Here is a 72089-nt window from a genome sequence, read left to right on the forward strand (position 1 = left end):
GGGGATTACTTACAATGTAATCTAAATACTTTTGAAATACTTCTAAATCAATTACTGAGATTATAAATATTATTCACGTTGCCTGTCAGTGATCACATTATGGCTGATTAGTGTAGAAGAAAGTGTAGACCACCAAAAATATTGACAGGAAAAATGTGACCATCTCTCGGCACGAGTCGGTATGTATCCCAAACAAAACCTATGTAGTATATCCTCTGCATATGTGCACAAGACAACAAGAGCAAAAGCAAAAATGGCCAGTATCTAGGTGAAAATTGCCAACCTTGATGGCCAGTATCCTTGTGGAGGACAGGTTTCTGTGAGCACAGGGCATTGTTCCATCTTCATGTGCAGGCCATTGAAAGAGCTAAACTAACAAAGGCTCTTGTTCAACAGTGCTCCTATGAGCTTTAACAGATGATATATGCTGGTGCCTTTAAAGTGGTCAGCATCCTGTTTGCACTGCACTCTTCCATCAGCAACCCAGAAGATGTTCTACTAGATTACAGCTGCATTACATTGTTAGGGCTGTTACCCTTTCCCCTTGAGGCTCATTTTCAATTCTGTCACCAGCAGACACTTGCAGCCTGCTGATTCTTCTGTACGTCTTCTGAAGTACAAAACATGCGGTGCTGAGCAGAAAGGGAGACAACACTATTGCCCTCGGGTCAACAGCCTTTATATTTTCCTTTTTGTCGTGGTGTATTGATTTGGAGAGCCCAATTTCTGAACAAACATCACAGAAGAGAGCACTCAGTTTAATCTAATCTCCTCCAAATTGTTCTTTAATGTCAGCAGGGACACAGAGTGGGTTCGATGAAATTCTCTGTGATTTCCACCATCTCAGCTATATTAAAATAGCTGCATGTCGCTGAGTTGGACTTTACTGATATTTATTGGGTCATGTTTTTGAAGATTCCAGAGGTTGTGTCTAAAATATGTGAGTCATGAAGGGCTTTTGTTGTTTGTTTGATAAACTTGGCATGTTCCTTTGGCATGTGTTTGCTTTTTTTTAAAATTAATGTTCTGGTATTTAATAATCCCATTTGTCATCCACGACATAAAAGTGGCCCATGAGCACTGAGTTAGCAAATGACAAAGATGTATTAACCCTTAGTAGTACAAAGGCTTTTAATATTATCTCTGCATTATTATTGCAAAGATTGACAGGAAAAATATAAGACAATCAAAATATTTGTTGAAAGTGGTTGCAGAAGGTGCTCTAAACTGGTACATTGTAAACTATTGAAAATTATTGTGCATCTTTGTGAGAGCTTGTGACAGCTGACTGTTTCCAAAAAATGATTCATGTACATCTCCATGAATCATTCTTTCTTGTTATGAAATGGTTATGGTGCACTGAACAAAATAGCAGAATCTCAAAAATCAACCTTTATTCAGAAATGTGTTAATTAGCAACCTTTAATAGATTTGGCTGCAAAACCTGGTATCTCCACCTTCAGTTTGTTTGCAAAACTCAGTAAGTCTGCTATGTACGCTAATGCTGCGTTAAGCAGTACACGTTAGGCAGTACACGTTATGAATGTCATATTTGTGTCATTCCTGGCACATTCCTGACATTCTTAATGTGACAACACATCTGAATAGGTTTCTTAATAGTGCATGTTGGTGCATGATATTCGTGATTTTCGTGGAGCATGTTTTTGGCTGTCAAAAAAATCTTCCACGAATGTCACGCACCACCATCATTTGGCCTCATGTCATGGAGGTCACAACTGAGCGTGTTGATCCGTCTTGATTAGTGATGATCCCCTAATAGAGCGTGACAGCATTCTTCTCTGACGTGCGCACAATTAAACCCTGCTGCACTGCATTCAGTTTCATTGCTGCAGTATGCCGAAGAAGGACAGAGACGCCATGGTTCACTAAAAGTTTTGTTGTAATGCTCCTCAGCGCACTCCTGCAGGTGTTCCACCTGCTGCTGCGCCTGATGTTTGGGGAAACAAGCGAGACGAGAGCCGCATGGAGCCACACATCTGGCTCTCTCCATCTCCTCCTCCTCTCTGCACCACTCCATGGCACAGAGCCCAACTAAGCATGCAGTCACAAAGTTCTTCTGGTGTGGATTTAAAGGAGCAAACTTGTTGTGAAAGTGTCGTGACACGGACCCACAACAGGGGGCGTTAATGAACGGACAATGGATAAGCCAAAAGTAACAATTTAATGTTGTGAATCGCACAACGACGTACAGACAATAACAATACGGTGGACTGTCAATCATACACCAGGTGACGTGTGGGCAGGCTTGACGATAGAAGACGCCTGGCGAGAGAAGAGCCGGATCCCCACACAGCTTCCACCACCAACGGAGCTGAAGAACACCGGAGCCGCCAAGGCCTGCGCCCCAGGTGGCCGCTGTCTTCAGCAGTCAGACCCGGTACTGCTGGCAGAGAACAGACAGTCCTGATGAGTGTGAGTTCGCACACTCAGTAATCCCACAGTCAGTGTTTAGTTAGGAGGGAGCACCTCCACCTCCAATCACACACTCGTGCAGCTCCTGTTTCACCACTTATCTGGTTTGGGATGTGAGGCGAAGCCGTCGCTGATCACACCAAATGCCAATCCCACAGATAAGGACACACCAGGAAAACGGCTGCAAAGAAGTTCAGATTAATACTCAATGTTTTGAGTCAGCAGAGAAAATTACCTGAATGGTAGCTGATTTCTCGGCGGGGAGGTGGAGTTGCAGTCCGGCCTTTATGGTGGTGGTGATGAGTAGTGGATGAGTGACAGCTGGTACGGATGATGTGTGACAGCTGTTACTCCTGGTCGCTCCGACGCCCTCTCGTGCTTGAACCCCGCACTTCAAGCAGGGCGCCATCTTGTGGTGGTGGGCCAGCAGTACCTCCTCTTCGGCGGCCCACACAACAAAACTGGAGCGATCTGAATTGTTCATCAGCTGATGGATGAAAATGAGTGTGTGTGGAGACAATTTGCCTCATTCACTACGTGACAGAACTTAACCATGCACTGTTACGCGCAATAGAGCGCAACAGTGTGGAACATTATTCTTGACCGTGTTTAATGGTTCCTGATAATGCTCCACCAACACGTTACATTAATCATAACGCATGCTAACAGGTTGCAGCAGTTCCTGAGGACAACTGACGCCTCTGCCTCAAATCATCACATTCGTGATCAACAGCCAAGAATGTATACTTCGTGGCATTCGTGACGTTCCATCGTTATGTGTAAATGCAGCATCAGAGAAGCTCTCGTGGGTGCCGCAATCTTTGCGTCATGTGACCGAGATACATGCCAGTGAGTGGTGTGCTGTTCACTATGTGGTTTTGCACACAATCTGGGATGGCGCTTACGAGGTTCTGCATACAAACTGCATCTTGACTTGCATTTACCATAGGATTTATGGGGTGTTGCAGCAGAATTGATTTTGTTGTCGGATACGAGCCTTGGTAAGCTTTCACTTGCAATGGTTATCTCATTTTCCGTGGGCGTGGCATTTACAGGGTTTTGCGCCTGAACTCTTCATATATACAGTGAGGCAAATAAGTAATTGATCCACTGTCGATTTTGCAAGTTTTCCCACCTACAAAGAATGGAGAGGTCTGTAATTTTTATCACAGGTACACTTCAACTGTGTGAGACAGAATCTAAAAACAAAATCCGAAAATCACATTGTATGATTTTTAAATGATTAATTTGCATTTTATAGTGTGAAATAAGTATTTGATCATCTACCATCCAGCAAGAATTCTGGCTCTCTCAGACCTGTTAGTTTATCTTTAAGAAACCCTCCTATTCTGCACTCTTTACCTTTATTAACTGCATCTGTTTGAACTTTTTACCTGTATAAAATACACCTGTCCACACACTCAGTCAATCACACTCCAAGGCCAAGACCAAAGAGCTGTCTAAGGACACCAGGAACAATATTGTAGACCTGCACAAGGCTGGGATGCGCTACAGGATGATAGGCAAGCAGCTTGGTGAGAAGGCAACAACTGCTGGTGTAATTATTAGAAAATGGAAGAAACACAAGATGACTGTCAACCTTCCATAGCCTAGGGACTCCATGCAAGATCTCACCTCATGGGGTAAGTATGATTCTGAGAAGGCCCAGAACTTTTTTTGGTATCAACTCCACTCGCCGTGTTTGGAGGATGAGAACAACCCCAAGAACACCGTCCCAAAACGTGAAACATTGGGGTGGAAACATCATTTTTTGTGGGTGCTTTTCTGCAAAAGGGACAGGGCGACTGCACCGTATTGAAGGGAGGATGGATGGGGTCATGTATTGTGAGATTTTGGCAACCTCCTTCCCTCAGTAAGAGGACTGAAGATGAGTCATGGTTGGGTCTTCCAGCATGACAATGACCCAAAACACACAGCCAGAGCAACTAAGGAGGGGCTCCATAAGAAGCATTTCATGATCCTGGAGTGGCCTAGCAAGTCTCCAGACCTGAACTCAATAGAAAATCTTTGGAGGGAGCTCAAACTCGAAACCTGAAAGATCTGGAGAAGAGCTGTATGGAGGAGTGGACCAAAATCCCTGCTGCAGTGTGCAAACTTGGTCAAAAACTACAGGAAATGTCTCACCTCTGTAATTCCAAACAAAGGTTTCTGTACCAAAAGTTAAGGTCTGTTTTTCTATTGTACCAAATAATTATTTCATGCAATAAAATGCAAATGAATTATTTAAAAATGATACAATGTGATTTTCTCAATTTTTCTTAGATTTAGATTTTTAGATTTTTTTTTTTTTTTTGACTGGGGTGATATCCTGACGTGAGACTTGCGGAGGTAACAAGGAGCTTGCAGAACTCACTCCAAAACCGTGAAATGAACTGTCGTGGTAGAGTGCAATGTCCTGTGGGAAACCTTGTAACTTGAACACGTTCAATAGCATCACCTCGCCCATTTCTTTGGCCAAGGGAAGTTTAGACAATGGGATAAAGTGAGCCATTTTCAAGAGTCGATCCACTACAGTAAGCAGCGCCATATTACCCCTAGAAACTGGAAGAGCTGTCATAAAGTCTACCGAAATATGCGACCACGGAAGCTTAGGGATGAGAAGAGGGTGTAATTTCCCCGACGGACTGTGTGGAGGATTTATTCATGGCACAGGTCTGGCAGGCATGAACATAATTAGTGATGCGCAGCCACCAAAACCTTTGTTGGATAATGAACGAGGTTTTCTTTATGCCAGGATGACAAGAAAAATGGCTATCATGCCCCACCTAATCGCTTCCCCTCGAAGGGAGTCTGTCACCGGTAGTTTCCCACAAGGACACTCAGGGGGAATGGGTTGTTGTTCAATGGCTGCCTTAACCTGAGTTTCCATGTCCCAAGTGAGTGCCAACACAAAGCATGACACTGGCAAAATAGTAGAGGTGTTAGGGGGTGAATCGGAAGGGTTGAATTACGTGACAGCACGTCAGGTTTACCTTTTTTTTCTTCCCCCTGTCTGCATATATAGTAATGGTAAGTGCCACACTGGCAGAACCATTTATGAACATTAATACGCATATATGCAATTTATTCTTGCAAGACAGAAGGTATGTAGTGCATGAGTGAATGTGGTGTGTGTGTGATCCCCATCCGCCCTTCCCGATCAGCCTACAACATCCTACTCAGAGCCAACTGACAGATTCTATCAAGAAGGGACGACCACCAAAACAACACAAAGACAGACAAGAACGAGAGACAAGTGGTGAAATAACTGTGATGTGAGACACCGAGGAGACGGGGCCCCAACCATATGACATACCACGACAAACAACCACACATGAACAAACAGTGACAGCAACAGTCTGTTGTCAAATTAGTGAGCAGTCATACCCTAATCCAGAACACCATAGTGTTAATCTTCTTAAGAACACCCAAAAACCGAATTGTGGTGATGGCCTCAAACACGCGACCATCCACACACAGAGACCCAGATCACACCTAAATATCCAATCACTACTGTGGCTGGTGTGTTGGGCCAAGACAAGACCACTCCAGCACGTCAGAAGCCACGCGGCCGGCAGCGAGCGGTGACAGAAGTGGGTCCAGGACGCAGGGCCCCGGGGGAACCAGGAGAAAACGGGCAGCGGAAGGGCACGGGGGCCAGGAAAGGTAGCCCCCGTAGCCACTGGGCAGCACAGCAAACCAACAGGGGAGCGGCCCGACAGCACCAGAACGCACCCCGACAACACCCCCCCCACAGGGTCACAGGGAGCCGCCCCAAACCTGAGGGAAGCACACAGGATGCCAGCATGGGCCCACCAATAGGAGGAGCCCCAGAACCACGCCACCTGGGCCACGGCCCCCGAGGGCGGGAGCAAGCGGCGGCAAGGATAGGGAGCAAAGGAGCCACCGCAAGCAAATCCAAAGCACAAGGTAGGGACCACTGAGCCACACGAGGGCGGGGCCCAGCCCCCAGACAAGAGGCGAGGCCCGACCACGGGGCCAGGAAGAGCACAATGCCCCCCGACAGCCAGACCCCCAAGCGCAGCCAGCAACACCCGTGCCCCACTGCCACCACCCACCCCCACATTGGGCCGTGGCACCCCAGGCCCCACAGACCCAGAGCAGGGCCATGGGACCACGGCAGAACTGGCGAGGCAGACCCCCTACCTCAGAGACCCAGACATCCACAGCCACCCGGGGTCAACCCCACGCGCCACACTCACCTACCTACCAACCCCACCATAGTTGTTACAATTAATCTCCCTTGCTGTGTACGACCCCCTAAGTGTACAAAGATAAAGTGTTGCATTAAAAGCAGGGCAAGAGATGGCAGGTGGCAGACTGCCGTGGGTGGCCACGGTACACCGCTGTGCCACAGCCTGCCCTGCAAACCCACCACCGCCTAGTGACCATTACTCTAAATTGGTGAAGGTGTTTACTAAACGTGTAGAAGTAAGGTGTGTACATTAAAATTGCAAGGCAGGAGTGGCGGATGGAGATCGCAGTGGAAGGCTGCAGCGCACAGCTGCGCCACAGACTGCCCATTCTTGGAACCAGGGCAATACGTAAGAACAAAATGAGAGAGAGGCTGAAAATATAGTTCAATGCGCCTGTCTGACATTTAGTTTTTTGGTCGTTCGTACTCTAGATCAGGGTTCTAGTTAGGACCATTTTAGTGCCGGGCAAATTATGTGATGCTGCTCATAGAAAACCCTAATCCTAGAAGATATAGGGGTTTTTATACCACTAAAACATTAATGGCAAGCCCTATTTTTACTAATTTTGGGTGGTTTTAGATGGATTGAAAGCAAGAATAAAAAATATATATATATATTTATGTTGTAATATTTGTAAGATCAAAGTTCTTTTTTGTATGTTTCTGTCAATGTCTAAGTTAATACATTAAATAACATTAAAAATCTAAAAACATTAATATTTAGTGGACATAGCATTTACTCTCTTCTTCAGCAATGACACTTAGTAGTTTTTTATCAATTGAAGCAGGCAGTTTTTCTCTCATCCTTACAGTTTTTTTTAATGGGATTGCATTACTTTCTCTTTTTAAACAATATAACACTAAAATGCCTTGTTTGAACAAGAGCTGAACCTGGACTGATTTGTCACCTGCTCTTTTAAATGAAAAACTTTCTGAATCAGTTTTCCACTTTCCTCTTTCACTGACGCTGTGCCCCTCCTCCTCTCCATCTCTCCTCCCCCCTCTCTCTCTCTCTCTCTCTTTCTCTCTCTCTATCTCTGTTTCTCTCCCTCCCCTTCCTTCGCTGATCGCGCCATTTGCTGTTTTTCAAACTCTGAGCTTTTTGGAAACATGAAGCCTTTCAACTGTAAAATAAACTGGACCTTTCTGAATATATCATCACATACAGACACAGAAGGACATCTGGATTAATGCAAGATTTTCATGGCGCGTCTTTTTTTCTTGAGCTCAGAGAATTGCAGAGATGCTGTTTTCAGCTTCTGCCCTTCACAGCACTTTGGCCACAGAACCCGCTGACTCTCTGATCTCTGCTGTTTGCGATTTGATACGAAGAAAATGAGAAATAGATTTATTACTTTAATTATTGGTTTAAAATTGCAAACCAATGACTCTATAAGCTTGAAATATGATCAAAATGGTACATTTTCAGCAACATTTCAGTTCATTTTTCAGAAATTCTGTGCTGGGTGGAAAAGCCAATTTGAACCCGAGAGCCGGGTTTAAATTTGCAGTACTGGGTGGGGCTGCCCGGTGCCATCCACCCTAGCTAGAAGCCTGCTCTAGATTCTTGTGATCCATCCAGACCTGGAATAGCATCTGTGCCCCCTCCAACCAGTGGTGCCACTCCTCCAAGGCCACCTTAACCACCAACAGTTTATGGTCCCTAATATCATAACTGCATTCTGCAGGCGATAATTTCTTGGACAGATAAACACAAGGGTGCAATCTCTTGTTAACCTGAGACAGAACAGCCCCGATGCCAATGTTAGAGGCATTGACCTCCACCACGAACTGTCAAGCGGGGTCAGGAGGAGTAACATGGGGGCCGCCGTAAAACATTGTTTTAGTACCTGAAATGCTTCTCTGCAGTCTGCGAGTGGAGGTAAGCTCATACAGAGGTGAGGCTATGGAGGTAAAGTTTCTGGTGAATTTTCTATAGAAATGAGCAAAACCCACGAACCTTTTAACCTCCTTTCGGGAGCGGGGTACAGCCCACTCAGCTACAGCCGCGATTTTTTTGGGATCTATGCTGATCTCCCCCTCAGCCAACACAAACCACAGAAAACGCTTGTGAAACTCACCCTTTTCAGCCTTGACATACAACTGATTCTGGAGCTGTCTCTGTAGTACTGCTCAGACATTTTGTGAGTGGGATTTCTCATCGGGGGGAAGATTAAGATATGATCTAAACACACAAATACAAACTTATTCAGGAACTCACAGAGAACGTCATTGACCACATTCTGGAAAACCGTGGGAGTGTTTGTTAAGCCAAAGTGTATGACTACATACACATAATGTCCAGTAGGTGTATTAAACACTGCTTTCCACCCGTCCCCCTCCCTTATACTCACCAAATGATAAGTGTTATGAAAATCTAATTTCGTGAAAATCCTGGCCCCCTCTAACAGTTCAAACACAGTGAGAGGGAGCGGGTACCGGTTTTTGATCGTGATGTCATTGAGGCCCCAAGAATCTATGCATGGCTGTAACGTCTTATCTTTCTTTTCTACAACAAAGAAACTGGCCCCAGCAGGAGAGGAAGACGGGTGGATAAGCCCAGCAGCAAGCAATTCCTGAACATACTCAGACATAGTTTGTCATTCCGGCGCTGACAGGGAAAACAATTTACCCCTATGGGGACTGGTACCCGGGAGGAGGTCGATAGTGCACTCATAGTCATGATGAGGAGGTAGAGATTTGGCTTTAGCTTTGCTAAATACAAGAGTGAGGTTGTGGTAACATGCCGGTACGCCAGTGAGATCAGTATTAATCGAGGCAGGGGAATCCAGACTCTGAATCAAACATGAGTTAGCACACATAAGACCCCAGGAGCTAATTTCCATCAGTCCAATTGAAATTTGGGTTGTGCTGCTTCAGCCAGGGGTGTCCCAAAATTACCGGGTGAGTCGTATTACCAAATATGTTAAAACTAATAGATTCTGAATGGTTCTCAGACTCAGGCACCATCAACTGAACTGACTGAGACCGGAGGGAAATCTGACCCAAAGGACTGCCGTTCACAGCCCTAACCACCAGAGGGCTTGGGAGGTGATATGTTTTAAGGTGCAGATTCCTGGCAAGAGGAGAGTGCATTAAATTAACGTCAGAGCCCAAATCCACAAAAACAGGCATTGATACTGAGGAATGTTCAGAAATCAGCTTAGCTCTAATCATATTCTGAGCTACAGAAGAAACAACCGAATTTTGACTCACTCAGCTCATTGACAGCTTAATCTGCGTGGAGGCACCTCTGACCTGACAACTGGAGATCAGGTGACTATGCTGACCACAGTAGAAACACAGTCGGTTCTCTCAATGATGACAGCGCTCCTCCTCTGTGAGTCGGGTGCATCCCAGCATTCCTCAGAACTGCTTCTGGATGGGCTGAGAGTCAAACCGTCCTGGAACAATGGGCCGTACCGGCTGTGCAGATGGGCAGGTCTCCCTCTGGGATCTGTCAGTGAGTCTCTGATTGACCTTGATTGCCTGGGCAATAAGTGCGTCCAGATCCTCTGGGACCTCCGTGGTGACGAGCTGATCTTGGATGTGACCGGTAGGTCCATGAAAAACATGTCAATCAAAGCTGCAGGATTCTATTCACTCTTGGCCGCCAGAATGCGGAAGTCGATGGCATAATCGGATACTTTGTGAGAGCCCTGTTTGAGCTTCAGAATGAACTGCGACGCCTCTTGACCCGGGAATGTGTGTTGGAATACTTACTGGAAGGAATCAGTGAACAACTGGAGGGACTGACATGATGATGACTGCCTGCTTCACTTGGCTGTAGCCCAGGACGCCACCCGTCCGGTAAGGTGTGAAATCATGAAGGCTATCTTTGTCCTGTCAGACAGAAACATTGATGGCACTAGTTCAAAATGTAATTCACACTGAGTAATAAATGGTTTGACATCTCCTGATTCTCCAGAGAAGCACTCCGGGTAGGAGAGCTGGTTGCAAGGCTACTGGCGGACCCAGAAACGGATCAATGGTGGTTTCTGACTGCATTGCTGACCGTGTCGGTGGATCCTGTCTGTTTAACAACTGACTGATCTGTGAACTCAGAGAAGTCATCAAAGTGTCTTGGCATTTGGAGAGTTTGCTGAATCTGACGCATAGCGTGGCTAACTTGTCTTCTTGCTGAGCTAGCTGTTGGCCCGTGGTGCGTGCCACCAGCTGAAATGGGTCTGGGCTTGCTGCATCCACAATTGGCCAGATCATTCTCTCAGGACTGGAAACAAGGAATGGCTGGATGCAAATGCTGAACTCAGACACGGAAGGGATTCAGTCAAAAGGTTTTACTGGGTTAACAAGCAAAAAATGGAACATGGTAAGGAAGTCCAAAATCAGCAATCGTATCAAAAACATAAGGCTAAACCGTGGTCCAAAAAATGAGCAGGTAGTCATGAAAACACAGCAAGGCAAAAACAGGTCGAGAAACAGAGCAAAGAACAGGGCTGGAAGCGAAGTTGTAAAGCACAACGATCTGGCGGGGAAGTGAGAGAAACAAGAGGTCTAAATACAAGGTGTGATGAGTAGTTGATTGAAAACAGGTGTGCAGGAAAGCTCCAGAGCAGGGCATGGAAAACAGGGGACGAACCGCCCACCACCAAAGACCCAAGTGACAAACAAGAGCAAGTAGTAACACCAACCCCAAGCAAAAAGTAACAGACAAGACCACAGTGATGCAAATCATATACATAAACAAACAACAAACAATACATAACAAACAAATAAAAATCCCTAACAAAACGCACAATCCTGACACAAATACTTATTTGCCTCACTGTACACACACACACACACACACACACACACATATATATATATATATATATATATATATATATATATATATATATATATATTAGAGCTGGGCAACGATTAAAAATTTTAATCATGATTAACCGCATGATTTCAATGATTAACTGCGATTAATCGCACTGTTATACGCAAAATCCAAAAATGAATTCAAAAGTAGTGTATAGCACAATTTTATTTTAAATGTTCTGCCATATGAACAAAAGTGCCATAGCGTTTGTTCTGCAAACACTTAACAACAGCATTTTGTTTATGCAGTTGCAGTTAAATAAAAATAAATTATGGTTACCGAGTGATGTCCAGTAGTCCCCAGTGAAAGCGACAGCGGTGCACGTTGTAAAGTTGTGGCTTTTGCAGTCCTCTCCTTTATGGTGCGTCTTGCAAAACAAAAGCCTTACAATAAAGAAACAACTGCGTTAATGTGCGATAAAAAAATTTGTCAGCGTTAATTAATGCCTTAACATGATAATAATGCATTAACTTGTCCAGCCATATATATATATATATATATATGGCTGGACAAGTTAATGCATATATATATATATATATATATATATATATATATATATATATATATATATATATATATATATATATATATATATATATATATATATATATATATATATATATATATATATATATATATATATTTGGTTTTTTTTTCTCACATCCAAAGACATGCAGGTTAGGTGAATTGGAAATTTAAATAAATTGACCATAGGTGTGAATGCGATAGATTGGCATCCTGTCCAGACCAGGGTATACCCTGCCTCACACCCTTTGAATGCTGAGATAGGCTCCAGTGCCCCACTCATCACTCACTCACTCACTCATCTTCAACTGCTTATCCGGGATCAGGTCGCAGGGGCAACAGCTCTAGCAGGGGACCCCAGACTTCCTTTTCCTTTGCTACATTGACCATATCTGACTGGGGGATCCCAAGGCAGTCCCAGGCCAGTGTGGAGATATAATCTCTCCACCTAGTCCTGGGTCTTCACCTCCCTAGGGAAGCACCCAGGATGCATCCTTACCAGATGCCCGAAGCACCCCAGCTGGCTCCTTTCACGAATATTTGACTCATTTCGTCACGGGAGCATGAAAAAAAAAAAAAAAAACGTGAGACTGGGCTGATATTCTTTATCACAGTGCGAAATCAACTTTATCACAGTGCGAAATCAACTCTTATTGGAGTAGAAACACTTGATTTGACAAGGCGGTAGACCTGATTTCACTCTATAATAGAGTGTATTTCACTCTTTATTTTGTAGTGTGTGTGTGGTTCATGGCGGAGCGTAAACCACACACACATGTTGGGGGGACAGAGCAGGGCGGGGGGAGTGCGCGAAACACGCGCACATGTTGCGGGGGGGAGCCAACTCTGGCATGTCACATGTTCACTCGGAATCTTCACAGTCATGGGGCACTTAGACAAATTTCACATCCAGTGATTGTCTGCAGCCTGTTTTCGTGATGATAGTACGAATGGCCACACATTTTCTAAGTGCCATGCGAGCGGTGTTAGATGTTCATCATGTCACCTGGAATTTGGCCGACACCTGCCAAGAGAGGGTTCGATGGGCTCACACAGTGCACACTTTGTTTGAGGTGTTCGAGGAAGCTACGATTCTACACGTTTTGCTTTATGCGCAAATTGACCAAATTTGCACTGTGTGAAGGGCCCCTTATGTTGTGAAAGTGTAGGTACACGGACCCACAACAGGGGGCGCAATGAACGGACAATGGAGAAAGGTGAATAACAAGTTTTACTGTTGTGAAAAGAGCACAACCAATACAACAATTAATAATTTGGAGTTTGAAGCCGAAATCTGCTGGTGTCGTGTGGGCAGGCTCGAAGGTAGGAGGCGTCCGTCCTAGTCGAACCGGAACCACCCAGATTTCCTCTGCCACCGAACCCCAGAAGTACTGGAACCGCCAAGTCCCGAATTCCCAGGTGGCCACTGCCTCCACTCGTCGGATCCGGTACTGCTGGCGGGAAAGAGCACAAACACACAGGTATGGGTGCGACAGCACCCAGTAGACAGAGAGGGGAGAAGCCGCCTCCACCTCTTGTTACAATGAAGCAGGAAAGGTGAGTACTTATCCAAGCAAGTAGCTTTCTGTAGTCAGCTGTCCTGAAAAGGTTTACCAAGGTTTATCAGAGTCTTCAATAGGAGCTTGCAGAGAAGGTTACCTTAATCTCAAGGCGATATCTCGGCACTGAGGTGGAGACGCTGTCCTGCTGATATACCTCCGTCCTGAGTGCAGTCAGCTGTGTCCAGTAATGGGTGACAGCTGTCACCCTGGCAGCCTTCGTCGGCGGCAGCGCCCTCTGGTGCCTGGAGCCCGCACTCCAGGCAGGGCGCCCTCTGGTGGTGGTGGGCCAGCAGTACCTCCTCTTCAGCGGCCCACACAACACCTTATGGAGGAGGTGTTTACGATGATAACAGAAATTGTATAAGCAGTGACTCTTTTAGCACACGTGGGTTGCATAAATGTACATGTGTGCATGTATGTGTGAGCAGTGCACGATATATGTATGATATATTTGGGGAGTGGCACAAGTTATAGGGGGATGATAAACCTGGAACATCCTTATTCTTTTATATTCATATATACATTGGTGTGAAAAAGTGTTCACAAAACAAAACAAAAATTCAGGCTTTATACACTCAACAAAAATATAAACGCAACACTTTTGGTTTTGCTCCCATTTTGTATGAGATGAACTCAAAGATCTAAAACTTTTTCCACATACGCAATATCACCATTTCCCTCAAATATTGTTCACAAATCAGTCTAAATCTGTGATAGTGAGCACTTCTCCTTTGCTGAAATAATCCATCCCACCTCACAGGTGTGCCATATCAAGATGCTGATTAGACACCATGATTAGTGCACAGGTGTTGTGCCTTAGACTGCCCACAATAAAAGGCCACTCTGAAAGGTGCAGTTTTGTTTTATTGGGGGGATACCAGTCAGTATCTGGTGTGACCACCATTTGCCTCATGCAGTGCAACACATCTCCTTCGCATAGAGTTGATCAGGTTGTCAATTGTGGCCTGTGGAATGTTGGTCCACTCCTCTTCAATGGCTGTGTGAAGTTGCTGGATATTGGCAGGAACTGGTACACGCTGTCGTATACGCCGGTCCAGAGCATCCCAAACATGCTCAATGGGTGACATGTCCGGTGAGTATGCCGGCCATGCAAGAACTGGGACATTTTCAGCTTCCAAGAATTGTGTACAGATCCTTGCAACATGGGGCCGTGCATTATCCTGCTGCAACATGAGGTGATGTTCTTGGATGTATGGCACAACAATGGGCCTCAGGATCTCGTCACGGTATCTCTGTGCATTCAAAATGCCATCAATAAAATGCACCTGTGTTCTTCGTCCATAACAGACACCTGCCCATACCATAACCCCACCGCCACGATGGGCCACTCGATCCACAACATTGACAAAAACCGCTCACTCACACGACGCCGCACACGCTGTCTGCCATCTGCCCTGCACAGTGTGAACCGTGATTCATCTGTGAAGAGAACACCTCTCCAATGTGCCAAATGCCAGCGAATGTGAGCATTTGCCCACTCAAGTCGGATACGACGACGAACTGGAGTCAGGTCGAGACCCCGATGAGGACGACGAGCATGCAGATGAGCTTCCCTGAGGCTGGTTGGATGTACTGCCAAATTCTCTGAAACACCTTTGGAGACGGCTTATGGTAGAGAAATGAACATTCAATACATGAGCAACAGTTCTGGTTAACATTCCTGCTGTCAGCATGCCAATTGCACGCTCCCTCAAATCTTGCGACATCTGTGGCATTGTGCTGTGTGATAAAACTGCACCTTTCAGAGTGGCCTTTTATTGTGGACTGTCTAAGGCACACCTGTGCACTAATCATGGTGTCTAATCAGCATCTTGATATGGCACACCTGTGAGGTGGGATGGATTATCTCAGCAAAGGAGAAGTGCTCACTATCACAGATTTAGACTGGTTTGTGAACAATATTTGCGAGACGTCGCGCCGCGCTCTCAGGCAGCGTCATCAGCCTGTTTCAAGCTTAAAACCTCCACATTTCAGGCTCTATTGATCCAGGACGTCGTGAGAGAACAGAGAAGTTTCAGAAGAAGTCGGTTTCAGCATTTTATCCGGATATTCCACTGTTAAAGGAGATTTTTTTAATGAAAGACGTGCAGGCGGATTGCAGCGTCGGCTCGCAGCCGCCGCGACGCTCCGCCACAGGAAAAACACCTCTGTTGGAAGCCTTAAGGACAAGTTGGACATGTCCAGCTGTTAAACAATTTCTCATATACTCACTCCACTGAAAGCCATCAAAAGCCGCCTGGATTTTACAAGTGGTTATCAACACGGAGGTGTTTTTCCTGTGCCGCCGCACCGCACCGGCTGCGTCCCGATGCGCGGACCCGTCCGCACATCTTTCATTAAAAAAATCTCCTTTAACAGTGGAATATCCAGATAAAATGCTGAAACCAACTTCTTCGGAAACTTCTCTGTTCTCTCACGACGTCCTGGATCAATAGAGCCTGAAATGTGGAGGTTTTCAGCTTGAACAGGCTGATGACGCCGCCTGAGAGCGTTGCGCGACGTCTCGCACCGTGAAAAGTCCTTAAAGCGACAGTCTCACCTCAAAATCTCTCATCAGCTGTTAAAATTTTTACTGAAAACCAGCTTAATTTTTCGAACCATGTCCACTTCGATGTGTCTCACAGGTTTAGAAAAAATTTTGATCAAACAAAGCGCCAGTCTCTCAGCAACTTCTCAGACAAAGGAATTCCGACGAGGGGCTGGATGACTCCTCCCACAAGGAGTGCTCACAGGCGAATGACGTCACCGACAGGCGTGGAAAAACTCACACATGCGCACGAGGGTTCAAGCATGTCTGACGTAAAAACATATGAATGAAATCCATATAGTTTTTGAAAAAAATTAAAAGGACCTATACTTTACGGACAGACCTCGTATATATATATATATATATATATATATATATATATATATACATATATATATATATGTGTGTGTGTGTATAAAGACAGAGAGAGAGAGGAGAGATGAACAACCAGTTGAGTAATAAGCTATTTTTTCATATTACTTTTTCACTGAACAGAGGTGTAACTCTGACCAACTCAAACCAGGAAGAACTAGCTGGAATTTTTTATTTCCTCTTTTTGGTTTGGCTTTCAGTCCGTCCTCAGCAACACTGCAGGATCAGGCTCCATTGAATTTGTGTTTGCTTATTATGAACAGGTATGAATAGTTCCACTATTTTATACTTTACTTTTGTCTTTCATTTAGTTATCTGTTTGCACTGAAGAGATTGGAGGAGCTGCCCAATCTCGTTGTACATTTTGTATAATGACAATAAGGGCAGCAGTAGTAGAAGTAAAATATGGAGTATACTTATCAGTTGCTGTGTCGTATAAGTGATGTTTTAACTGAAACTGTTGTGTAATATACAAAATTAAAATATGAAAACTTAATTACATACAGATGTACGCAAAAGTTTACATTCATTGGTAGAATTGTAGATTTTTTTTGACAATTTTTCAGAGAATATGAATGATAACAAAAACTTTTTTGTTCACTAAAGGTTAGTGCTTGGGTGAAGCCAGTTATTGTCAAACAACTGTGTTTAATCTTTTTAAATCATAATGACAACAGAAACTACCCAAATGATCCTGATCCAAAGTTTACATAGCCCTGTTCTTAATACTGTGTATTGCCCCCTTTAACATCAATGACAGCTTGGAGTCTTTTGTGGTAGTTGTGGACGAGCTTCTCTGATGGTAAAGCTGCCACTGAATATGTTTCAGACTTTATTTACATCAGTTATGAAGAAATACAAACAGTATGGCACTCGATGATAAATCTGCATGGAGTAGACAGTTCTCAAAAACTGACTGTTACAGGAAGGAGACGAGTGAGGAAAGCCACCAAGACACGCAACCCAGAAGTTACAGGCTTATTATGTGGCTGTGACTGTAGAAATTGTGCACAGGGCAAGCTCAGCATTTTGTATTGCCAGTTATACATCGTCATGATGAAGTGGTATAGAGCATGATTTTCTTAAAAAAAAAAAAAAGACCTTAACGTTTAGCTACAAATTGCCAGAAGGTACATCTGAGATGCAAGCCTGGATTTGATCTGTTTTAGTGAAAGAATATCCTTCGCTGCTGTACTCCACTATGATGCTAAGAGTTTGCAGGCTAATATCTAAAACATATAAACTGTTTTACTAGGTAGTGGAGTCAGTACTGATACAAATGTTATGTGAAAAGATCAGTGTGATGCGACTGATGTGTGTAACTAGTTCATGGATGAGGTATCACAAGCTGGGTTTCCATTACCGATTGACACCAAAATTTGGTTATACTTTCAGAATGCTGACAAAGCAGTACTGGAAATCTAACAGACATGGTGACGGTCCCACTAACCATTGCCATTTTTAATCCAGTATTGCTGTAACATCATGATTTATATAATTTAAGAAGCTCTCTCTTACTCCCTCCACATGTACCACTTTGTGTATTTTAGAATATCCTGTGACTCTTTGTACAGTGGGGTAAAAAAGTATTTAGTCAGTCCCTGATTGAGCAAGTTCTCCTACTTAGAAAGATGAGAGAGGTCTGGTACACTTCAATTGTGAGAGACAAAATGCCCCCGGCCCTGATCTTCTTGTAGGAAAAAATGGTGTCAATAGCGTTCAGAGAGGTGTGCATATTGATGTTTCCTGTCTCTGCCCCTATGTGGGTAATTGACAGTGTTTATTCCTGCTATACGTATGACAAGGTGTCTTGGCCCCTGTGGTGTTTTTCCTGTCAGGACCCCTGTGACGTTAATGGGCGGGGCTGAGCTGTTATAAAAAAGTCTGTGAATTGTATGAAAAGAGAGAAATAAAGTGACACGTTGTTGCATTGTCACTATTTGCATACTATCACATATAGCAGGACATGGCAACCTTTTCCCCAGAATGCATTGCGGTACTGTGCAAATCTTTACGCAACAGGAGGAAGTATACGAAACTCAGGCAGCCTCTGTTGCATTCTAATTTTGATGAGGGGTGCTTTCACAGCTTTAGTTCATGTTTTTGGTCTGAGATGAGGAAGGATCATGTCAGTTTTTTGTGGTTTGGTTTGCATTCATATGGAAGTATTTCTAAGTGGTCCAAAACAACAGATAAACAGAACAAAGTCTTTTCATTGTCAGAAATGCTGTGTTTATGTCCTTCTGTTACATCACAGTGACACTTGTAGAACCTGTTAATTGAGATGCTCACATCAGAGCTATTATATAATAATTTTTACACAACAAGGTGTTATTTTATTTTCATAAAATGAATTCATTTATCTTAGTCTGATCTTTACTAGAGACTGGTCAATATCATTTTTAAAAAAATCTCGAAATAATTCACTGGATTTTTTTCCCCTTCTGGGTACAGTTATTACTAACTGCAAAATAAAGAGGTGCTGCGACCCATCTGTACTTGACATCAGCATGTGGTTCATTCTGCAGTGTCTATTTCAACCAGCTTTCACGGCAAATTTGTGATGGAGTCACAAAAATTGATTTAATCTATTATTTTGTGATACCTTAGCGAGTGACGGGTGGCCACTTTATGAAAATGTACCACGTTATGAAAATGTAATACATTTTGTCACAGTATCACAAAAAACAACAGCAAAAAAGTGAGACTGGGCTCTTTTTTTAAATAACAGAAAACAATATACTTTCTGTGTAATTCACAGTTGATATCATAAGTGAACTGTATCATTATAATTTAAATCTCATTTTCAGTTGAACCATGGTTCACTTGTTTGGGTTGCAGTCATAAATTGGGTATATGCAGTGCATCCAGAAAGTATTTACAACACTTCACTTTTTCCACATTTTATGTTACAGTCTTATTCCAAAATGGATGAAATTATTTTTTTCTTCAAAATTCTACACACAATACCCCATAATGACAATGTGAAAAAAGTTTTTTTTTTTTTTAGATTTTTGCAAATTTATTAAAAGTAAAAAAAAAAAAAAAAAAAAAAAAAAAAAAAAAATCATGTACCTAAGTATTCACAGCCTTTGCCATGAAGCTTAAAATTGAGCTCAGGTGCATCCTGTTTCCACTGTTCATCCTTGAGATGTTTCTACAGCTTAATTGGAGTCAACTTGGGTAAATTCAGTTGCCCTGTCTACATATAAGGTCCCATAGCTGACAGTGCATGTCAGAGCACAAACCAAGCATGAAGTCAAAGGAATTGTCTGTAGAATCAGAATAGAATCAGAATCAGAATAACCTTTTTTCACCAAGTATCTTCAAAGAACACAAGGAATTTGACTCCGGTTTGAATTGTACTCTCTGCACAAGCATGTTTAAATAAACAAATAAATAATTCATAATGAAACGTGTGCAAATAAGAATGTGCAATAAAAATGTGTGCACAGGAGAAACAGACAAACAGATTTAAGTTGTACATGAGGTTTATGAATTAGTGAGTTTTTTGGCAGGTTAAACTGTTCCTGTGTCTCTTGCTGGCCAGAGGGGAGGAGTTTAAACAGTGTGTGTCCAGGGTGTGAGGGGTCTGCAGAGATGTTCGTTGAAGTCAGTGCCTCTTCATGTTTGGAGGCAGAGGGAAACCAAACAGAGATGGAGATGCACAGGACAGACTGGACGATGGATGTGTAAAAGATGATGAGCAGTTCCTGGGGCATATTGAACTTCCTGAGCTGCCTGAGGAAGTACATCCTCTGCTGTGCCTTTTTCCTGATGGAGTCTATGTGAGAGGTCCACTTCAGATCCCGAGAGATGGTGGATCCCAGGAAATGGAAAGTGTCCACTGTAGTGTTTTTGAGCATGGAGTTGGGGGGGGGGGGTTTCTCCTGAAGTCCACTATCATCTCCACACCCTTGAGCAGGTTCAGCTCCAAGTTGTTCTGACCACACCAGAGGACCAACTGCTCCACTTCATCGCTATCCATGAGGAGTTTAACAGAGGGTTCCCCTGAGGTCCAGTCATTTGTGTAGAGGGAGAAGAGGAGTGGGGAGAACCCACACCCCTCAGGGGCACCAGTGCTGCTTGTCCATGTGCTGGATGTGATGCTCCCCAGCCTCACCTGTTGTGTCCTGTCTGTCAGGAAGTTGGAGATCCACTGACCGGTGGGAGCTGGCACGGAGTGGTTGGAGAGTTTTTGGTGGAGAATGTCGGGGATGATGGTGTTGAACACCCAGCTGAAGTCCAGGTGCTGCAAGATGTAATGCAGTCCCATGTTGATTACATCCTCAACTGACCTGTTGGCTCAGTAGGCAAACTGCAAGGGGGTCCAGCAGGGGTTCTGCGATGCCCTTCAGGTGGCTCGACATCCGCCAGTCAATAGACTTCATGACTACAGATGTCAAGGCGATGGGCCTGTAGTCATATAGTCTTGTTCTGGAGGCTTTCTTTGGGACTGAGATAATAGTGGCATATTTAAAACAGGACAAGACTGCACAGCTCCAGATATCTGTTGAAAATCTGGCTAAAGATGGGGGCCAGCTGATCAGTGCATGCTCTCAAACATGAGGGAGAGACACAGTCAGGTCCTGGAGCCTTCTTGATCTTTTGCCTGCAAAACTGCTGGCACACATCCTCTTCAGAGATCGTTAGTGTGGGTGGGGTTGCAGAGGAGACGGGGAAAGTGTTGTGTGGGTCGCTGAAGAGGAGGTACTGCTGGCCCACCACCACCAGTCGGCGCCCTGCTTGGAGTGCGGGCTTCAAGCATGAGAGGGCGCCGAGACAACAGAGAGTGACAGCTGTCACTCATTTCACCACCAATCACCACCTTCCCTACAAAAGCCGGATTATTACTCCACCTCCTCGCCGAGAAATCAGCTACCGTTAAGGTAATTCTCTGCAATTCATACTTTCTGAGACTAATTATTGTTCTGTGTGCAGCCGTATTCCTGAAGTCTGTAATAATTGGATTGGCGTGCAGTGAGAGTCTGCGACGTCTTCGCCTCTCACTCCATCCAAGGAGCAACTGTCAGGAGCTGCACGGGTGATTCTGTATCGGAGGTGGAGGTTTTCCCTCCCTGAAGACCTGTGGGTGAAGGATTACTGGGTGTGTGGATACACACTCACCATTAACTGTTTTCATCTTCTGCCAGCAGTACCAGGGTCTGCAACAGAAGACGGTGACCACCTGGGGACTCAGGACTTGGCGGCTCCGGTGTTCTTCAGGCCGTTGATGGTGGAAGCTGTGTGGGTCCCGGCTCTTCGATCGCCAGAGGTCTCCTATCTTCGAGCCTGCCCGCACGTCACCTTGTGTTTAATTGGCATTATATATTTTTGTCTGTATCCAGTTGTGCGTTTCACAACATTAAATTGTTACTCTTTGTCTTATCCATTGTCCGTTCATTTGCGCCCCCTGTTGCGGGTCCGTGTTACGACACCTTCCCAACAGGAAAGAAGTGTTCGGGGGGCAGGTAGTCCATTGTTGTTGGGGTGGGTGAGGGGTGTGATAGGGTGTCTTTCAAAGCTGTTTTAAAACAGGTTCAGCTCCTCAGTAGTTGGTGGCATGCTGAAGACCTCTCCACACTGTAGCAAGTTCGCTGAGAATTGTTTTTTGAAACCTGTTAGAGTAGCTCCTCCTTGCTCTGATCTTTGTCAGTGTGTTTCTAGCCATCTTGTACAGGAGCCTGCTGTAGGCCTCCACCTTGGCCAGGCGGAGCCAAGGTTTGTTGTTGCTGTATGTGCAGAAAGTTTTGGTCTGCACACACAAGTACTCACAAAAATTGATGTAAAATGTCACAGTGTCACAAAGTCCATGAATGTCTGTGGATGCAGCTTCAAAGACATGTGTAGTCAAAACAGGCCTGTAACTCCTGCCTTGACTCATCTGTCCACTTCCGTCTGTAGACCTCCGAGACAGAATGGTCTCGAGGCACAAATCTGGGGAAGTGAACAGAAACATTTCTGCTGCTTTGAAGGTCCCAGTGAGCACAGTGACCTCCATCATTCGAAAATGGAAGAAATTCGGATCCACCAGGACTCTTCCTAGGGCTGGCTGTGTGTCTAAACTGAGTGATCATGGGAGAAGAACCTTAGTTATAGTGGTGACCAAGAAACTGATGGTCACTCTGTCAGAGCTCCAGCATTCCTCTGTGGAGAGAGGAGAATCTTCCAGAAGGAGGACAATCATTTCTGCAGCAATCCACCAATCAGGCCTGTATGGTAGAGTGGCCAGACGGAAGCCACTCCTTCGTAAAAGGTACATGGTAGCCCACCTGGAGTTTGCTAAAAGGCACCTGAAGGACTCTCAGACCCCGAGAAACAAAATTCTCTGGTGTTATGAGATAAAGATCGAACTCTTTGGCATGAATGCAGCCCAGTCTCATGTTCTTTTTGTGACATGGTTTTTAATTTTACTATTTATAATCTTCCCCTTCTCCTAACTCTAACCATAGCCACTGGTGAGCAGAGTTCCGCTAATCTGCTAACCACTAATTAGCGAAGCTAACATTTCTGTTAGCAGATTAGATTTTCATCTAACGTTGAAAACCATCAGTGGACCAATTAGCTTCCCTTAAATTTAGTTCTGATAACTTTCAGTCCGCTAACATTTTTTTATTTTTTTGCTGGCATAGATAAAGCTGAACAGTCAGAAACATTTATAAAACCTAACATGCTACATGTTAATTCCCGTCATGTGCTTTGCAATACACAGACTGCTGTGAGAAGCTCAGTCCTCCTCCAGTAAAAGTGGGTGGACCAGCTACTGTTTCAAAGAAGAAAAAAAAAAATCATTTACTTTCAGCATGCTGAAACTCACAGAGTAGGCAGGAGACATGAAGCGCAAAGCGTCTTTCACTCATGGTTTAATTTAAAACCAACTAAATACGGACAGTTGAGCAAAATTAATGGGAACTGTCATTTTTACAAAGTGAAAATATGATGTTGCTCAAATTTTTTTAATGTAATGCACTAATTCCTGGAGGTTTGAACATTAAACAGACACGTGCCAAAAGGCATTATGGGAAAATTCAAATAAGCTGCTCTCATCACTTCCCCCCCCTCCCCCCCCCCCGTCAAAATGCAGAGAACACTGCCATCTACTGGATGGGAGTGTAAATAGCCCTACATATTCAGAATGCCTCAATTTAAGTGGATCACTGATCACACACACTGTAAAAACCATTATTTCAGTTTCACGACAGTATATCACAAAATGCCACAATTCACCCCACTGAGATATCCCATAATCCCTTGCGCACCAGAGAGTTGCTGCAGTCAAAATAACACTGAGAAACTACATGAAGACAATTGCAAATGAACATTATATGACCAAAATATATATTTTTTGCCTTTCATATAATTTTTAAGAGACTGCTGCATGAGACCCAGCAAACTTGCTAAAACAAATATTCCAAACATTCCATGTCTGCTACATTTAACCTTAAACTTCATAAACACAAACCAAATTTAAAATTTATATATATATATATATATATATATATATATATATATATATATATATATATATTTATATATATATATGTAAAAAATCTCCTCTTTGCATCTCTTCTAATGAGTGGTAACATGGGAGCCTCTAAACAACTCTCAAATGACCTGAAAGCAAAGATTGTTCAATATCATGGTAGGGTAAGGATACAAAAAGCTATCTCAGAGATTTCAGCTGTTGGTTTCCACTGTGAAGGAACATAGTTAGGAAATAGAAGACCTCAACCACAGTACTAGTCAAGGCCCGAAGTGGCAGGCCAAGAAATATCTCAGATAAGCTGAAGTGAAGGATGGTGGGAACAGTCATATTCAAGCCACAGACCTGCTCCAAAGACCTACAACATGATCTTGCCTCAGATAGTGTCTCTGTGCTGTATAGTTGAACAATTCAACTATATAGCACACTTTGCACAAAGAGATGCTGTATGATGCTGTAATGCAGAGGAAGCCTTTTCTGCATACACACCACAAACAGAGTCGCCTGAGGTATGCTAAAGCACATTTGGACAAGCCAGCTTAATTTTGGAATAAGTTGCTATGGAGTGATGAAAGTATAATTGCGTTATTTGGACATAACAAGGGGCAGTATGCATGGCTGAAAAAGACAACAGCATTCAAAGAAAAACGCTTGTTACCTACAGTAAAATTTGGAGGTGGTTCCATCATGCTGTAGGGCTGCGTGGCCAGTGCAGGTACCAGGAATCTTGTTAAAGTTGAGGGTCACCAGTTAATATCAGCAGATTCAATGTTCAAGACTCAGTGACAAAGTTGAAGTTGCACCGGGGCTGGATTTTTCAACACCACAATGACTGTAAACACTGCTCAAAATCTACTAAGGCATTCATGCAGAGGAACATGTTATAACGTTGTGGAATGGCCATCTCAGTCCCCAGACCTGAATATTATTGAAAATCTGTGGTGTGATTTTAAGCGGGCTGTCCATGCTTGGAAACCAACAAACCTGACTGAACTGGAGATGTTTGGTAAAGACAGATGGTCCAAAATACCTTCAACCAGAATCCAGACTCTCATTGGAAGCTATAGGAAGCATTTAGAGTCTGTTATTTCTGCAAAAGGAAGATTGACTAAATATTGATGTATTTTTTCTGTTGGGGTGCCCAAATGTATGCACCTGTCTGCTATATGATATATTTAACTGAAATTGATGATCCAAACAACCAATGATTTATAAAGGAAAATCATGGAAATGATCAGGGAGCCCCAAACTTTTGCATACAACTGTAGCTGATATTTCTACTTTGTAAAAATGACAGAGGTGATGTTAATTTTGATAACTTGTCCGGAATTCGTTCATTTAAAATTTTAACCATAAGTCAAAACTGCCTTACTGTGCATGTCTCCTGTGACATGTCTGCAAGACTGTATGGCTGTGAAAATAAATGATTTTTTTTTTCTTCTCCCCTTTTTTCTCCTCTCTGGTCACCAGGTCTCTTTTGCTGAGAGAAGGCTGATCTTAGACAGAAGCACTGGCTTGTTGTTGTTTGTGACTGTCTTTGAATTTACTCAGAAGTATCAGTAGCTGCCAGTGTACTGGAGTCAATGCTAAAAGTTATTGATTTAGCTTTTAGCTGTAACTTTGGCTAAAATCTGTAGGGGTTTATCAGTTTAGCTTTGCAAAAGTTAGCTTTTCAGTTAGCGGCTTAACGTTATCAAAGCTAACTTTTTGGTTAGCTGTGCCCACCACTGACCATAGCGTAAGTGTGTACTCTCCCTAAATGTTAACCATGACGCCCCAGACCCTCCCTTCACCGCAGATTTTGTGCCCATCACGAAATGAATTTGTGACCCTGTTAAAAAAAACCAAAACAATACAAAAAATGGCCCATTTTCGCACCCCTGTCACTAACCCATAGATTAATGTACTTTTCATAACCCAGTCCCATGAACTGCCATGAGACTCGGTTGTGTGAATGCCAGGTGTCATTTTTGGAGGAAACCAGGCATCTGTTCTGTTTGGCTATAGCGAAATGAATCCAGAAATGCAGGCAGCAATCAAACAATTGTTAAGGTGAAAAACAAGGTGATTTAATGTTCATAAAACATGTAAATCCAGTCCAACAACAATGTGAGAGTAACGTGGGTGAAAAAAGTCCAAACTAACACAGAATGGAATCCAACAAGATGGTATCAAAGAAATGATCCAAACACAAAACAAGAACTCTGCTACAAACAGGAGATGACAAAAATTCTCAAAATACTTACAACCAAACAACGTAGGGAGAAACCAATGGGAAGGACCTGGGAACTAAACAGGGAAAAGGTACAGGCTTAAATACACAGGGAAACTAATGACAAACAAGTGACAGGTGTGGGAAATTTGGGGGACCAGGTCAAAACACACATGTTGAACTTGACAAACAAAAAGGTGACTCAAAGCTTAACAGAAAACCCGGGTGAGTAGAACCACAACATAGAGACAATACACAACCTAAAAGGGAAATAACAAAACCAAATACAAAACCAAGGACACAAAGGCAAAAACAAAACATGGGATTCAAAAGTGTACAAAGTGCAAACCAGGAAAACTAACATGTTGAACAGAAGAACACACGATGAAGACAATAATGGCAATAAACACAGAGAGATACAGACAGTGGACAGATCACAAGGGTGAAGAAAAAACAGACCACAGACCACGCTTGACCTCAGACTGAGGCGACGGTTCATCTTTCAGCAGAAAATAAAAAAAATAAAAATATACGTCACCCACGGGATTTGAACCCACCCCTTCCAAAAGCTCTGATTACCAGTTGGAAACTTTGCCAGTGAACTACCATCACTATCCTGTGACAGGTGCTGGAAACTGCCTCATATCAAGAAGCATGTGGACGTATTTAAAAAAGAACAAAAATGACGCACCATATAAAATCATCGCACTGTATTAAATCCCTCTCATCAAGCAGTCAATGCAAATATGATCACCTGATTCTCTGTAGATGACCCATGGTCACTGATGCACAGTCTTGTAATGACATGAATGAGAAGCAGTTCGCTCATCTCATTCATGTCCACATCTGCTGGCACGTGTCCTGCTGGCCTGCATGCGTCACCTGAGCTCACGTGGGTGATGTAACGGTCACATAGCCTGCTGCGTGTTATGATCTGATGGTCCATTTCAACCTGGGGGCAGTCTGTCCATGTGTGTGCCATGCACATGTGCTCACTGCAGCCCGTCACCACAGTGATATACAGTAGTGTTCAGAATAATAGTAGTGCTATGTGACTAAAAAGATTAATCCAGATTTTGAGTATATTTCTTATTAGTACATGGGAAACAAGGTACCAGTAGATTCAGTAGATTGTCACAAATCCAACAAGACCAAGCATTCATGATATGCACACTCTTAAGGCAATGAAATTGGGCTATTAGTAAAAAAAAAAGTAGAAAAGGGGGTGTTCACAATAATAGTAGCATCTGCTGTTGACACTACAAACTCAAAACTATTATGTTCAAACTGCTTTTTTAGCAATCCGGTGAATCACTAAACTAGTATTTAGTTGTATAACCACAGTATTTAATGATTTTTTCACATCTGCGAGGCATTAATTTTGTTGGTTTGGAACCAAGATTTTGCTCCTTTAGTAGTGTGCTTGGGGTCATTGTCTTGTTGAAACCCCCATTTCAAGGGCATGTCCTCTTCAGCATAAGGCAACATGACCTCTTCAAGTATTTTGACATATCCAAACTGATCCATGATACCTGGTATGCAATATATAGGCCCAACACCATAGTAGGAGAAACATGCCTATATCATGATGCTTGCACCACCATGCTTCACTGTCTTCACTGTGAACTGTGGCTTGAATTCAGAGTTTGGGGTCGTCTCACAAACTGTCTGCGGCCCTTGGACCCAAAAAGAACAATTTTACTCTCATCAGTCCACAAAATATTCTTCCATTTCTCTTTAGGCCAGTTGATGTGTTCTTTGGCAAATTGTAACCTCTTTTGCACATGTCTTTTATTTAACAGAGGGACTTTGCGGGGAATTCTTGCAAATAAATTAGCTTCACACAGGTGTCTTCTAACTGTCACAGCACTTACAGGTATCTCCAGACTGTCTTTGATCATCCTGGAGCTGATCAATGGGTGAGCCTTTGCCATTTTGGTTATTCTTCTATCCATTTGGATGGTTGTTTTCTGTTTTCTTCCACGCGTCTCTGTTTTTCTGTCCATTTTAAAGCATTGGAGATCATTGTAGATGGACAGCCTATAATTTTTTGCACCTGCATATAGGTTTCCCCCTCTCCAATCAACTTTTTAATCAAACTACACTGTTCTTCTGAACAGTGTCTTGAACATCCAATTTTCCTTAGGCTTTCAAAGAGAAAAGCATGTTCAACAGGTGCTGGCTTCATCCTTACATAGGGGACACCTGATTCACACCTGCTTGTTCCACAAAATTAACGAACTCACTGACTGAACACCCCCTTTTGTACTATTTTTTTACTAATAGCCCAATTTCATAGCCTTAAGAGTGTGCATATCATGAATGCTTGGTCTTGTTGGATTTGTGAGATTCTACTGAATCTACTCTGGTACCTTGTTTCTCATGTAACAATAAGAAATATACTCAAAACCTGGATTAATCTTTTTAGTCACATAGCACTACTATTATTCTGAACACTACTGTATGTTTTTATTTATGTTCACTTGATAACAGCAAACAGACACACACACGCGCGACATAGTGGTCAGTTGTTAGTCCATGTCCATCCAAACACAGTACTGTCAAGCTGGGATGTCCAGAAAGACAGATCTCCACAGCTGCTTCAGTGGGCGGCCACACCTCCTGTCAGTTTTTAGTGCACACACCAAAGCCACACTTGTGGGACACTTACACAAATTTCACTGCCACTACAACAATGATTGTCTGCAGATTGTTGTCATGCCAAGAATGCAAATGGCCACACATATTCTAAGTGCCGTGCGAGCAGTGTTAGATGTTTGTGCGTGTCACCTGGAATTTGGCCAACACCTGCCACAAAAGGGTTCAATGGGCTCACACAGCGCACACTCTGTCTGTCAGCCGCTGGTGTGCGCAAATAGTTTTAGCAACAGGTGTACGAGATGTTGGAAGCAGCTACGAAATTACACGGTTTGCATACGATTCCTGCTTCATGTGCACTTAATGCGCAATTCAACCAAATGCGCACTATGTGTAAAGGGGCCCTGATGTATCAGAATAATATAATTTGACATAACAAATGCAAAGCACATTACTTATTACTTAGTTCTACACGGCCATCATCGAGTCCATCCTCTGCCATCATCGAGTCCATCCTCTGCTCCTCCATCACGGTGTGGTACGCCGGGGCCACAGCCAGGGACAGACACAGACTGCAGCGCATTGTGGCCTCTGCTGAGAAGGTGATCGGCTGTAGCCTTCCATCTCTCCACGACCTGCACGTCTCCAGGACTCTGGGCCGAGCAGGTCGGATCACAGCTGACCCTTCTCACCCTGCACACAGTCTATTCAAACCACTCCCCTCTGGCAGGAGGCTACGGTCCATCCGGACCAGAACCTCCCGCCATAAGAACAGTTTCTTCCCCTCTGCCGTTAGACTCATGAACTCCTCATAACTCAGTCACCTTAACCTTAACTCTGTCACTTTATCATTTTATCACGGGTCACTTTAGACAATGTACTTTGGTTTTAATTGCACTCCTCCCACTGCACTGTTTTTTTTCTGTTCCTCTTTCTTTCTGTTTTTTTGTTGCACACAGCCTTTCATATTTCATATGTCATTTTTTATCTTATATTTTGTCTTATTTTGGCACATATTGTATATTTTATCTTAGCATTTTATATTGCTCTCTGTTTAATGTTGCACCATTATATCGAAGCAAGTTCCTAGTCTGTGAATCCTGTTCATTGGCAATGGCAATAAACTTCTTCTGATTCTGATTCTGATTCTGATTATACACCACAGTTAAACCAAACAGTTCATGCAAACTGTACACATCCATAAAGTCCACATAGAAGAAGACAAAAGACTGCTGTGGTCAGCCTTTTGTCTTCCTCTCTCCCTCCCTTTCGCTCCTGTTGTGTGTTGTTTGTTTGTCTGTTTTCCCTCCAGGTGGCACGCTGCAGAGCCGAGGAACACCTGCAACTCATCATCTCCTCGCACCTGACGCTCATGAGCTCCTGATCAGGAGCGAGTTACTTAAACCCCGGCTTTGACCTCAGTTTTTGCCAGTTTTTCTATGACCTTGCCTACCTGCCAAAGTCCACATGGACATGGACTTAACATTGATCCATGACTTTGATCCATGAGCTTGTCTATGCTGTCGCTTCCATGTGCTTTGATGTCTGCGTTTCCCGCAGCTCATCTCAAGGTACCCTGCCACCTCTATTTTCTGTAATAGAGCTCTTTGACCTTTTGGTGTTTCCAGATGCCTTCCTGCGCGGCTTCCACACTGCACTGCTCCTGGCTCCCATGCCACTATCAGCACTACGTCACTTTGGCACTCGCTGCTGTGCCGCTGCTCATCTGCACGCAGTCTCAGAGCATGCTGCTCTGCTCCGTTCAGCTAAGTTCCTGCCGACTCTGAGTTAGTGAGATTCCGCCTCTCACCCTGCTCCTGTTTGTGACTGTGCATTTCCAAGAACTGTTACCAAGAACTGTATGAACTGTTATGCAGTTCAATTACTAAGAACTTCCAAGTCGATTCTGAAGCCGGTTTTGCACACTCGGCGCATCCGGTTAGTCCTCCAGTGACTCCTCGAAAACCGTCTCTTTGTCAAGGCTGGGAAGTGGGAATTCATTTGTGACACAACAGTGTCCTTTCTCAGGTTCATAGTCTCTCCAAACCATATCGAACCAGATCCTTCAAAAGGGAAGGTGTTGGAGTGGAACCTTTTACAACAGTCTCACAACTGTAAACCCAAAACATCAACATGAAATTGTTTAACAATTTACCTCAGTCACACCCCGCGCGTCCATTGATGAGGCAGAGAAAGATGACCAGGACTCAGTCCAGTTCTCTGATTGACTGCGCCATTAATTCAGAGAATGAGCCAAAGTAACAACAACAGAGTCTCTAGGTTCACGCTTAGTTTGCTCTAGCAATCAGGCTCTGAGCAGGAACCCTGTCTACCCCTTGCTGAACTCCTATATACTATCTGAGTTTCTGTCTATACACTGCGTCACTATGCTAAAATGTATTCTTTCTTGATTTTTCCACTTCTTGTCCTGTGCGCAGTGCAGTCTTCTTCCGCATCACTTACTGCACTCACATCCTCTAAAGTCCCCTTTCAATGATCACCACAAGCTGACACCACTTTCTGTCTCCTAAAGCAGCGCTTCTCCTCAGCACCCATCCTCACCCAGCCTGATCCTGAAAGACAATTCATAGTGGAGGTGGATGCTTCAGATCTACGTGTTGGTGCAGTTCTATCTCAAAGAGCTGAGGGGGACATTCATATGCACCCGTGTGCCTTCTACTCTTGGCACTTAATACCAGCTGAGAGAAACTATGATGTGGGCAACCGGGAACTGTTGGCAATAAAAGAAGCCCTGTCAGAGTGGAGACACTGGCTGGAGGGAGCTGCAGTGCCATTTGTGGTGTGGACTGCCCATAAAAATCTTGAGTATATCAGATCAGCAAGACGTCTCAACTCCCAGCAAGCCAGGTGGGCGCTATTCTTTGGTCCTTCTAGTTTTCCATTACTTGTCCCCCAGGGAAAAGGAATGGGAAACCCGACACCCTTTCCAGGAATTTCCACTCACCAGCCTCCTTTGAGACCCTGGACCTCATTCTCCCTCGGTCCACGGTTGTGATGGCCCTAACATGGGAGGTTGAGAAGACTGTTCAAGAAGCTTTGGCTTGCCATCCTGATCCCAGCGTTGGACCTCCTGGACAAACCTTTGTCCCACCAGAAGCCCGGTCCTCAGTAATCCAGTTTTTCCATGCGTCCCAGCTAGCCTGTCATCCTGGAGTCCACAGGACCTTGGACCTCGTCCGCCTGTGCTTCTGGTGGCCCTCCAGTCAAGCTGATGTATGAGAATATATACAAGCCTGTACAACCTGTGCCTGATGCAAGACTCCGCATCATCCTCTCGTCGGACTCCTCCCGCCCCATTCTGTTCCGGGACACCCATGTTCCCATATGGTTTAGATTTTGCCTCCAGCCTGCCTCTGTCCCTATGGAGCATTCCTGCTTTCTGTGTGTCCCGACTCCAGCCTGAACACACAAGTGATCTCTGTCCGTGTAGACCCTCGCCTCCTCCTGCTCGGATCTACTGCAGGTCACCGGGAGGCTGGTGGTGGAGGTGGGGGGGGGGGGGGGTACTGTGGTGGTCAGCCTTTCGTTTGCCTCTCTCCTCTCCCTTTCTCTCCTCTTTTGTGTTGTCTGTTTTCCTTCCAGATGGCGTGCTGCAGAGCCGAGGAACACCTGCAACTCATCATCTCCTCGCACCTGACGCTCATGAGGTCCTGATCAGGAGTGGGTTACATAAACCCCGGCTTTGAGCTCAGTCTTTGCCAGATTCTTCCGTGGCCTTGCCTACCTGCCAGAATCCACGTGGACATGGACCTTCACATTAATCCACGACTTTGATCCATGACCTTGTCTATGCTGTCGCTTCCATGCTCTTTGACATCTGAGCTTCCTGCAGCTCATCTCAAGGTAACCTGGCACCTCTATTTTCTGCAGTAGAGCTCTTTGAAGATTTGGTGTTTCCAGACACCTTCCTGCGTGGCTTCCATGCTACACTGCTCCTGGCTCCCACGCCACTACCAGCACTACGTCACTTTGGAACTCTCTGCTATGCCTCAGAGCATGCTGCTCTGCTCCCTTCAGCTAAGTTCCTGCCGACTCTGAGTTAATGAGATTCTGCCTCTCACCTTACTCCTGTTTGTGACTGTGCATTACCAAGAACTGTATGAACTGTTATGCAGAATTACTAAGAACTTCAAGTTGATTCTGAAGCCAAGTCCAGCTTAATTGAAATGCGTCATAAGATGTGCTGCTGCTGACCTCTGACCTCTGTGAACAATTCCTGAACAGTGAACAATTCCTGAGTTATAATTCCAGAACTGTCAACATTCCTGTATTAAGCCTACTCTGAATATTCTGTTGTTAAAGCCTTCCAGGGTTATGAATGCATTCACTCACCTTTGTTCTCCTCGTCCTCCTAGAATGTTGGCTCTGTGCGTTCCACCTGACTCCAGTTCCAGTCCCAATATCCAGGATTCCAACTGCAGCTCCCGGATTTCCACCGCTGCAAGCAGGCCCTGTCTCGGGTCTGCAGGCACCATTTCCAGCTCAGCACTTTAATTCCTCAGTTATTCATTATTGGAAATAAATCTCCTTTTGTTTACAACCCGTTCTCACCCTTGCTCCCAGCATTTGAGTCCATCGCCTATAACGGTCCAGTCCAGTCCGGACCCCGAACCACAACAGATGTGATGTGTTGACAGCATTGTGAATCTTCCTCAAAAATCAAAGCTGACATTAGAATATTCCTCTTCACTTTCTATTTGCGTTGCTTCGCGTTGGTTACTAGAGTGTGGATTTTCTGAACTGCGGTTAATATTTTGTACGAACTTGACACTGTTAACGTCTCTGTTTTCATCCTAAACAAATCCACGGCCAGCAAACAGGAATAATTGCTGTTAGATCCTGGCTTTTAATTTTTTTTAAATGAACAAAAACAAAGTTTACATCATATGAAGCAGACATATTGGCAGCACACAGACTAAATTAAGTTTTTTAATCTAACCTGTTGGTGTTGTTTCTCTCCAAGTTAAAAATCACATCTTGACAAAAACTTATCCACATTAGACATCTGGAAGTACTTTAATTCCTTAGTGTGGAATTGCATGTGAATAACTGCAGCGTTTTTCAAGACATTCCTCTGTGTTTGCTCCAGGTGTGTTTCTCAGCTTCCAATAAGCAGAAAATAAATCACTTATTTTAAGAGCTGAACGTCATTTCTAGAATTATTTTATTGGTGACAGCAGTCCCAGTGTTCACCGCGGCTATCCATCGGGTCTTCAGTATTCTGCTCACGATGAAGATAAACAATAATGAGCCATCAAACCAAAAAGTATGTTAAATTACACTGTCATGAATGCTGATGTTATCATCAGCAGTCCAAGATGGTAGCAGCACTTCCACAGCACCGCCAGTAGCTATTGTCTAAAGTGCATTGGAGTGTTATCTCTTGGTACTTGGTTCTCTTTGGCCGCCTTGAGTAGCCTCTGAGCTAAAGATGCTATGAGACACTTGTCATGGAGGAGGAAATTATCTATAGAGATCAAAACCATTTTTGTAGTAGGCTGTAAATATGTTTAATTTTCCACTAAAGTTCTACAAAGTTGGACATTTTAATATGGAATTCTATGGGAATGTGCTGTGTTTTGGAGACAGCCTCAAGCAGCCAGTCAAGGAACTACAACTTTTTCTTCTTCATGTGAGGCCATCAGAGTTTACTTGTTGTGTGGGCCACCAGAAGAGGAGGTACTGCTGGCCCACCACCAGAGGGCGCCCTGCCTGAAGTGCGGGCTTCAGGCACGAGAGGGCGCTGCCACCTACAGGAACAGCCGAGGTGACAGCTGTCACTCATCAACTATGACAGCTGTCACCGATCATCTGCATCTCACCCGGGATAAAAGCAGGATGACACCTCCACCACATCGCCGAGATATCGACTTCTGTGAGAGGTAATATTCTCTGCCAGCATTCAGTGTTTCAAGAGCTCTTGTGTTGCAGCTGTCAACCAGAGGACCGGCGTGGGTCGCGACTGTTTCGTCCTTCGTCTCGTCAGATAAGTGGTTACACAGACGCTGCACGAGTGTGTGTTAGAGGTGGAGGTGGAATTCCCACCATTATTGTTACGGGGTGTACACACACCCACACTTGACTGTCTTTGTTCTCCGCCAGCAGTACCAGATCCGACACGCTGAGACAGTGGCCACCTGGGGACTTCGGGACTTGGCGGCTCCAGTATCCTTCGGGTTTGGTGGCGGTGGAAATCGTGTGGTTCCGGTTCATCTCCAGACGGGCGTCTCCTATCGTCGAGCCTGCCCACACGACACCTTCATTAATTGACTTGTATTCATTCCGTAATCTGCTGTGTGTGGTTGTGACATTCACAACAGTAAAGTGTTCTAATTTAACTCCCTCTATTGTCCGTTCATTTACGCCCCCTGTTGTGGGTCCATGTCACTACACTTTCCCAACATTACTGTTGGCATACATCTGAATAAACATGCCACAGTCTAAATGAATTACAAAAAAATCAAGAGCAATCAGAGATTTCTGACATCCGCCAATCCAGAACCAGATCACCTCCAAAATTCAGTGGAGTCTTCCATGCTCTAATATCTACCTCTGTTGCAAATTTGGTGAGAATCTGTGAAGTAGTTTTGAAGTAATCCCTCAAAAACTACATAAAGGGAAATGTTGATCCAGAATCCAGCTCTGGCTCCAGATCACCTCCAAAATTCAGTGGAGTCTTCCATGCCCTTTATCTATCTGTGGTGCAAATTTGTGAGAATCCGTGCAGTAGTTTTGACGTAATCCTGGTAACGGTAATCCTTCAAAGCCTGTACAAAATTAAACTTAATCCAGAATCCAGATCCAGAACCGAATCACCTCCAAAATTTGATGGAGTCTTCCATGGTCTAATATCTATCTGTGGTGAAAATTTCTTTAAAATCTGTGCAGTAGTTTTGACGTAATCTTGCTAACAGGCAGAGAAAAGTGGAATTCAAAACATTTGCAGCCCGACTGAAGGAGTGAAGTTGTTTGTCGAATCAATAGAAACAACCCCCCACAATCCTTTAAACATGTTCATGGTGTCTGTGAGGTGGTACTCCCACTTGGTGACCCCTGGCCCCAAACATGGAGTCATGGTCAGGCTGTGAACTTTGTGAACCCTTCTCATAGATATCAAAGCACCATGAGTTTAATAATAAAGATATAAATATAATATACAATGCTGTGAACTCTAATTGACCACCAAACTATAAAATGACCACATCACTGTAATTCTTAATGAACGCTGCAATCACTATGACAGTAAATGTCACATATACCATATCAGTGTTTTAAAATAACATTTAATCTTCTTGTTTCAGTTTTTTCTGAGAAAATGGAGTCAATCAATAACAGTGCTGATTCTGAGGTGAAGACTGCTGTTCCTCTGTCTCCTGATGTTTGTGTCCCTCCCATACTGAGAGACAGAGATCATTACCATGTCTTTGTGAGCTACAGTAATACTGACTACCACTGGACCCACTGCCTCATTCATCAGCTGGAGTCTTGTGGTCTTAAGGTGTGCTACCATGAGCGTGATTTCATTCCTGGACGCACTGTACTGGAAAACATGTCCGACTGCATTGAGGAAAGCCAGAAGGTTCTGTTGGTTCTCAGTCCAGAGTTTGTGCGTAGTCGCTGGTGCCTCTTGGAGGCCAACATGTCTCTGTTCAGAGACTGCTTGGAGAGGAAACCCATAGTGCCACTAATGCTGGAGCCTGGAGTCACCGTCCCCCTCCACCTCTGCCACCTCACGTATCTGGATGCCAAGGACCCTGATTTTATGAGTAAGCTGCTAAAAGTGCTCTGCACCCCCAACCAGCATCTTCATGGGTCCACTGTGGTGCCCTTCCAACCTCCAACCATTTACAATGGGAAAGCGCTTCAGCCTTTGACTGCTGTCAATGATGAGGAACTTAATACTTGGGATTCTGGTCACTTCAGTGAAATGGAGCTGCCAGACCAACTACGCTTAATCATTGAAGATCAAGAACAGTTCAGAACAGCTGTAAGAATGATCAATGACGTTTCTAAAAGTAAAGTTTGGCTGCGCCCACTCTGGGTTAGAGTACTGACCTACTTTTTTTTCATATTACTTTTTGCAGGGTTCATACCTCTATTTGTATGCATATTCCTCTTTTACACACCATATATTATAACCGGGCAGTTTGGCTATCTGATCGTCTCAGTGATAACTTTTTCCTCGGTTCCACTTGGACTATTAATCCACATTGTTCTGTGGATGCGAAATGACAAGAAGGACATTGTGAGGGAAATGCAGAAAACTGTTGGTCAGGCAAACACAATCCTTTCGGAGGAGAAGGTACTAATGGGCTGCCAATCAAATTCAAAACTCTATCTGGTCTATGTGGCACTTGATGGTTGTAGGAAGGAGTTTGCTGAAACATTTCCTGGACAGTCCTGTGCTGAAGAGATGTTTCAAAGAGCTCTGGTCTTCTTCTCATCAGGTTACGCCTGCTGTCTGTCCAAAAGACATTTTCCCTTTCCCCAATCCAGCTCCCCTGGACACATGGACAGAGGGGTATGTTTCTGCCAGTATGTCTCGGAGCAGCTTAGCAGGGGAGAGTGGGAGTAGTGATGTTCAGTAAGTCCATGGACTCGCCGGCAAATCCACATCAATGTTTTGTATGTTTCTGGACACCAGAGGGTTAACTTGAAGAACCCCCCCCCCCAAAAAAAACCCTTTACCTATTTACTGAGAGTAGAGAGGATAGTTCAGTGGGAGTGGGGATGGATGGACTACCAATATGTAGACCCGAGCTTGAGTCACGTTAACACTGATTTTTTTTTGTCTTTGGACAACACACTTAATTCCCCTAATTCAACCCTTATGGGTCCATTAACAATAAAAGAAACATTTATGTGGACATGCTGGCAAGTCTGTGGAATCAGAGGGTTATCAGCCGACACAAAATGGGCTTGCACAAAGGATCTAGTCAGTTCGTGGCATATCCCAGTTCACTTTACGTGTTAGAAAATACTGCTTTGGTTTATCATGTTAATTCATGTTTGTAGTCTGAATATAATAACGAATCAGAGTGGTGCCTCTGATGTCACTTTATGCACAAAAGCAACCTGTTTCCAGTGCACCACCCTGTACCATCGCAAAAGGATCAATATTTGCTCTCGTTTATAACTTTCAGTAACAGGATTGAGGATATGAAGCAGAGACAAGACACTGTCGCCTGAGGGGATGGGAGCAACAAATCTGAACAAGTAGTAAAAAAGCACGGCTGGAAATATCAAGCAGACTTGGACTGGACATTACGGGGGTGACGTCTGGGTCACGCTGTGCAAATCACATTGTCACTCAGCCTGAGAGATTGAAATGTGTAATAACTATAAGTACATGCCATGAAATATGCTGGAGAAATGTAGCGTAATCATATAACCAGATTACGTGTGCATGTGATGTGACTGATGCCGAAGAATCATTATGTACAGTAGTGTTCAGAATAATAGTAGTGCTATGTGACTAAAAAGATTAATCCAGGTTTTGAGTATATTTCTTATTGTTACATGGGAAACAAGGTACCAGTAGATTCAGTAGATTCTCACAAATCCAACAAGACCAAGCATTCATGATATGCACACTCTTAAGGCTATGAAATTGGGCTATTAGTAAAAAAAAAAAAAAAAAGTAGAAAAGGGGGTGTTCACAATAATAGTAGCGTCTGCTGTTGACGCTACAAACTCAAAACTATTATGTTCAAACTGCTTTTTTAGCAATCCTGTGAATCACTAAACTAGTATTTAGTTGTATAACCACAGTTTTTCATGATTTCTTCACATCTGCGAGGCATTAATTTTGTTGGTTTGGAACCAAGATTTTTCTGGTATACTAGTGTGCTTGGGGTCATTGTCTTGTTGAAACCCCCATTTCAAGTGCATGTCCTCTTCAGCATAAGGCAACATGACCTCTTCAAGTATTTTGACATATCCAAACTGATCCATGATACCTGGTATGCGATATATAGGCCCAACACCATAGTAGGAGAAACATGCCCATATCATGACGCTTGCACCACCATGCTTCACTGTCTTCACTGTGAACTGTGGCTTGAATTCAGAGTTTGGGGGTCGTCTCACAAACTGTCTGTGGCCTTTGGACCCAAAAAGAAACATTTTACTCTCATCAGTCCACAAAATATTCCTCCATTTCTCTTTAGGCCAGTTGATATGTTCTTTGGCAAATTGTAACCTCTTCTGCACATGTCTTTTATTTAACAGAGGGACTTTGTGGGGGATTCTTGCAAATAAATTAGCTTCACACAGGCATCTTCTAACTGTCACAGCACTTACAGGTAACTCCAGACTGTCTTTGATCATCCTGGAGCTGATCAGTGGGTGAGCCTTTGCCATTCTGGTTATTCTTCTAAACATTTTGATGGTTGTTTTCCGTTTTCTTCCATGCATCTCTGTTTTTTTTTGTCCATTTTAAAGCATTGGAAATCATTGTAGATGAACAGCCTATAATTTTTTTGCACCTGCGTATACGTTTTCCCCTCTCCAATCAACTTTTTAATCAAACTACGCTGTTCTTCTGAACAATGTCTTGAGCATCCCATTTTGAACATTTCAAAATTTTCTTTGCGCACTTGCACAAAGCGGGCACAGTTTATAATGATTTACAATGAGTTTACAACAGATTTACTCTCCTGCATGGCAGTGCGCGGATCAAATTTATGCAAGTGTCAAGGCACCTTAAGCATGAGCTCCCAGCTCCGCCATCAGCATGGGGGGCTACTTTTACTGTTGTAATACTGAATGATTTCTATGAATAAAGCAGTGATAAAAATGTACACCCAGTGCGTACAGGATACAGCTGATGGCGCCAATGTTATCTATTAAATATTATCTCAATGTTTTGAATGTCCCTGCAACAGACGGGCATCCTGTCCAGGGTGTACCCCCCTCACGCTCTATGACTGCTGGGATAGGCTCCAGCCCACCGCGACCCTTAATTGGACTAAGCAGTTGAAGATGAGTGTGAGAAGTGTTCTGGGTGTCACATTTAGGACACATTTAAGGGATTTTGTCCGCCTTTCTTTGAGCAAGTTAAGGTGCCCTGACACTTGCATGACTTTGATGCACGCACGTCGTCGTGAAGATCCCACCTGCTGTGTTCTCAGTTGGATGCCATGCTTTGTTCCATCACCTGTCACGTGCTCTGCGCTGGATGCTGTGTTAATAAAGTAATTATTTTGTGGTGGATTTATCATTTTCTCTGCAAATTGGCTGCTGAAAACTGCTGTAATCGTTTCCTGAATAACAGAGCAGCACTCCAGCAGAGCCGTTCAGTCTTTTTTGAACATTGCAAAATTCTCTTTGCGCAATTGCACGCACTGTGCCCCTCTCACATTCAGTCTACACCGGCTAAAGACGACTTTACTCTCTTGCACGATACAGGGTGTGCAAGTGCATGCATCAAAGTCATGCAAGTGTCAGTGCAGCTTTACATACTTTTACGTAAAAACTGACAAAACGGTGTTTGTCAGTTATTATGGCGCTTTTTCCTCTTTTTTAAACAAAATACATTATTCTCCTTGTTGAGGCATTTTAGGCCCTGTTTTAAGACAGTGATTGTAGCACAGTGGTAAAGTTTCTGTTTGGTAATCTGAGCTTTTGTAAATTGCAGGCTCAGATCCCGAGAGTGGCATGTATTTTTTTAATTAACCAGGGTTACTTAACCGCAGGGTTCTGTATTGCGTCCCCTTTTATTTATTATTGAGATCAACCCAGTGAGTTTCACATATTATACAGCTGGGAATAAAGATGGGAATAAATTAAAATATAGTGTGTCAGCTGACGGCGCATCAGCACACTGCAAAGCTGCTGAATATCGTGCAATGCAGGAAATCACCCCACAGGATGGCCACAGGACACCGCCGCGAGGCACGTGTCACTGCAGGATTTCCCCACATTGTAATAATAAAGCACAGATCACATTTGCAGCAGCTCACTCCTGATATTTTCATGATGCGAGCGCTGACTCTTCATGACAGTCCGCCCCTAAAAATTGGTTCGCCTTTTGCATCTGCGCATGCGTCATTTTAAACCACAGCAGCATGTCTGAGATGGAGTCTCTTCACCCAAAGCAATCAAATGGATTAATGGGATTATTAACCATCAGATGATAAAGGTAAACCCTCTTAAATCATTTTAAAGTCAGTTTTAAGCAGAAACAAGGCCGTTTTAAGCAGAAATGAGGCAAAATTCCATGACGCTTTGAAATGTCCGATGCACAGTAAACGCATCAGCTAGCAGCTCATTTAGCCATGGTGCTGTGATCGCTTCCGTCGCCTTTTATGATGAATTAATGCTGAATTTACAATCCCAATTCCCATGAAGTTGGGACGTTGTGTAAAATGTAAATAAAAACAGACTACAATGATTTTCAAATACTCTTCAACCTATATTCTACTGAATACACCACAAAGGCAAGATATTTAATGTTCAAACTGATAAACTTTGTTGTTTTTATGCAAATATTTGCTCATTTTGAAATGGATGCCTGCAGCATGTTTCAAAAAAATCTTCCTTCTAACAACACTCAATAAGTGTTTGGGAACTGAGGACACTAATTGTTATAGCTTTGTAGGTGGAATTCTTTCCAATTCTTGCTTGATGTACGACTTCAGTTGTTCAACAGTCCGGGGTCTCAGTTGTTGTATTTTGTGCTTCATAATGCGGCACACATTTTCAATGGGTGACAGGTCTGGACTGCAGGCAGGCCAGTCTAGTACCCGCACTCTTTTACTACGAAGCCACGCTGTAGTAACACGTGCAGAATGTGGCTTGGCATTGTCTTGCTGAAATAAGCAGGGATGTCCCTAAAAAAGACATTGCTTGGATGGCAGCATGTGTTGCTCCAAAACCTTAATGTACCTTTCAGAATTGTTGGTGCCATCATAGATGTGTAAGTTGCTCATGCCATGGGCACTAACACACCCCCATACCATCACAGAGGCTGGCTTTTGAACTTTGCACTGGTAACAATCTGGATGGTCTTTTTCCTCTTTTGTCCAGAGGACATGACGTCCATGATTTCTATAAACAATTTGAAACGTGGACTCATCAGACCACAGCACACTTTTCCACTTTGCGTCTGTTCATTTCAAATGAGCTCGGGCCCAGAGAAGGCACCAGCGTTTCTGGATGTTGTTGATGTATGGCTTTCGCTTTGCATGGTAGAGTTTTAACTTGCACTTGTAGATGTATCGACAAACGGTGTTAACTGACAATAGTTTTCTGACGTGTTCCTGAGCCCACACGGTAAGATCCTTTACACAATGATGTCGGTTTTTAATGCAGTGCCACCTGAGGGATCGAAGGTCACGGGCATTCAGTCTTGGTTTTTGGCCTTGCCGCTTACGTGTAGAACGTTCTCCAGATTTTCTGAATCTTCTGATTATATTATGGACTGTAGATGATGGAATCCCTAAATTCCTTGCAATTGAATGTTGACAAAACATTGTTCTTAAACTGTTGGACTATTTTTTTCATACAGTTGTTCACAAAGTGGTGATCCTCGCCCCATCTTTGCTTGTGAATGGCTGAGCCTTTTGGGGATGCTCCTTTTATACCCAATCATGACACTCACCTGTTTCCAAACAGGTGTTCTTTGAGCATTCTTCAACTTTCCCAGTCATTTGTTGCCCCGTCCCGACTTTTTTGAAATGTGTTGCAGGCATTCATTTCAAAATGAGCAAATATTTGCACAAAAACAACGTTTATCAGTTTGAACATTAAATATCTTGTCTTTGTGGTGTATTCAATTGAATATAGGTTGAAGAGGATTTGCAAATCATTGTATTTTGTTTTTATTTACATTTTAGGCAACGTCCCAATTTCAGTGGAATTGGGGTTGTATGTGGAAATGATTGTACTTAAGCTTCAGGTATCTTTCGCTGAGATAGATGATGAGTGGTGTGCAGTTTGAAGCAGAAATGAGGTGTTAATCCATGAACTGCATCATCAGGGGGCCGATTTTTCGGGGGACCGATTTTTAGGGAGACCAGTCGGTCGGTGACACTGGCCGCCTCGAGCGCATCAGGTAATTCATGTAAGAAACATAAAAGAGAGGACAGTAGTCCACGTCATTTCTTTACTTCTTGGTGTACATCTGGCGGAGGCTAAATCCGCTCTTTATGACAGGAATTAAGTATTATAAATTGTCGTGTTTTTAAAATTTTTTTCCTCCGCTGTGATCGACCTTCCACATGCTCGCACTGTGTTTGTGCGTGCGAACGATGGTTTGTGCACGCCTGTCCGACCGTGCATCCCTCACGACAGCAGGTGGAATGTTTCGTGGTTCCCCATTTCATTTTTGGTTCACCGATTGTCTTCTGATTTCTGCGTCTTTCATGTTATGTGTGAAGGGGCTCTCAGTAATGCCTCAGGTCACATGAACAAGGTTACAACAGTTAAAAAATGTTTCGTTCACGCTGTTTCTCATCCAGATTTTAATGATCAGTGGACAGATGTAAAAATTAAATGGTCTTGGATCCGATATGATAATTATTAAATATTGTATATTTAATACTTGTCATATTGTAAAAAAAAAAAAAACACATTTACATAACATCTCTGAAGTCCCACAATTCTATAAGTGTTTTCACAGATATTCTCTTGATTTAAGATGAATTTCTGTCCCAGCTTGTTTAACACCTCTGAGACATATTTAACAGAAATAAACCACACTGAAAAAAGAGAATAGTTGAACCATCATAAATGAATTGTTTCAGCTGGTAACATCGAAATTAAATAAGTTGTTTGAACTTAGAGTTGATCTAACATATTAACTTAAGTTCAAACAACTTAATTCATTCAGATTTTACCAACTGAAACAATGTTTTAAGTTGGTTCTTTTTCAGTGCAGATCCTTTAATTTTACCTCAGAATACTAACACACACACACACACACACACACACAGACACTGTAACTTGGATATGTGGAACTGTTTTGATCTTGATTAACTGTAACTGGGATATGAGGAACTGTTTTGATCTTGATTAACTGTAACTTGGATATGTGGAAGTGTTTTGATCTTGATTAACTGAAACTTGGATACATGGAACTGTTTTGATCTTGATTAACTGCAACTGGGATATGAGGAACTGTTTTGATCTTGATTAACTGTAACTTACTCCCTAACTATCTAACTCCCTGCTCCAACACACCTGAATTCAATAAAAGGCTCATTAAAAGTCTGCTAACGAGTCTTTCATTGGATTCAGGTGTGTTGGAGCAGGGAGACAACTAAGAGTGTCAGGAAGGTACTCTCGAGGACCGAACTTTGCCACCCCTGGACTAGGTGATTTCACTGATTAACGGATTCCATCTGCTCAAAGTGATATTAATCAGTGGAATCACCTGGTGAAGTCAGTGGCCGCAAAGAAAACCTGCACCCTCTTGGTCCTTTCTGGAACAAGTTGCCCACCCCTGATCTAGACAATAATGAGATATTGACCAATTTAGCAGGGGAAGTAAAATTTAAATAGGCTTATCTGAGATAAATTGAAGAACTAAGTTGACTGGCAAATTGTAAATATTGTATATATGTTTTTCATTCTTCTTTTCAACTATAAATACGCCAACAGTTCAACATTCTTTCAGTCTGTGGTCTGATTTATTATTTTATTGTACACTCCCAACTGAGGACACTAATTGTTGAAGCTTTGTAGGTGTAATTCTTTACCATTCTTGCTTGATGTACGACTTCAGTTGTTCAACAGTCTGGGGTCTCCGTTGTCGTATTTTGCGCTTCATAATGCACCACACATTTTCAATGGGTGACAGGTCTGGACTTCAGGCAGGCCAGTCTAGTACCCGTACTCTTTTTACTACGAAGCCACGCTGTTGTAACACGTGCAGAATGTGGCTTGACATTGTCTTGCTGAAATATGCTGGGATGTCCCTGAAAAAGACGTTGCTTGGATGGCAGCATGTGTTGCTCCAAAACCTGGTTGTACCTTTCAGCATTGATGGTGCCATCACAGATGTGTAAGTTACCCATGCCATGGGCACTAACACACCCCCCATACCATCACAGATGCTGGCTTTTGAACTTTGCGCTGGTAACAATCTGGATGGTCTTTTGCCTCTTTTGTCCAGAGGACATAATGTCCAAAAACAATTTGAAATGTGGACTCATTAGATCACAGCACACTTTTTCACTTTGCGTCTGTCCATGTCAAATGAGCTCGGGCCCAGAGAAGGCACTGGTGTTTCTGGATGTTGTTGATGTATGGCTTTCGCTTTGTATGGTAGAGTTTTAACTTGCAATTGTAGATGTAACGGCGAACTGTGTTAACTGACAATGGTTTTCTGAAGTGTTCCTGAGCCCACATGGTAAGGTCCTTTGCACAATGATGTCGGTTTTTAATGTAATGCCACCTGAGGGATTGGTTTTCGGCCTTGCTGCAAAGATCTCCAGATTCTCTGAATCTTCTGATTATATTATGGACTGTACATGATGGAATCCCTCAATTCCTTGCAATTGAACATTGAGAAACATTGTTCTTAAACTGTTGTACTTTTTTCATGCAGTTGTTCATCTTTGCTTGGGAACGGCTAAGCCTTTTGGGGATGCTTCTTTTATACCCAATCATGACACTCACCTGTTTCCAATTAACCTGTTCACCTGTGGAATGTTCCAAACAGGTGTTCTTTGAGCATTCATCAACTTTCCCAGTGTTTTGTCCCAACTTTTTTGAAACGTGTTGCAGGCATCCATTTCAAAATGAGCAAGTATTTGCACAAAAACAACAAAGTTTATCAGTTTGAACATTAAATATTTTGTTTTTGTGGTGTATTCAATTGAATATAGGTTGAAGAGTATTTTCAAATCATTGTATTCTGTTTTTATTTACATTTTACACAACGTCCAAACTTCATTGGAATTGGGGTTGTATCCATACATCCCCCTTAGGGACCTATCTCACTTGGCTGTGACAGCCTGTGAACGGTGGCAATTGTGAGAGCGTTCGTTGATTGGTGCTCTTCCCTTGCTTCACTCACAGGGTGTTGCCAGTGTCGTGCCTGGATTTTGAATTTTCTAAAGTTGGCGATGTGACAAGGCTCCTCCCAGTATGCTCCCAGAGCATATATGAACCTTTGACTTTGTTCCGGACTTTTATCTGTGAAAATGCCTTTAGAGTTTTTAGACATATTTTTATTTCCACTTCTCAAATTTTCTCTTGCTCACCCCAAAGCAGCAATATGTGCACCCCCAGTAGTGCACACACTGTTGTGAAAGTGTAGGAACACGGACCCACAACAGGGGGCGCAAATGAACAGACAATGGAGGAGTCAAATAACACTGCTTTTACTGTTGTGAAACAGGCACAACAAACACAACAGATTACAATCTCGAGATTGAGTCCAATTACAGCGGTGTCGTGTGGGCAGGCTCGACGATAGGAGACGTCTGTCCAAGTCGAACCGGAACCAACCCGATTTCCTCTGCCACCGAACCCCGGGAATACTGGAGCCGCCAAGTCCCGAACTCCCAGGTGGCCACTGCCTCCGCTCGTCGGATCCGGTACTGCTGGCAAGGAACAGAAACAGTCAGGTGTGGGCGCGGCTGCACCCAGCAACACGTGAGGTGGAAATACCACCTCCACCTCAAATCACAAAACAACACTGAAGTGTAGGAATATGTGTACTTATCCAAACACGTCCAAAAGGGTCTTCAGTGTCCTAAGCACAAGCAACAAAGTATTACGTCTCTGAATGAAACAACTGGCTGAGTTCGTTACCTCTTTGATTGAGCGATATCTCGGCAATGAGGTGGAGATGCCATCCAGCTGATATACCCCTCCGCTGATGGATGACAGCTGTCTCAGTTGATTGGTGACAGCTGTCACCTTGGCTGCTCCTGTCAGGCGGCAGCGCCCTCTGGTGCCTGGAGCCCGCACTCCAGGCAGGGCGCCCTCTGGTGGTGGTTTGCCAGCAGTACCTCCTCTTCAGCGGCCCACACAACAGGACCCCCCCCTCAACGGGCGCCTCCTGGCGCCCGACCGGGCTTGTCCGGGTGGCGGCGGTAAAAGTCGGCCAGGAGGGCCGGGTCCAGGATGAAGCTCTTCTTCACCCAGGAGCGTTCTTCGGGGCCGTACCCCTCCCAGTCCACCAGGTATTGAAAACCCCGGCCCATCCGTCGGACATCCAAAAGCCGGCGCACCGTCCAAGCCGGCTCGCCATCGATGATCCGGGCAGGAGGTGGTGCCGGACCGGGAGTACAGAGGGGCGAGGTGTGATATGGTTTGAGCTTTGAGACGTGGTACACGGGATGGATCCGCAGTGAGGCCGGAAGCTGGAGCCTCACTGCGGCGGGATTGATGACTTTGAGGATCTTGTAGGGTCCTATGTATCGTTCCTTCAGTTTCGGGGAGGCCACTTGTAGGGGGATGTCCTTTGTGGACAACCACACCTCCTGCCCGGGGCGATACGTTGGGGCCGGGGTCCGCCGCCGGTCTGCATGGGTCTTCGACCCTCATCCGGGCCTTCAACAAAGCAGAACGGGCGGCATGCCACACCCGACGGCACTTCCGCAGGTGGGCCTGGACTGAGGGCACACCGACCTCTCCCTCAACCACCGGAAACAATGGGGGCTGATACCCCAAACACACCTCAAAAGGGGAGAGGCCGGTGGCTGACGACACTTGACTGTTGTGGGCGTACTCGATCCAGGCCAGATGAGTACTCCAGGCCGCCGGGTGCGCAGCTGTCACACAACGTAAGGTCTGCTCCATCTCTTGATTGGCCCGTTCTGCTTGTCCGTTGGTCTGGGGGTGATACCCGGACGAGAGACTGACCGTGGCCCCCAGTTCCCGGCAAAAGCTCCTCCAAACGTGCGAGGAGAACTGGGGACCGCGATCGGAGATGATGTCTGATGGTATCCCATGCAGACGGACGACGTGGTGGACTAGGAGGTCCGCTGTCTCCTGGGCCGTTGGTAGCTTCCGGAGGGCCACGAAGTGGGCCGCCTTGGAGAATCGGTCCACTATCGTGAGGATGACGGTGTTTCCCTGGGACGGCGGGAGACCCGTGACAAAATCCAGGCCGATGTGGGACCAGGGGCGATGAGGGACGGGCAGCGGCTGTAGCAAACCCGAGGTCTTGCGGTGATTGGCCTTGCCCCTGGCGCAGGTGGTACAGGCCTGGATGTAACCCCGGACGTCGGCCTCTAGGGACACCCACCAGAAGCGCTGCCGGACGACTGCCACGGTCCTACGCACCCCAGGATGGCAGGAGAGCCTAGAACCGTGACAGAAGTCCAGGACGGCAGCCCTAGCCTCTGGTGGGACGTAGAGTTTGTTCTTCGGTCCGGTTCCGGGGTCCGGGTCTCGTGTCAGGGCCTCCCGGACGGTCTTCTCCACGTCCCAGGTGAGGGCGGCCACGATAGCGGACTCCGGGATGATGGGATCTGGGGGATCCGACGACTCCGTTTTGACCTCATCTTCATGTACCCGGGACAAAGCATCCGATCTTTGATTCTTGGTCCCGGGACGGTAGGTGATCCGGAAGTCAAAACGGCCGAAGAACAGTGACCAGCGGGCTTGCCTGGGATTCAGTCGCTTGGCGGTCCTGATATACTCCAGGTTCCGGTGGTCAGTGAAAACCGTGAATGGCACGGACGTTCCCTCCAACAGATGTCTCCACTCCTCAAGAGCCTCTTTCACCGCAAGGAGCTCTCGATTGCCGACGTCATAGTTCCGTTCGGCTGGGGTCAACCTGCGGGAAAAATAGGCACACGGGTGAAGGACCTTATCGGTCTTCCCGCTCTGGGACAGCACGGCTCCTATCCCTGAGTCCGAGGCGTCCACTTCAACCACTAACTGGCGACTAGGATCGGGCTGCACCAAAACAGGTGCAGACGAGAAGCGCCGTTTCAACTCCCTGAACGCGGCTTCGCAACGATCCGACCAGGTGAAGGGGACTTTTGGTGAGGTCAGGGCTGTCAGGGGGCTAACTACCTGGCTATAGCCCTTAATGAACCTCCTGTAGAAATTAGCAAAGCCTAGGAACTGTTGCAACTTCCTACGGCTTGTGGGTTGGGGCCAGTCTCTCACCGCCGTAACCTTGGCCGGATCAGGAGCGATGGAGTTGGAAGAGATAATGAACCCCAAGAAGGACAAAGAAGTGCGGTGAAACTCACACTTCTCGCCCTTCACAAACAGCCGGTTCTCCAACAACCGCTGCAGGACCTGACGTACATGCTGGACATGGGTCTCAGGGTCCGGAGAAAAGATGAGTATATCGTCTAGATATACGAAGACGAACCGGTGCAGGAAATCCCGCAAGACATCATTAACCAACGCTTGGAATGTCGCGGGAGCGTTTGTGAGACCGAACGGCATGACCAGGTACTCAAAGTGACCTAAGGGGGTGTTAAATGCCGTCTTCCACTCGTCTCCCTTCCGGATCCGAACCAGGTGGTACGCGTTTCTAAGATCGAGCTTGGTGAAAATTTGGGCTCCATGCAGGGGTGTGAACACTGAATCCAACAGGGGCAACGGGTATCGGTTGCGAACCGTGATCTCGTTCAGCCCCCTATAATCAATGCATGGACGAAGTCCGCCGTCTTTTTTACCCACAAAAAAGAAACCTGCGCCCATCGGGGAGGTGGAATTCCGGATCAACCCGGCAGCTAACGAGTCCCGGATGTAGGTCTCCATTGATTCGCGCTCAGGCCGTGAGAGGTTGTACAGCCTACTGGACGGGAACTCACTGCCCGGAACCAAATCAATGGCACAATCGTACGGACGGTGGGGGGGAAGAGTGAGGGCCAGATCCTTGTTGAACACGTCGACAAGGTCGTGGTACTCCACCGGCACCGTCCCTAGATTGGGCGGGACTCTGACCTCCTCCTTAGCTTGGGAGCCGGGAGGAACCGAGGAACCTAGACACACCCGATGGCAGGTCTCGCTCCACTGAACCACTACCCCGGACGGCCAATCAATCCGGGGATTGTGCTTCAACATCCAGGGAAATCCTAAAACCACACGGGAGGTGGCCTGAGTCACAAAAAACTCGATCACCTCCCGGTGATTTCCTGACACCACCAGAGTTACAGGTGGTGTCTTATGCGTGATTGGAGGGAGTAGGGAGCCATCTAGTGCCCGAACCTAAACAGGCGAGGTAAGCGCCACCAGGGGGAGCCCTATCTCCCTGGCCCATCTGCTGTCCAACAGATTCCCCTCAGAGCCCGTGTCCACCAGTGCTGGGGCCTTCAGGGTTAAATCCTCATAAAGGATCGTGACTGGGAGTCGTGTGGCAATGTGGGTGTGTCCCACGTGAATGTCTCGACCCACCCCTAGCCCAATCTCTAGGGGCGGGCGTTTAGTGTTTAACCGCTCGGGGCAGTCTCTCTCTTGGTGCTCTCTCGAGCCACAAGCAAAACAAGCTCCGTGGGCCCGTCTCCTCTGTGCATCTGGTGCCCTAAATGTTGCCCTACTCGTGTCCATAGCTTCGTCAGCAGGGGGAGCTGTGGCCCCACGGAGCGCAGGGGCCGTGGAGCGTGGGGAAGGCGGAGCGCGGTCGGACCCGGAAGGGAGAGGGACGGCGCGTGCCCGGCCACGCCCTTCGTCTCGTTCCCGCCGACATTCTTCTAACCGGTTGTCTAACCGTATGACAAGATCCATGAGCCCATCTAAATCCAGCGGTTCGTCCTTAGCCACCAGGTGCTCCTTAAGAACCAAAGACAGTCCGTTTACAAAGGCGGCGCGGAGGGCAGTGCTATTCCAGCCGGACCTCGCAGCCGCGATGCGGAAGTTGACTGCATAGGCAGCTGCGCTCCGACGCCCCTGTCTCATTGACAGTAGCACGGTTGAAGCGGTTTCTCCTCTATTGGGGTGATCGAACACGGTTCTGAGCTCCCTTACAAACCCATCATACGTCAGAAGGAGCCGTGAATTCTGCTCCCAGAGCGCTGTAGCCCAAGCGCGTGCCTCACCGCGAAGCAGGTTTATTACATAAGCTACTTTGCTAGCATCAGTCGCGTACATGACGGGACGCTGTGTGAAGACGAGCGAACACTGCATAAGGAAATCCGCGCACGTCTCCACACAGCCTCCGTACGGCTCTGGGGGGCTTATGTAAGCTTCAGGGGAAGGTGGGAGGGGTCGTTGAACGACCTGTGGAACGTCGCTGTTACGCACAGGGTCGACGGGAGGGAGAGCCGCAGCGGCGCCCGGAGCGGCGAGAGCCTCCACCCTGCGGTTCAGGAGGACGTTCTGCTTGGTCATCAAATCTAACCGAGTCGTGAAAGCGGTGAGGATCCGCTGCAACTCACCGATCACCCCTCCCGCAGACGCCTGCGCGCCCTGTTCTTCCATTGGCCGTTCAACAGCCGGTTGACGCCCCTCGGGATCCATGACGATGGCCGAGATATCCTGTTGTGAAAGTGTAGGAACACGGACCCACAACAGGGGGCGCAAATGAACGGACAATGGAGGAGTCAAATAACACTGCTTTTACTGTTGTGAAACAGGCACAACAAACACAACAGATTACAATCTCGAGATTGAGTCCAATTACAGCGGTGTCGTGTGGGCAGGCTCGACGATAGGAGACGTCTGTCCAAGTCGAACCGGAACCAACCCGATTTCCTCTGCCACCGAACCCCGGGAATACTGGAGCCGCCAAGTCCCGAACTCCCAGGTGGCCACTGCCTCCGCTCGTCGGATCCGGTACTGCTGGCGAGGAACAGAAACAGTCAGGTGTGGGCGCGGCTGCACCCAGCAACACGTGAGGTGGAAATACCACCTCCACCTCAAATCACAAAACAACACTGAAGTGTAGGAATATGTGTACTTATCCAAACACGTCCAAAAGGGTCTTCAGTGTCCTAAGCACAAGCAACAAAGTATTACGTCTCTGAATGAAACAACTGGCTGAGTTCGTTACCTCTTTGATTGAGCGATATCTCGGCAATGAGGTGGAGATGCCATCCAGCTGATATACACCTCCGCTGATGGATGACAGCTGTCTCAGTTGATTGGTGACAGCTGTCACCTTGGCTGCTCCTGTCAGGCGGCAGCGCCCTCTGGTGCCTGGAGCCCGCACTCCAGGCAGGGCGCCCTCTGGTGGTGGTGGGCCAGCAGTACCTCCTCTTCAGCGGCCCACACAACACACACCCTAGTTTGGAAAGCTTGGATCAAGGACTATACAAGTATTGGATTCAGACTTGAAATTGGCATATAATCAATAATAAGGGACTCAAATCAGGATTGGGACAAGAAACCTGACAGGACCTCCCCTACTTGCGAGCTTCATTCGAGGTGGCACCTATCAGACAATACTGCATACATGTCTGTACATGAGCTTTTCAGTCAGATCCCATTATTAACCCTCTGGGGCCAATGCCGTCGTATACGACGGCTAAAACCAAGCTTTACTAAATTATAAATAACTTTTTAATGATATGAGATAGAAACATACTTTTTTTTTTTTGCTGAAAAGTTAACTCCATGGACTTTCAAGCCAGCCATTGGCCATTTTTCTACTCCTCATAGAAGCTGTGTGATGACGTGCGCAATTGTAGTGTCCAATCGGAATTGGTTCATCGTCACATGGTTTTCCAAAATCCAATTGTAGGGCAGACTTACCTCACGTGAAAAGCCAAAGATCGTTTTCAGGAGTGATATGTTACTAGTTGGCCCGTTTGAATAGCCCCCTGGGTGCTTCAATGAGTACATACTATTCCAATGCACCATGCACCAATACGCACAGCGATCAGTGAAAGTGAGCAGACAGAGGGCCTCTGATGACAATCTCACGTGCTCAAACAAAGAGCGTGTAACTATCAGGATTGCTCCACTCCTTTGCATGTGAATGTTACTGGATAACTCTGTTACTTTCTCTGTGTAAAGCACTGTTTACCATATCAAAATAACAAAACGCATAGACCATTTTGTATATACTGTTCAAAATGTGCATTTGTGTTTATTGTTTGAACCTTTTTGTTGTACAGTCTTTCACACAAGACCTCAAATTACCTTTATAAAGTGTCAAAACAGTTGTTTATTATAGTTTGCTGTGTGTTTTGAATAAATGTGTGGAAAATTATTTTTCGCTATTTTTGATTGGAAACCTTTAATTACACTTATAAAACACAACAAAAACATATACATTCTGAAAGCACAGGTTGTCCTGAAAAAAAGAGACATAAAACTTGATTGTGGGATGCAGGGAGAGCTGTTAACAGCAATAATAAAAGATTTATGCCAGGGGAGTGAACTGTCCAAAAAATGCCCTCGGACCCCAGAGGGTTAAAACATGCATGCGGTGTTTGTCACATGATAAGTGAATGTTGCATCAATTTTTGTTCCAAACTAAAGATACAGTATTTTCAAAATGTGCCAAAAGTCTGTCTAACTAGAAGAGTTAAAGATTGTCTTATGTTTGATATTATATGGGATGAGTCCCTGTCCTTCACATACGATAACCATTTCCTGAAAGCACAATACATTTTTAAATTAACTCTCAAAACAGCCTCTTTCTCACTCTTCTGAATATTAAAGGTTTTATTAAAACATTCCGCCATAAGGCTCAGCTGAATGACTGATGACAAATGAAAGAAAAACAGCAGATGAAAAATGGGGTCACTTGAAAATGTCAAACTCAAAGTTAATTTGCCTTTATTTCTTCATTATATTTTAATATCAAATTTATACCTGTTTAGAATAGAAAGGTAACAGAATGAATTTAAGGAGGTTACAAATTGATGCTTGTCATTCAATTCCTGTTTCCAACATTCCAGTCACATCCACATGGTCCATCCTACGTCTTGAGAAAAAAGGTTTCATTACATTTTCATTTGTTTAACATGGCTGTCAGAGATTTGGTTTTCTTTAACAGGCAAGTTTACTTTAATTAAACAAACGTAGTTATTGGAATATTGTTATGATCATGAAGCCTCTGAGTGAGCTACTTACATTTGACACCTGCTTTATATACACACACACACACATATATATATATATATATATATATATATATATATATATATATATATATATATATATATATAAACAAACCCTCCCATCCTGTGCACCGGCAAAATTTCCTTTACTCTCATTTTGTAAATTGTTTTGTCGATTGTGTCGGTTGCATGGCCCAAACACAGGATCGCCCCTTTGAATCTGGTCTGCTTGAGGTTTCTTCCTCAAATCATCAGAGGGAGTTTTTTCTTACCACTGTTGCCTGTGTGCTTGCTCTAGGGGTTGGTAAGGTTAGACCTTACTTGTGTGAAGCACCTTGAGGCAACTTTGTTGTGATTTGGTACTATATAAATGAAAATAATTTAAATTAAATTAATTAAAATGAAATGGGAGTCGAAAATTGTTCTCAGTCAACTTGCAAAAACAGTCAGATACTTCAAAAACATTTCCGGCGATGTTGTCCGTGATGCCATTCAGTGACCTCGTGTCCAAACTGCTGCATGCTCAGTCCAGCGAAAAATTGCATCAGAAATTTGTCCAGTTTTTCATCCCAACTTCATCCTAACAGCTCTTCATGCCTCCAGACGGCTTACAGCGTAGTGGATTTGTTTCTTGTGTTAGAATCTACAATGTAAATAGTCATGAAAATAAAGAAAACGCATTGACTGGAAGGTGTGTCCAAACTTTTGTCCTGTACTGTATATATACAGTGAGGAAAATAAGTATTTGAACACCTTGCGGTTTTGCAAGTTCTCCCACTTAGAAATCATGAAGGGGTCTGAAATTTTCATCTTAGGTGCATGTCCACTGTGAGAGACATAATCTAAAAAAAATTAATCCGGAAATCACAATGTATGATTTTTTTTAATAATTTATTTGTATGTTACTGCTGCAAATAAGTATTTGAGCACCTGTGTAGTTCTGAGCTTTCTCTGAATCATCCTTACCCCACAAAGTGAGATCTTGCATGGAATCCCAGACCGAGGGAGATTGACAGTCATTTTGTGTTTCTTCCACTTTCTAATAAATAATCATAACAGTTGTTGTCTTCTACCAAGCTGCTTGCCTGTTGTCCTGTAGTCCATCCCAGCCTTGTGCAGGTCTACAGTTTTGTCCCTGGTGTCCTTAGACAGCTCTTTGGTCTTGGCTATGGTGGACAGGTTGGAGTGTGATTGATTGAGTGTGTGAACAGGTGTCTTTTATACAGGTAACAAGTTCAAACAGGTGCAGTTAATTCAGGTAAAGGGTGCAGAATAAGAGGGCTTCTTAAAGAAATATTAACAGGCCTATATGAGCCACAACTCTTGCTGGTTAGTATGTGTTCAAATACTTATTTGCAGCAATAACATGCAAATAAATTATTAAAAAAATTATACATTGTGATTTACGGATTTTTTTTTTTTTTTTTTTTAGATTATGTCTCTCACAGTGGATGTGCACCTAAGATGAAAATTTCAGAGCCCTCCATGATTTCTAAGTGGGAGAACTTGCAAAATCGCAGAGTGTTCAAATGCTTATTTTCCTCACTGTGTGTGTAAAAATATAAACGCAACACTTTTGGTTTTGCTCCCATTTTGTATGAGATGAACTCAAAGATCTAAAACTTTTTCCACATACACAATATCACCATTTCCCTCAAATATTGTTCACAAACCATTCTAAATCTGTGATAGTGAGCACTTCTCCTTTGCTGAGATAATCCATCCCACCTCACAGGTGTGCCATATCAAGATGCTGATTAGACACCATGATTAGTGCACAGGTGTGCCTTAGACTGTCCACAATAAAAGGCCACTCTGAAAGGTGCAGTTTTGTTTTATTGGGGGGGGGATACCAGTCAGTATCTGGTGTGACCACCTTTGTCTCATGCAGTGCAACACATCTCCTTTGCATAGAGTTGATCAGGTTGTCAATTGTGGCCTGTGGAATGTTGGTCCACTCCCCTTCAATGGCTGTGCGAAGTTGCTGGATATTGGCAGGAACTGGTACACGCTGTCGTATACGCCGGTCCAGAGCATCCCAAACATGCTCAATGGGTGACATGTCCGGTGAGTATGCCGGCCATGCAAGAACTGGGACATTTTCAGCTTCCAAGAATTGTGTACAGATCCTTGCAACATGGGGCCGTGCATTATCCTGCTGCAACATGAGGTGATGTTCTTCGATGTATGGCACAACAATGGGCCTCAGGATCTCGTCACGGTATCTCTGTGCATTCAAAATGCCATCAATAAAATGCACCTGTGTTCTTCGTCCATAACAGACGCCTGCCCATACCATAACCCCACCGCCACCATAGGCCACTCGATTCACAACATTGACATCAGAAAACCGCTCACCCACACGACGCCACACACGCTGTCTGCCATCTGCCCTGGACAGTGTGAACCGGGATTCATCCGTGAAGAGAACACCTCTCCAACGTGCCAAACGCCAGCGAATGTGAGCATTTGCCCACTCAAGTCGGTTACGACGACGAACTGGAGTCAGGTCGAGACCCCGATGAGGACGACGAGCATGCAGATGAGCTTCCCTGAGACGGTTTCTGACAGTTTGTGCAGAAATTCTTTGGTTATGCAAACCGATTGTTTCAGCAGCTGTCCGAGTGGCTGGTCTCAGACGATCTTGGAGGTGAACATGCTGGATGTGGAGGTCCTGGGCTGGTGTGGTTACACGTGGTCTGTGGTTGTGAGGCTGGTTGGATGTACTGCCAAATTCTCTGAAACGCCTTTGGAGACGGTTTATGGTAGAGAAATGAACATTCAATACACGAGCAACAGCTCTGGTTGACATTCCTGCTGTCAGCATGCCAATTGCACGCTCCCTCAAATCTTGCGACATCTGTGGCATTGCGCTGTGTGATAAAACTGCACCTTTCAGAGTGGCCTTTTATTGAGGGCAGTCTAAGGCACACCTGTGCACTAATCATGGTGTCTAATCAGCATCTTGGTATGGCACACCTGTGAGGTGGGATGGATTATCTCAGCAAAGGAGAAGTGCTCACTAACACAGATTTAGACTGGTTTGTGAACAATATTTGAGGGAAATGGTGATATTGTGTATGTGGAAAAAGTTTTAGATCTTTGAGTTCATCTCATACAAAATGGGAGCAAAACCAAAAGTGTTGCGTTTATATTTTTGTTGAGTGTATATATATATATATATATATAGATATATATATATATATATATATATATATATATATAGATATATATATATATGCCCGTATATAGAGGGGGTTCAGGGGGTTCAACCAAAACCCCCCCGAGAATTCTGCTGATTTTTTTCTGATCTGGATATCAACGTTATGTATTTTCTTTTCATTGATAATAAGCAACAAGCACTAACTGTTACACAGCTATTATCACACACCCTCAAGTTTCAATTTGATGAAAGGGGAAACTGCTAGATAAACTTTTCCCATGGGGGTTGAGAATTTTTGCTCCCTGGTCTCTATCCTCCTCTGATATCAAACAGATTAATAGGCTTGTAAATACCCATGTAGACACACAATTACACTTGTCTGGTTTGTAAAAACATGTTTGTATGTATAAGCTGAGAAATAAAGGGAGCTTCTCCTTCCAGTTGCAAATGCTGTAAAGGTGCAAATATTCGCGTGGGATTTATTATGCGAATTTTGCGAGTTAAACAAGGTCGCCAAATTAAATACCACTATTTTAATACAGAACGTACATATACGTACATATTCATAATGTAAATGTGAATATTAATACCGCTAAATACGAGGTCTGTTAGAAAACTATCCGACCTTTTTATTTTTTGCAAAAACTATATGGATTTGAATCATGTGCGCTTGCATCAGCCAAGCTTGAACCTTCGTGCGCATGCGTGAGTTTTTTCGTCATTCGCAACCGACAGGCAGGTATAAAGTTTGCATTAATGTTATCTTGGTTCTTCCTGGGTGGTTCTTATGGCAACTGATCCAATCCCAAGCAAGGACTATTTGTATATAAAAATGTTTTTTCCTAAAATGATACATTTTGGGTTTCAAATGAAATTTATGTAGCTTTTTACCCCTCGAAATCCTCAAAAAGCTTCTGCTTCAGGGGGCTTCACCCCCCTGAGCCCCCCACGAGGGTGTTGCCCCTCGACCCTACCGGGGGCCCTGCGGCCCACTAGACCCCCAACTCAAGGATTTGAACCCCCCCTTTCATATTCCTGTATACGGCCCTGATATATACACAAAACCCCAAATCAGAAAAAGTTGGGCCGTATGGTAAATCCAAGAAACACATGCCATTTCCTTGAATTTTTAATGATATGCCCTGTAGAGGGAGAAATACACAAATCCCTTCCAGTCGTTCTTTAAGGAACATTGTCTTTAAACATGTCAATCATTTTCTTATGCATCTGTTCACAAACTGAAGATCCTCTGCCCAGCTTTTCTCCTTCTGTGGATAGTGCTTTTGTACAAGCCGTAAGCTTTGATGATCTCAGATGAAGCCCACCTGGAAGACAAAAAAAAAGGTTGCAGTTCCTCAATTGGCCACTTGCCACCAATCGAGTCCATGTTAAAATGTCCAACTTTAGAGCAGAAATAAACATGTTTACAGCCTGGTACAAAAACAGTTTTGCTCTCTATAGCTAATTTTCCCTCAATGACAACTGTAGGGAGGGTGAATTATTTTCTAACTTCTTAATTTAAGATGTTTTAAGCCATAAATTTATGCATGATTGGGGGTGTGGTCGCTCTGAGTAACAGCTGCTGAAGCCCGATCTGCTAACTTTTTATGAGCACACCAAAGCAAACTGTTATGAGAACTACTGCGCAGTCCCCCCCAAAAAACATAATTGAACCAACTCCCAAACTGAGCTTAGCCTGTTAGCTTAGGTGGTTCAGTCTCAAAGATAGGGGACTATTGAAGCTTCTTTCGTCACACACTGAATCACTCAAGTTCCACTTCTTTATCCACTTATGAGTTCATCATCATGTAGCCAAAGTCAGTGCTGCCACTGCTGCTCTATGTAAATATTATTATGTATTGTGCCATGTGCATGAATTGAGCAAAAATCTGGGACAAATTTTATTTAATGCACATACTATCAGTTTTCAAGCACACAGTTTGAAGGCAGAGCAGATCTTGGAACTCTGAACCTTCTGCGCTTATATCTGTCTGTGTGTGCATGCATCTGTGTGGCCAACGAGTTCACAATATTTGGACTCTGCCTATCAATATCAAACTTTATACACGTTTCCTCATGGACTTTGGACAAGTTCCACATTGGGCACATTTTGTTTTTATTTATTGCCCCTTGTGGATGATGTGACTGAGTCTTATGAACCTTTTGTATGTAGTTTCTTGGCAAAGACTCTGTATGTCAAGGTGAAACATGATATGCAAGATCACCTCACTAAGATCTCACACATGCTTAATGTTGGATCCATTTCTTACATTGCACACTTCTTTGTTGTTTTTTTTTTTTTTCTCATTTCCATTTCCAATAACTTGTGGTATGTGGTATTTTTTACATCTATATGATTACTTAAAGGGGGTGTCTACATCCAATCATGGCTGAAGATGGGAGTGCCCAACAGGCATGTGTGCACAATTTCATGATGATTGGCATGTACCAAGGGAACCATGGGTACACACACACAGCATTGTAACTCTTGTGAGAACACTGCATATGCACATTTCTGCATATGTTTTAGTCATTATTCTATGCATTTTTCTACATGAAGCTCCTGGTCTCTGTTATGATAGTTGCACGGACCTTTTGAGGAATCATGCAGAACAGAATCATTCTACATTTTTTTTACACAGGATACACTTACATACAAACAGTATTGGTGACAAGGCGCAGCCCTGGCGGAGGCCAACCCCCACTGGAAAAGACCCGAACACAGCTCTCGCTTTGTCAGTACAAAAATTGGATGGCCCTGAGACGGGACTCCCTCACTCCATACTCCCGCAGCACCTCCGATGTATCTCCTGGGGTACCCGATCATACACCTTCTCCAATTCCACAAAACACATGGAGACTGGATGAACATACTCCCAGGCACCTTCCAGGATCCTTGTGAGAGTGAAGAGCTGGTTGGTTGTTCCGAGATAACATATCCCAGAAGGATTCCTTCTTCATTCGGATGGCTTCCCTGACCACCAGTGTCCACCACGGTGTTTGAGGGTTGCCGCCCACTGAGGCACCTAAGACCTCCCCACTGCAGCTTCAGCAATGAAAGCTTTGAACATTGCCCATTCTGGTTCAATGACCCCAACCTCAACAGGGATGCTAGAAAAGCTCTGCTGGAGGTGTGAGTTGAAGATCTGTCAAACAGTGAGCTCCTCCAGACGTTCCCAGTTCACCCGTACTATCTGTTTGGGCTTACCAGGTCTGTCCAAAATCCTCCCTCACCCTCTGATCCAACTCACCACCAGATGGTGATCAATTAACAGCTCTGCCCCTCTCTTCACCCGAGTGTCCAGAACATGCAGCCTCAGATCAGATGATACGATCACAAAATCAATCATTGATCTTCGGCCTAGGGTGCTCTGGTACCATGTACACTTATGAGCATCCTTATGTTTGAACATGGTGTTCATTATGGACAATCCGTGACTAGCACAGAAGTCCAGTAATTTACAAAATGTAAATGCAAATATAATTACCAGAAATACTGCTCAATACTGGCTTACTATCTACTACTGTTCCTCTCCTTCCCATCCTCTGTCTTCCTGTTACCCCTGTTCCCACTGAGCAAGGAGCTGTACAGTTTGATGGCCTGCGGGGCAATGGAGTTTTTCAGTCTTTTGGTCCTGTACTTGGGAAGGAGCAGTCTGTGGCTGAAGAGGCTACTCTGATTGCTGATGACGGTGTGCAGAGGGTGACTGACATCATCCATAATGTCCATATTCATCAGTACTTTCCAATAGCTGCTCCAAGTATATGCACTCTTACAGAGTACAGACCAGGGCCATATATTCTGCCTCACAGGTTGACAGCTCTACTGTAGGTTGTTTTAGTTTTCCATGAATCTAAAGAACTTACTTACTTGCTTGTACAGTAGCCTGTGGTGCTGCATCTGTCAGTGGTTTCAGACGCTCAGTCTGCATCACAATAGGCTACTAGGCCCAACTCTTCACTCTCATTTCTTCTGAAACACAGCTCTGTTTGCAGTGCCTCTGAGGTACCTTAAAACATGCTTCACAGTTACTAACTGTTCTTATGTTGCATCACAAAAATATTGTGGCACCACAAAGCTTAAGTCTGGACATGCACATATTGTTAAATATATAAGACTGCTGACAACCTCTCTGTCCATTTTAACACCACATATCTTGACAGCATCTTCTGTGTAACACAGTTTTCCATCACAAAGAGTTTCCCTGGGTTTGCGATTTTGCATGTTAAACCTTTCCAATATCTTGCTGACATAAGTTTCCTGTGACATCTCCACACATCCATCTGACTGAAAGCTATACCAAAGAAATGCTTAAGCCTCACTAAATCTTTCATCTTAATTTTTTTTTTGAACGCACCTCTTTCACATCCATCATTATTTTTTCATTGCTGGCTTCAATTATCAAATCATCCACCCAGATTATTATGATTGCTTTTCCATGTTTTGTCTCTGGCATCGACAGTCTGCTGTATTTTGTATGAAAAATTCTATTCCAGTTTCAGCCTGATTGCTTGACACCACACAAGGACTTCATCTTACACACCAGACCTTCCCCTTCTTCATAACCTTCTGGGTGATCTGTGTAGATGTCATTATCAATGGGTGGGTGTAAATAAGCAGTTTTTATGTCCATTTGGTGGATCAGCAGGTTTTCCTGTGCTGCTTTTTGTCACAATACTCTTACGCTCTACAAATTTGCTGTTGGGGAGAAAGTTTGTAACCCTTTGCTACAAACCTCGCTTCGTACTTGTCTTTACCCTCAATGTCACTCTTAACAGAATAAACCCATTTACCCCCAACTGTTTTCTTGCCCTTTGGCACAGTAGTCAGAGTAAATGTGTTGAGTTCTTTTAATGACTGGATTTCTTTGTCTATTGCTTTAATCCACTATTTTAAGTTAGATGACTCCATAGCTTCCTTATATGTACAGTATGTGGAACATCGCAGTAACAGTAATCAATGGAAATATGTATCCTGTAGAAACTGAGTTGGATGAAAGAAAGAGAGACTATGTCTGCATTCTAAAGGCCCACTGACAGGAGCATGACTTTGATTCACGCACTTGCACGCACGATGTTGTGATGATCCCACCCGCTGTGTTCCCAGCTGGATACCGAGCTTTGTTCCACCGCCTGTCATGCGCTCTATGCTGGACGTTTCGAATATAAAATAATTATTTGGTAGTGGATTAATCATTTTCTCTGCAAGTTGTCTGTTGAAAACGGCTGTAATCTCTTCCTGAATCACAGAGGACTGCTCCAGCATCACTGTTCATGCGTGCAATCTGAATGAGCTGGAGAACGCATTTGGAGCCATTTAAAAGGGTAATTATTTGTCATGTTTATTTTGTAATGGCTTGGTAAAACAGTTGCATTTTCTTTCGTTCTTGTCTGCAGCTGTAAAAGTATGTTTATGACAGATTCAACGTCTCGTTATAATTGTTCAGACGAGCTGCGCTCTGATGCATTCCGCTGACGCAACCACTCGCTCTGTTCATTTCTTCTGTACTCCACTTGACGAGCTGCACGTCATGTTGGTGAGCAGATCGTGCCACGTAGCACAACATTTGTGCATGAAGGTTTTTTTTGAACATTTCACAATTTTCTTTGTGCAATTGCACATGCTGGCACCCCTCTCATGTTCAGTCTGCACCCGTTAAAGATGCGTTTACTCTCCTGCACAACACAGGTCGTGCAAGTGCATGAATCAAAGTCATGCTTGTGTCAGTATGCCTCAACAATGCATGGCGTGTCACTTTATTCACACAAAAGCACACACTGCGAAACCTTCAATGCACACAGACTTAAGGTGCCCTGACATGAGCATGCCTGTGGCTCACGTAATAGCATGTCATGACTAGGATTGGGTATCGAGAACCAGTTCTTTTTGAGTGCCGTTAAGAAATGATTTGATCCACCAACATCAATAGCCTTTTTGCATAACGATTCCCTTATCAGCCCTTCAGAGCAGCCGTTGTTTTTGAGGGTGTTTGCCGGGAAAATGATCATTCTGCTACGCTGATTGGAGACCCTGCAGCGGTTCTGTAATCAACTATTTCTGCAGTGCGACACCACTTTGAAGCGTGAACCAATGAAACAATGTTTCGATCCACTGGCTCATGGTTCTTTGATTCGCTGCGCTTCAGAAACGGTAAGTCCGCTTCTTGACCCCTCTCAAAGCCATTAAAATATCATGAGTCACTTTCGTGTGTATTAAAGTCACTAACTGGGACTCTTGTCTTGTTGCAGTCAAGAAATGAGAATCATCCTCCGTTCCGTTGGCACAGCTCCAAATGCTGCGTGGCTGTCTGCCGAGACAGAGTCCGGTCGGAATTAATAACTTCAAAATGAATCGCAGCTTTGAATAAAATGGCACCGCATACAAATGTTGTAATACAGACAAGAGACTACAATCAACTAAAACGTTTTTTTTCCTCCAAAAATGAGATGTGCTGCGTTCTTTATGAATTACATCCTGACGTGCAGTACAGCACAGCTGCAAGTGTTCAGCTCAGATGTATGGAAAGATATTCATGCAAATAATGTCTGAAAGGAAATGCTTTTGACAATAACTACAGATTTTGTTTGTTTCTATTTATCAAATCAAATCAATTTTATTTATATAGCGCCAAATCACAACAAACAGTTGCCCCAAGGTGCTTTATATTGTAAGGCAAAAGCCATACAATAATTACAGAAAAACCCCAACGGTGAAAACGACCCCCTATGAGCAAGCACTTGGCGACAGTGGGAAGGAAAAACTCCCTTTTACCTGGAAGAAACCTCCAGCAGAACCAGGCTCAGGGAGGGGCAGTCTTCTGCTGGGACTGGTTGGGGCTGAGGGGAGAGAATCAGGAAAAAGACATTCTGTGGAAGAGAGCAGAGATCAATCACCAAAGATTAAAAGCAGAGTGGTGCATACAGAGCAAATAGAGGTGAATAAAAAGAAACACTGGGTGCATCATGGGAAACCCCCCAGCAGTCTAAGTCTATAGCAGCATAACTAAGGGATGGTTCAGGGTCACCTGATCCAGTCCTAACTATAAGCTTTTTCAAAAAGGAAAGTTTTAAGATTAATCTTAAAAGTAGAGAGGGTGTCTGTCTCCCTAATCTGAATTGGGAGCTGGTTCCACAGGAGAGAAGCCTGAAAGCTGAAGGCTCTGCCTCCCATTCTACTCTTACAAACCCTAGGAACTACAAGTAAGCCTGCAGTCTGACAGCGAAGAGCTCTATTGGGGTGATATGGTACTAAAAGGTCCCTAAGATAAGATGGGACCTGATTATTCAAAACCTTATAAGTAAGAAGAAGAATTTTAAATTCTATTCTGGAATTAACAGGGAGCCAATGAAGAGAGGCCAATATGGGTGAAATATGTTCTCTCCTTCTAGTCCCTGTCAGCACTCTAGCTGCAGCATTTTGAATTAACTAAAAGCGTTTCAGGGAACTTTTAGGACAACCTGATAATAATGAATTACAGTAGTCCAGCCTAGAAGAAATAAATGCAAAAAAGCAGTCCTACATATTTGCTTAATATGTGCATTGAAGGACATATCCTGATCAGAAATGACTCAAAGATTTCTCACAGTATTACTGGAGGGTAATGCCATCCAGAGTAAGGATCTGGTTAGACACCATGTTTCTAAGATTTGTGGGGCCAAGTACAATAACTTCAGTTTTATCTGAATTTAAAAGCAGGAAATTAGAGGTCATCCATGTTTTTATGTCTGAAAGACATTCCTGCAGTTTAACTAATTGGTGTGTGTCCTCTGGCTTCATGGATAGATAAAGCTGGGTATCATCTGCGTAACAATGAAAATTTAAGCAATGCTTTCTAATAATACTGCCCAAGGGAAGCATGTATAAAGTGAATAAAATTGGTCCTAGCACAGAACCTTGTGGAACTCCATAATTAACCTTAGTCTGTGAAAAAGACTCCCCATTTACATGAACAAATTGTAATCTATTAGATAAATGTGATTCAAACCACTGCAGCGCAGTGCCTTTAATACCTATGGCATGCTCTAATCTCTGTAATAAAATTTTATGGTCAACAAAGGAAGGTCGGAGATTGGCCTATAATTAGCTAAGATAGCTGGGTCAAGTGATGGCTTTTTAAGTAATGGTTTAATTACTGCCACCTTAAAAGCCTGTGGTACATAGCCAACTAATAAAGATAGATTGATCATATTTAAGATCGAAGCATTAACTAATGGTAGGGCTTCCTTGAGCAGCCTGGTAGGAATGGGGTCTAATAGACATGTTGATGATTTGGAGGAAGTAACTAATGAAAATAACTCAGACAGAACAATCGGAGAAAAAGAGTCTAGCCAAATACCAGCATTACTGAAGGCAGCCGAACATAAAGATATGTCTTTGGGATGGTTATGAATAATTTTTTCTCTAATAGTTAAAATTTTATTTGCAAAGAAAGTCATGAAGTCATTACTAGTTAAAGTTAAAGGAATACTCGGCTCAATAGAGCTCTGACTCTTTGTCAGCCTGGCTACAGTGCTGAAAAGAAACCTGGGGTTGTTCTTATTTTCTTCAATTAGTGATGAATAGTAAGATGTCCTAGCTTTACGGAGGGCTTTTTTTTTATAGAGCAACAGACTCTTTTTCCAGGCTAAATGAAGATCTTCTAAATTAGTGAGACACCATTTCCTCTCCAGCTTACAGGTTATCTGCTTTAAGCTGCAAGTTTGTGGGTTATACCACGGCGTCAAGCATTTCTGATTTAAGGCTCTCTTTTTCAGAGGAGCTACAGCATCCAAAGTTGTGCTCAATGAGGATGTAAAGCTATTGATGCAATAATCTATCTCATGCACAGAGTTTAGGTAGCTACTCTGCACTGTGTTGGTATATGGCATTGAAGAACATAACAAAGAAGGAATTATATCCTTAAACCTAGCTACAGCGCTTTCAGAAAGACGTCTACTGTAATGAAACTTAAGTAAATATAAATGTTATTAAGAAATGATCAGACAACAGGGGGTTTTCAGGGAATACTGTTAAGTCTTCAATTTCTATGCCATATGTCAGAATAACATCTAAAGTGCGGTTAAAATGGTCGGAGGGCTCATTTAAATTTTGAGCAAAGCCAACTGAATCTAATAATAGATTAAATGCAGTGCTGAGGTTGTCATTCTCAGCATCTATGTGGATGTTAAAATCACCCACTATAATTATCTTATCTGAGCGAAGCACTAAGTCAGACAAATGGTCTGAAAATTCACAGAGAAAGTCACAGTAACGACCAGGTGGACGATAGATAATAACAAATAAAACTGGTTTTTGAGACTTCCAATTTGGATGGACAAGACTAAGAGTCAAGCTTTCAAATGAATTAAAGCTCTGTCTGGATCTTTGATTAATTAATAAGCTGGAGTGGAAGATTGCTCCTAATCCTCCTCCTCGACCCGTGCTTCGAGCATTCTGACAGTTAGTGTGAGTCGGGGGTGTTGACTCATTTAAACTAACATACTAATCCTGCTGTAACCAGGTTTCTGTAAGGCAGAATAAATCAATATGTTGATCAATTATTATATAATTTACTAACAGGAACTTAGAAGAGAGAGACCTAATGTTTAATAGACCACATTTAACTGTTTTAGTCTGTGGTGCAGTTGAAGGTGCTATATTATTTTTTCTTTTTGAATTTTTATGCTTAAATAGATTTTTACTGGTTATTGGTGGTCTAGGAGCAGGCACCGTCTCTACGGGGAGGGGGTAATGAGGGGATGGCAGGGGGAGAGAAGCTGCAGAGAGGTGTGTAAGACTACAACTCTACTTCCTGGTCCCAACCCTGGATAGTCACGATTTTAATTAAGGGTTTAATAAAACTGGCCAGATTTCTCAAGATGAGAGCTGCTCCATCCAAAGTGGGATGGATGCCGTCTCTCCTAACAAGACCAGGTTTTCCCCAGAAACTTTGCCAATTATCTACGAAGCCCACCTCATTTTTTGGACACCACTCAGACAGCCAGCAATTCAAGGAGAACATGCGGCTAAACATGTCACTCCCGGTCCAATTGCGGAGGGGCCCAGAGAAAACTACAGAGTCCGATATTGTTTTTGCAAAGTTACACACCGATTCAATATTAATTTTAGTGACCTCCAACTGGCGTAACTGGGTGTCATTACTGCCGACGTGAATTACAATCTTACCAAATTTATGCTTAGCCTTAGCCAGCAGTTTCAAATTTCCTTCAATGTCGCCTGCTCTGGCCCCCGGAAGACATTTGACTATGGTTGCTGGTGTCGCTAACTTCACATTTCTCAAAACAGAATCACCAATAACCAGAGTTTGATCCTCGGCGGGTGTGTCGCCGAGTGGGGAAAAACGGTTAGAGATGTGAACGGGTTGGTGGTGTACAGGGGGCTTCTGTTTAGAACTATGCTTCTTCCTCACAGTCATCCAGGCGGCCTGCTTTCCCGGCTGCTCGGGATCTGCTGGGGGACAGCTAACGGCGGCTAAGCTACCTTGGTCCGCACCAACTACAGGGGCCTGCCTAGCTGTAGGATTTTCCAAGGTGCGGAGCCGAGTCTCCAATTCGCCCAGCCTGGCCTCCAAAGCTACAAACAAGCTACACTTATTACAAGTACCGTTACTGCTAAAGGAGGCAGAGGAATAACTAAACATTTCACACCCAGCGCAGAAAAGTGGGGGAGAGACAGGAGAAGCCGCCATGCTAAACCGGCTAATAGCTAATAGCTGCGCTAAGCTAGTGGATTCCTAAAACACACAAAGTGAATAATGTGTGAATAATTTAGAGGTGATTCAGCAAAGACAGTGCTTTAATTAAGGCACGTGAAGATTACACTGTGAAATAAATCATTATCTAGTTATCTAGATCAATCTAACTATGCAGATTAAACAGCTAACAGATACAGCAAAACACCGCTGTGCTCCGGAACAGGAAGTGATACAATACCGCAGTGAGAGCCAACCACCAGTAGAGGCCAGTAGCAACCAAAACGAGCGGGTGTTCGTCCAAAACGAATTTATGTCCAGAGATCAAGGATCCATCATGTAGAGTTTATTATGTCCAAAGTTTAAGGATCCAGTGACCAATTTCATATTTATTTACTTTAAGACTCAATAAAATGCTGTTCAATTTCAATTTAATCAGCTTATAAAGTGTCAAATCACAACAAAAGCCATCTCAAGGCGCCTCACATAGAACAGTTCAACATAAAAAATTAAAATAAATAAATCAAAAAAATTCAAATACATAATTAAAAACAGAAGTAAAAGAATAAAACAGATAAAAATAAAAACTATTCATAAGGAAGAGAATAAAAATAGGCTTTAGGGCCCTGTCCCACTGGCGTTTAGGAGGATTTGCGTATGGATTGCGCACAAAATTGTCCGTGTAACATGCCTGTATGAATCGGCTGTCATCTGAACATGCCCGTGATCATCCGCAGAGGCACGCATATCCGCAGCCAGGATTTTTGAGTAGGTCAAAAATCTGGATGCAGATGACATCCGCCTTACATACTCAATACATACTCAGTACATATACAATACATACTCACTCTATGTGCTGTATATCTGCTGTTAACCGCTGATATCCGCAACTGACGGGGATTTGCGGCTTGATAGCGGACTGGGACAGTGTGTAAAACAGATATATATCTTGCCTAACACGTCCACATCACAAACTAAAATAAGTTGTAGCGACTGCATACAGATTGGCCACGAATAAAGATTTTTTATTACATCTGCTTTGCAGCTGATTTGCGGAGAATCTGTGGTTTATGTGACGTGTGCATAACACGTCACATAAACCCAAAGTACTATATGTGGCAGAAAGCGACATACCTGCCAGTCAGTGCCAGTCCGGCTGTGTAGATCCACAAAGATGTAATAGCTGCTGCAGTCGGGTCTCCTCCCGGACTTTTATTTAACGCCAACAAAAGGAAGAGGTGCTGTTTAGCCACAACTCACGCTGAAGTCTGTTTTCTGTGACACTCTCAAAAAAAAAAAAAAAAAAAATACTGTCTCACACCCCGAGCGGCTTCCCCCCTCCCGCTCCCCAAACTCATGAACAGTTAACCCTCGCACTACAAAATGAACAATAACTCTGTGATCAACTTATCTAAGTCCAGTACTTGCTCCAGAGGCTGTATTGGTATTGTATTGGTGTGAATAGTGATGCCGAAAGGAGCGAGTGAGCTTATTTTTGTGACCGCAATGCAGATGCTGTGCACGCGCAACACGTGCGCGATGCATTCATAATACACCCGTAATACTGCCGTGATAATCTCAATGTGTCGGATCAGTTTCCTCACTACATGCGTTATATAACCGTGATTGTTCATCATATATTCGCTATATATTATTAATATATCCGTAATTCGTACTGGGACATTTGTCATTTTTGGCCATTTTTGTTACGGACGACAACGAACCCCCGTAATTTGTATACTCAATTCATGCGCAATTAATCCTCTCCCCAGTGGGACAGGGCCCTTAAGTCTTGACTTAAAAATGTTCACAGACTCTGACTGCCTCATGGTCGCAGGAAGACCATCCCACAGAGTGGGTGCATGATAAGAAAAAGCTCTTTGACCCTTTGACTTAGAAAACCTGTAAAGCCTACTTTTAGTACACAAAAAATTCACAAGAGGTATTGATAAGGGAATCGATAAGGAATTGGATCGATAAGCGGAATTGATAATGGTATCGATACTGATAAAAGCTTATCGATACCCATCCCTAGTCATGACGATCTCACCCGCTGTGTTCACAGCTGGACGCTGTTCTTTGTTCTACCAGCTGTCACGTGCTCTGCACTGGACGCTGCGTATATAAAATAATTATTTTATGGCGGGTTAATAATTTATTTCTGCAAATTGCCCATTGAAAACGGCTCTAATCACTTCGTGAGTCACAGAGGCGGCTGCAGCCACAGCCGTTCATGCACTCGCCCACACGTGCACCAGTGTAACAAGCTGCAGAATGCATTTAGAGCCATCTAAAAAGGTAATTATTTGTCTTGTTTACATTATCATGGCTTGATAAAACAGTTGCATGTTCTTTCCTTCTTCTGTGCAGCTGATTTAATTTCTTGTTATAATCCTTCAGACGAGCTGTGCTCTGATGCGATCCGCTGACGTCACCACTCGCTCTGTTCACTTCTTTACTCCACTTGACAAGCTGCACATCATGTTGGGGATTAGATCATGTCACATAGCACGACATTTGTGCGTGAAATACTTTTTGAACATTTCAAAATTCTCTGTGCACAATAGCACGCACCGGCGGCCCTCTGGCGTCCTGTCTGCAGCAGTTACAGACGAATTTACTCTCCAGCACGACACAGGTCATGCAATTGCATGAATCAAAATCATGCTCGTGTCAGGGCACCTTCATAAATGGGCTCGGCCTGGCTTCTTACCCCGCAGGGGTCTTGACAGTGAAACACAAAGGGCCGGGCCGGCTGATTACCTAAATGACAGGGGCAGACGGTTGTCTGCACTTGGCACAATGCAGTGCATGATCAGAGCCTGCATACACATTATTGAGACATCTTTGGCAACAATCAATAGAACATGGATGTGCACCTTGGCTCATTAACACGTCAGGTGAGGAGCATAGTAAAACCTTGAGTGGCGGACATTTACGTGCGAACAGGTTTAACACATGCAAGTCTTGGCTCATCAACATGTGTAAAGCAGGGAACAATTGTAAGTGGCTGACATTTACGTGTGAACAGGTTTAACATAGCGTGAGCCACCGATGATGGTCTGACTTGGCGAATTATGTCCGAACACCTTGCGTATGTGCATTTGTGTACAATCCCATCACTATCGCTGTCATCAGTTACAAAATCCCTTAAATGGCTTGGTTTTCTCCTCTCTCCTATAGGATATCTCCCTCTAGCAGCTTCATTACTTCTTACGTCTCCCTTGAATTTTCTTGGTCACACTCCTCAAATGTATGAATTGTGGATTTTTGCCTCTCACCCTCGTCTCCTGTGGCTTCTCAGTGTTCTCATACACAGTAAATTTTACAGATTAAAATATACTCTACTGGGATAACATTTGGTTGATGTCCAAATAGAATTAAATATACTCTATCACAGTGTAAAATTAAGTCCATCATGATGTGAATGACTCTTATTGGAGTAGAAAACTTGATTTGACAAAACGGTAGAGCTGATTTCATGATAACAGAGTGTATTTTACTCTATTTAGACAAGGACCAAATGTTATCCTGGCAGAGTATATTTTACTCTGCCAAATTTACTGTGTAGACTTCCTGTGTGACTATGTGAGCCCTAGGATGTCTCACTCTGTCTTCATCATTGTTATGTTCTGTCTTGACTGTCTGAATCCACATTCACCTTGTTCACAAACTTAACAAGACTGTGATTTAGAATTTTCTCAGTGTCAGGGTCATAAACCAAATAAGCGGGCCTGTTTTTGTCATCATCTACAAAAAAACAATCCCTGATCACATCTGGAATCAAGCTTTCCCTTGTTCTGTTTCTATGTGTAACATACAGATCCAAATTTCTGCAATTTTATTCACTTTATACATGCTTCCCTTAGGCAGTATTATTAGACGGTATTGCTTAAATTTTCATTGTTACGCAGATGATACCCAGCTTTATCTATCCATGAAACCAGAGGACACACACCAATTAGCTAAACTGCAGGATTGTCTTACAGACATAAAGACATGGATGACCTCTAATTTCCTGCTTTTAAACTCAGATAAAACTGAAGTTATTGTACTTGGCCCCACAAATCTTAGAAGCATGGTCTCTAACCAGATCTTTACTCTGGATGGCATTACCCTGACCTCTAGTAATACTGTGAGAAATCTTGGAGTCATTTTTGATCAGGATATGTCATTCAAAGCGCATATTAAACAAATATGTAGGACTGCCTTTTGCATTTACGCAATATCTCTAAAATCAGAAAGGTCTTGTCTCAGAGTGATGCTGAAAAACTAATTCATGCATTTATTTCCTCTAGGCTGGACTATTGTAATTCATTATTATCAGGTTGTCCTAAAAGTTCCCTAAAAAGCCTTCAGTTAATTCAAAATGCTGCAGCTAGAGTACTGACGGGGACTAGCAGGAGAGAGCATATCTCACCCGTGTTGGCCTCTCTCCATTGGCTTCCTGTTAATTCTAGAATAGAATTTAAAATTCTTCTTCTTACTTATAAGGTTTTGAATAA

At 43.9% G+C, this 72089-nt stretch overlaps 1 protein-coding gene across 1 annotated transcript; it reads left to right on the plus strand.

The window, feature by feature from the left end:
- Nucleotides 1-16695: 16695 nt before the first annotated feature.
- On the plus strand, nt 16696-38229 carry LOC117515454. The gene is made up of 2 exons (XM_034176016.1): nt 16696-16750; nt 36103-38229. Exon 2 carries the CDS (start codon nt 36117-36119, stop codon nt 37374-37376), a length of 1260 nt encoding a protein of 419 aa, XP_034031907.1. The 5' UTR covers nt 16696-16750; nt 36103-36116; the 3' UTR covers nt 37377-38229.
- Nucleotides 38230-72089: the final 33860 nt, after the last annotated feature.

The sequence above is a fragment of the Thalassophryne amazonica genome, chromosome 8 (assembly GCF_902500255.1).
Source record: "Thalassophryne amazonica chromosome 8, fThaAma1.1, whole genome shotgun sequence".
In the NCBI taxonomy this organism is placed as follows: Eukaryota; Metazoa; Chordata; class Actinopteri; order Batrachoidiformes; family Batrachoididae; genus Thalassophryne; species Thalassophryne amazonica.

Excerpts from the sequence above, each read along its gene's own strand:
- LOC117515454 (XM_034176016.1), top strand. The coding sequence starts at position 36,117 with ATGGAGTCAATCAATAACAGTGCTGATTCTGAGGTGAAGACTGCTGTT.